Source organism: Ranitomeya imitator, chromosome 1 (genome assembly GCF_032444005.1).
Source record: "Ranitomeya imitator isolate aRanImi1 chromosome 1, aRanImi1.pri, whole genome shotgun sequence".
Classification (NCBI taxonomy): domain Eukaryota; kingdom Metazoa; phylum Chordata; class Amphibia; order Anura; family Dendrobatidae; genus Ranitomeya; species Ranitomeya imitator.
The window spans coordinates 857,376,356-857,437,303 of record NC_091282.1 but is presented as its reverse complement, the minus strand read 5'-3'; the positions used below and the strand labels follow the sequence as shown (position 1 = coordinate 857,437,303).

General features: G+C 46.6%; 1 protein-coding gene across 2 annotated transcripts; it reads right to left on the bottom strand.

Annotated features, from left to right (window-relative positions):
* Positions 1–224: 224 nt before the first annotated feature.
* FZR1 (fizzy and cell division cycle 20 related 1) lies at positions 225–36,980 on the bottom strand. 2 transcript variants are annotated; one of them, XM_069741927.1, is made up of 14 exons: positions 36,868–36,980; positions 29,975–30,138; positions 16,196–16,321; positions 15,395–15,458; positions 13,789–13,916; positions 13,481–13,563; positions 12,241–12,424; positions 10,521–10,586; positions 2,538–2,640; positions 2,238–2,422; positions 1,917–2,150; positions 1,441–1,545; positions 967–1,059; positions 225–429 (listed from the first exon to the last, which is right to left on the bottom strand). In XM_069741927.1, exons 2-14 carry the CDS (start codon positions 30,041–30,043, stop codon positions 388–390), a joined length of 1,482 nt encoding a protein of 493 aa, XP_069598028.1. In that variant the 5' UTR covers positions 30,044–30,138; positions 36,868–36,980; the 3' UTR covers positions 225–387. The 2 variants fall into 2 exon arrangements, with proteins under 2 accessions (XP_069598028.1, XP_069598035.1); XM_069741934.1 differs by lacking the exon at positions 29,975–30,138 and having other exon boundaries at positions 36,868–36,947.
* Positions 36,981–60,948: the final 23,968 nt, after the last annotated feature.

Genomic DNA, 60,948 nt, shown 5'->3' with positions numbered 1-60,948 from the left:
TCCCAAAAAGTCTACTATAGGTGTTTTCATGGTAGCTTCAAGCTGCAACTGATTCTTCAAGGGGTCCATCTCAAGCAACATGATGATATACAGAAGCATTTATATACAAGCCCTTAAATACATAATCGATAGAACATGGTCAGTAGGGTTCTTATACCCACTACCCATTGTACGAGACATATGTGGGCTCCTCTTTCCTCCAACGTCAATGATGGGAAAATGAATGAGATAGAACAGTGTGGTTTAATGCTTCCCATGCCTGTATAGGCTACTGATGAATCCCTGAACTGTACACAGCACTTTAGTCTCTCAGCTGAATTGGAAAGCAATCGTTTCTGGGCTCGGTGAAGAAAGAAGAGGAAAAACTGCCAATGAATGAAGGCCAGATTATCGTATCCTAGTGAAGAGGTTGAGAACGGAGACGGATTCCTAGAAGAGAGAGAGAAAATTCAACTCCATGTGACCGTCACGTTCATAAGAACACAACATTGACATTTTTAAAGGGAATCTGTAACCAGGTTTTTGCAACATAATCTGAGAGCAGCATGATGTAAAGGCAAAGACCCCGATTCCAGCGATGTGTAAACTTACTGGGCTGCTTAGCGTAGATTTCATACAATCACTATTTTATCAGCAAGAGATTATTACAGGACTAGTAATCCTGCTGCCAAGTAGTCCTTCATAGTCATGAGATCTGTAAAACCCCGCCCCCACCACGGATTGGCAGCTTTGTGTCTACAGCACATGCAATCAGTGGTGTGGGCGGGGCTATACACAGCTCAACATTTAGAGAACGGCTAGACCTGCAGCAGATAAAGTGATTTTATCAAAATGACAGCAAGCAGACCAGCAAGTGACTTATCACTGGAATCAGGGTCTCCGCTCCTACATCATGCTGTTTCAGATAAAGGAGCAGAAATCTGCCGATAGATGATTATTTTTAAAGAAGAATTGCATTTGCCTCACCTTTGTAGATCGTGTTTTACTAAAAACATTCCAAAATCTCAATGTTTCATCACCAGCCCCTGTAACAATAGCTTCACCGTCTGGAGACATGGCCTGTGAAGCATAGAAATATATATCAAAATGAAATCAAGGCCACAAGGAGACTTCTCAAGACAAGACAAAACCTTTAGGAGCAAAAAAAAAAAAAAAAAAAAAGAAGTGTTTGGTTCTAAAAGTAGGTGTAAATTACTGTACAGAATTTAGGCAGCCTTTAGGCTATGTTCACACACGTTGCGGTTTTGAAGCATTTTACCGTCACAGCAAAGTGAATGAGACTTCTGGAATTTCATGCATGCGTTGCTTATTTTTTCCTTACAGACTTGAAGCAGTTTCATACCCAAATACCAAGGTTACGCATGTAGTATGACGCAAGGCCCCATAGTTACTCGCCCTCGTTTTTCTAGGCAACCTGCACAACATATACAAGGTACTTACAAGGTAGAGAACTCTATAAGAGTGTCCAGTCAATTTTGCCACCTGTGTAAGAGATGGATACTTCCACACAAGGATCTGATTCTGAGAATAGCCATGCGTGCTCACCTGTGAGTAAGGAGAAGACAGTTTAGGGTCAACAATGCTCGTATTTTACGGGAGACATTCTCCAATCTGTACATCTTTACCCATTCAAGAAATTCAGACGACCCCTTTAAGCGAAAAGTTATTAAAATCCCTACACTGTCTACTGCCGGTGATCGTCAGCAATGCAGACGCGAATATATGTTACACGTTTCTATAGCGCTAACGTGTTCCGCAGCGACCTACAATTCACAGCTTACATGCGCAATCAAAATCAGACATTGCAGACTACCGGGCTAAATGAAAATTCATAAAGTGAGGGGCCGACAGTCTACAAGGAGTTGGGGGAGAATCCCACGAGGTAAAAGCGGCAGATCCGCCAAGAAGCCACTTACCAGTTCGTTGGCATGCTTGGACCAGGCTAGGTTGCAGACCTGTGATCCAGTGTCAATACATTGCAGTGGCTGACCAGTGAGTGTGTTCCAGAACCTAATGCAACGATCAGCTGTGCCCCCGCCAGAAGCGAGCAGACCATGTTGGTGAGGAGACCAGGCGATTGCCTTCACTGCAGCCAGATGCTCGGTATATTGCTGAACAGGGGTCAAACTTGAGTGATTCCATACGAGGAGCTGGAAGAAGAGCAAGATATTTCACGTGGTAAAGCGGGCAAACCATCAACGCTATTAGATCTTCTCCATACTGTATATAGGCAATACCTTGTTGTCATTCCCTCCTGATGCAAGCAGCTGGTGGTCGGTGGACCACTTGAGGCCACAAACTTCTTGCCGGTGCCCTTGTAACCTCCTTTCAGACTGCACAGGTGGAGTTCGGATATCCCTCTGAAGGATCATGCGATCTCTACTTCCGGAGGACAGCTGATCTGCATTCCAAGCCAAGGCGCCTATAGCGGGTAGACGGACAACACTGCTGTGATGCTGCGCACAGATTACAAGAAGGGGGCAGAAAAAAGAGGATCTGTAAAAATACGGGAGACATGACCATATACCCAGCCTTACCAACTCTGGCTGTATGCCCCTCGAGTGTGGACAGCTTCTTCCCTGCAGATGCATCCCATATCTGTACAAAACCTTTGTGTGTCCCCACAGCTACAAGATTTCCCTGAAAATAAAAGGGACATTAATACCATTAATTCTGCAATCATTTTCTGAATTTTCTTTATATGGTGTACACGGTTCAGGAAAAATGACCCAAGGAGATGATTCTCCAGGTAAGTATGATTACAGAGGTACTAATCTTAATTTTTTTTTTTTTTTTTACATTTGCTTGTGTCTCCATTTTAAAATACCAGTAATGTTTTCATTTTTTTTTTTAATGAAGCTGTGAAAGGGCTTGTTTTTGGTTAGCATTTCATGATTTTATTAATGCCATTTCAGGGTATGTCTGACATTTTAATCACTTCTTATTGGATTTTATTGAATTATTATATGATACATTGGGTACAGTAGTACAAAGCAGGATGGGCTGTAAATGTTTTCATAACAATTTGGGAAAGTTATGAAATGTCCTAGAGATGTCTGCTGTGTTCCTAATCTGAGGATCTCGGCTTTTAGTTGAGATGAATCTGTGCTGCCCTTTATGTACAGGCTCAGTAGTGACCAGTGCTGTGGAGTCGGAGGTGAGATGAATCTGTGCTGCACTTTATGTACAGGCTCAGTAGTGACCAGTGCTGTGGGGTCGGAGGTGAGATGAATCTGTGCTGCACTTTATGTATAGGCTCAGTAGTGACCAGTGCTGTGGTGATGGAGGTCAGGGAAATTGAGGAGTTCGAGTTGGCGATTTGGCCTATCAACGCCACAGCCCTGGGAACGCATGCAAACCACAGTACTGCTGTTTAGATTTTTTTCCTTTCCCTTTACTTTCTCAGTCGCCCATGACAGCACTACCAGAGAGAGGGGATCCGCCCTTCAGGGACAGGAAACCTACAGGATAAAAGGGCGGTTACCTCTCCCCTGCATCAGTCTGGTTTCCTGTCCCTGACGGGGAACCTTCTCGGACGGAACCTGTCATGACCAACCGGAACGTGAAGACCAACCTGGCGAAGATCCGGAGTCGGCCAGTCCGGGTTCTGGCAGCGAGGAGGCCCCTGCCACGGCTAGTCCGGTATCCGAGGCCGCCACGGCTTCGACCGATGGGTCCGGAAGCGTGAGCGGGGGGAAGCGCAACCGCCACTCCGGATAGGAGTTGGGGCGCTCCAGCACTCTGCGCACACAGGATGCCGGATTCCAAGATGGCGCCGCACCGGAAGTAGTGGAGGAACTTCTGGTTCGGGGGCAGTGAGGTGAATGACTACACCAAGATGGCGCTGCCCCGGAACCCTTCATTTCCGGGTCGCTGACTGCGCGTGCATGCGCAGTAGCTGCAGAAAGAAAAAAAAAAAAAAAAAAAAAAAAAAAACGCTTTCTCTAACAACGCAGCCACGGGGGGAGGGGATAAGCACCATCCTTTAAAAAGAAGGTGCGCATGGAATCCCTTTGCTGCATGCCGTCCCAAGGTAGTAAGCCATGGAGGACAGCGATCAGCAGCTCCAGCCACCGCCGCAGCAGCGCCATCATCAGCGGCAGAAGTCGGACGCTCAGGGAAAGCGAACTTCTGCGGATAACCGGAGTTCTCGATCCGGTAGCCATTCCACACAGCGTAGTAAGAATTCCAGTGTGGTAAACCTGCTGCCGGCCACGGATCATACACCTCAGGATCCTGCCCCTCCTCCAGAACCGGTACCTGTGGCTGCGTCAGATTGGTGAGTGATCTTCGTGAAAGCTCACTTTTTGTAATTGGGGTTCCCCTTCTCCATTATCTTAGGCAAGGAAGAGAACGGGGAAGACGAAACAAAGAACCTGCCCCTTATGCGAGAAAGCCCTACCACGGTCCTGGGAGAAGAAGCTATGTGACTCCTGTATTGAGCGAGTCCTCTGTGAGGAGACCCCAAACTTCGCCTCTGAGTTACGTTCTGTAATTAAATCAGAGGTTGAGACGGTGTTTAACTCCCTTAAAGGCGAAAGGAGAGCTAGTAGGAAACAATCAGTTCCTGATAGGAATTCTGACTCTACCAGCTCCGAGAGTAAAAACTCAGATACGCAGGATTCCTCCTTCTCTTCTTCGGATAATGAGAGTGGAGGTCGTCATTGCTTCCCCCTAGATGAGGTTGATGGCCTTGTAAAAGCAGTGAGATCAACAATGGGGGTGTTGGATCCTCGTCCTGACAAAACTCTGCAGGACATTATGTTTGGAGGGCTATCCCAAAAAAGCGTAAGGTTTCCCCCCTTAATGAAAACATTCAAGCATTAATTAAAAAGGAGTGGGAAAAACCTGAAAGGAAAAATGCATCAGTTCCCTCTATTAAAAGGAAATACCCCTTTGAAGAGGCTTCTGTCTCGTGGGATAAAGCCCCTAAACTAGATGTTGCGGTAGCTAAGGCCTCGAAAAAGTTCGCATTGCCATTCGAGGATATGGGAACCCTGAAAGATCCTCTTGATAAAAGAGCAGATACTTTTCTTAAAGGGACCTGGGAGTCAGCAGGAGGATGCTTAAGGCCAACCATAGCGGCTGCCTGCACGTCACGATATTTAATGATTTGGGTTGACAACCTAGAGAAACAGCTTAGACATGGGGTACCCAGAAATAAAATTTGAGTCCATCCCTATGATTAGAGGAGGCGCGGCATTCTTGGCAGATTCATCGGCCGACTCAATTAAATTGACGTCTAAATCTGCAGCTCTCTCAAATGCAGCGCGTAGAACCTTATGGCTAAAAAGCTGGCCGGGGGACTTACAAACTAAGCAAAAACTGTGTTCAATCCCCTGTGAGGGCAAGTTTCTTTTTGGAGAGACTTTGGACGATATCCTGCAAAAAGCAGGTGATAAAAAGAAAGGGTTTCCCATCCTGGCCCCAACATATAATAAGCGGCCCTTTCGGAATAGGAAGTTTTTTAGGAGACCACCAAGGGAGCAAAACCGACGGGATGACGGGAGAAGGAAAGACAGGGGATTCCTTTTTGGTAACTCCCCTCGGGATATAACCCCCCCCCCCCCCCCACAAGTGTCATCTTCCCCAGGGTGGGAGGGAGATTATCTCAATTCCTCCCGACCTGGGAGAAAATTTCGACCAGCCCTTGGATATTAAGATTAATAGGAGAAGGGCTTCGCATAGAATTTCTATCCCTACTCCCACGGAATTATGTGGTAACACCGCTGAGATCATCTCCTCAACAACAAGAAGCTCTAGAATTAGAAATCGTAAAACTAGTAGACAAAGCTGTCATCCAAGAAGTCCCCCCTCTGGAGAGAGGGAAGGGATTTTACTCTCCATTGTTCCTGGTTCCCAAACCGGACGGAACCTTCCGGACTATAATAAACTTACGGAGGTTGAATACTTATGTAAAAAACCAAAGATTCAAAATGGAGTCAATAAAGTCAACAAATAAAAATCTGTTTCCAAACTGTTTTATGATAGTTCTAGATCTCAGTGACGCGTATTATCACGTCCCCATCCACAAGCCCTCTCAGAAATTCCTCAGACTTGCAGTAGTCATAAAAGGACAGACCAGGGAATACCAATACAGGGCTCTTCCCTTTGGCATATCAATTGCTCCCCGCATCTTCACAAAGTTGATAGCGGAGATGATGGCACATCTGAGAGAGGAAGACGTCTTGATTATTCCGTATCTAGACGACTTTCTGATTGTGAGCAACTCGGCCGAACTCTGCCGTCAGCAATGCGACAGAGTGATAGACACCTTAAAAAAATTGGGCTGGCTGGTGAACCTCCAAAAGTCAAAACTGGAACCAACCAGGGTTCAAGAATTCTTGGGTCTCACCTTGGACTCAAGTTCTCAAGTGTATCACCTTCCAGACAAGAAAAAACAAAAGATAATCCACCTAGTATCAGAAGCGCGTGCAAACCCTACCATGACTCTAAGAAAGGCGATGTCATTACTGGGGTCCCTCTCTGCCTGTCTCCCAGCGGTTCAGTGGGCACAGCTCCACACAAGAGCACTCCAGTGGGATATTTTAAGAAACCAAAAACTACTAGGAGGGCGGTTAGAGAGTCGAATGACTAAGTTTACCTACTATTCATTCCCTAGTCTGGTGGTTAAATCCCAGCAACTTATCAAAAGGGATTCCCTGGGTGATAGAGGCGCCTCAGATAGTCACCACAGACGCAAGTCCCACAGGGTGGGGGGCTCACCTGGACAACAAAGTCACTCAGGGGATATGGACAATTCAGGAGCTCAGGTCTTCCTCAAATCAAAAAGAGCTGAGGGCCGTAAATCATGCACTACTATACTTCCTAGACCAGCTACAAGGCCATCATGTCCGAGTATTCTCGAACAACAAAGTAGTAGTAGCTTACTTAAACCACCAGGGGGGAACCAAGTCTCAATCATTAATGGAAACCACCTCCGAAATTTTCAGCCTGGTACAAAACAACTTCCTGTCCCTATCGGCCCTACATATAAAGGGGGTAGAAAACCACAAAGCGGACTTCCTGAGTCGTACCCAACTAAAGCAGGGGGAGTGGTCTCTAAATCAGGGCATATTCAACAAAATTACAGATCTATGGGGAATCCCTGTAATAGACCTCTTTGCCAATGTGCCCAACAGAAAAGTGGAAACTTTCTGCTCCCTAGATTCCAGGGGGAACCCTCAGGCTGTGGATGCGTTCACAATTCCCTGGACACAGACCCTGGCGTATGCATTTCTCCCTACTATTCTCATTCCAGCAGTTCTGCGGAAGATCAGGCAGGACAAATCCAGACTCATCTTGATAGCCCCCTTCTGACCCAAGAGAGCCTGGTTCTCATGGCTGAGGATGCTATCGATCACTGATCCCTGGGTGCTTCCGGATCTTCCGGACCTCCTGTCTCAGGGACCGGTGTTCCACCCTCAGTCAGAGAATCTCCATCTGACAGCGTGGAATTTGAGAGGTCATTAAAAAGTAGTAAACCTGTGACCACAAAAATATACGGCAAAACCTGGAAAACAATTTTTGTCCTCCTTTGGGGTAAGGTTGCAAGACGGGGTTCCAGTGGCGGAAATATTGGAATTTCTACAAAGGGGGTTAGACCTAGGCCTTTCAGTAAGTACCTTAAAGGTACAGATAGCAGCTCTAGGAGCATTATACTGTGAAAACATAGCGGCCAACCCTTGGGTAATACGGTTTGTCAGAGCAGCCGCAAGGTCTAAACCTGTAACTATACATAGATTACCAACCTGGGATTTGAATTTAGTATTGTCAGCCCTAACAGAATCCCCGTTTGAGCCTATAGAATCGGTACCCCTTAGGATTCTTTCACTTAAAACAGCCCTCCTAATAGCCCTGACTTCGGCCCGTAGGATAAGTGACCTTCAAGCCCTGTCTGCAAACCCTCCATTTACACAAATCCTGGATGATAAGGTTATACTAAAAACAGACCCTGCCTATCTACCGAAAGTTGCGTCAACATTCCATAGATCTCAGGAAATAATCCTTCCTATATTAGGACCATCCATAATTTGCATAGTTTTAGGCGCTCGCTCAAAACACATTTGTTCAGAGTGGCCTATCACGTTCCCTAATAGTCATTTTATGTTTGTGTGTGTGTAGCCCATTCACTATCTCCATCTATCCCCCACCCCCTGAAGATGGCTGGACCATCATTGTAAATACATCATTGTAAATACACACCTGTGCTTTGTATCTCCCCCACCTCATTGTAGATTGTAAGATCTCACGAGCAGGGTTGTCTTATTTCGCTTTAATTATTGTATTGTTAACGTTGTTACTTATGACTTTTGTGTTTGAAACTGTTAAACTGTAAAGCGCTGCGGAATATGTTGGCGCTATATAAATAAAGATTATTATTATTCCTTCCTTCTGTCAAGATCCTAAAAATAAGAAGGAAGAGAAATTCCATACACTAGACGTAAAAAGGTGTCTAGTCCAATACATTAAAATCACCCCAGCAGTATAGGAAGGAAGGGTCTCTTTTTATCTGCTTCCAGGGGCCCAGAAAAGGACTCAAAGCTTCTAAGGGCACTATAGCTTGATGGGTCACAGACGCAATAGCCTTGGCGTACTCATCCACCGGGAATGCCGTTCCGCAGGGACTGAAGGCACACTCTACAAGGGCTATGGCGACCTCCTGGGCCGAAAGGTCAGAGGTACCATTAGATCAAATTTGTAAGGCGGCCACCTGGTCATCACCTTCAACCTTCTTCAGACACTACCGCTTAGACCTAGCTTCTTCATCTGACCTAACCTTCGGAAGAAGGGTCTTGCAGGCTGTGGTCCCTCCCTAAGCAATGATCTCTGCAATTCTCTCTGGTAGTGCTGTCATGGGCGACTGAGAAAAGTGTAGTTACTCACCGATAACGGTGTTTCTCAGAGCCCACGACAGCACCTGCTTATTCCCCCCCTCATCAAGTGTGCGGTGAGTACATTATTTTGTGTGAAGTGGTTTTCCATATAGACACGGTGTTCACTTGTTAAGCATTATGATTAAATTGCATATTTTTTGTGTTGTTGTCACTAACCTGGAGGACCACCGATGCTCTGTAAAACCAGCCTGACGCAGGAGAGAGGTACCGCCCTTTTATCCTGTAGGTTTCCTGTCCCTGAAGGGCGGATCCCCTCTCTCTGGTAGTGCTGTCATGGGCTCTGAGAAACACCGTTATCGGTAAGTAACTACACTTTTTCTTACCGTTTGGGTTAATTAATTGCATATTTTGAGAGATTGGACTTTTATGTAAAATACGATAATCAAATATTTTTTTATTATTTCATTTTTAATTAGATGAGGAAGGTGGGAGGTGTTTTTAAAAATTAAAAAAAAAAAAAAAAAAAGCATTGCTTTATCACCTTCATCTATACTATATACAGGAAATATCAAGGTCTCTTATGAATTCCAGCCATAGACTAATTTTCACATGAGGACCGTCATGGCAGGTATGAGGAGCTTTAAGTCGAACTGTGGCTGTTATGGTAACCCATTGATTGCTTCTCAGGGGGACGAGTGCTGATGGGTGCCTAGAATACCACAACTCCATGCTGTAAATGCCGTTATCAAAGACTGAGACCGCCATATACAAGCAGCAGGCAGAGCTCCACTTTTGGCTGTTAGAAACAGATGATGACTGAATAACACAAACCTTATCTACAAGGAATGGCGCTGGCTCATCTCTTGAGCTTGGTCCATACTCGTACAGTAATAGTCACTAAGGGGTTAAGGGGCTTGTCTCAAGTGAATAGGATATCCCCTACTGATCAGGAATGGAGCACTGAAGAGTCCAGTATAAATGGAACAGAGATTGAGCATGGGCACCTCCACTTCATTCATTCTCGGATATCGGAGGTGCCCATGCTCAACCTCAGATCCATTTGGATGCGGCCCTTCAGAGTTCATGGGTCGAGATTCCAGCAGCTTCTACCCTACGAACAGCCCCTTTATTGGCAGGACCTCTGCTTCACATGGGAGCACTGAATCATCTGTTCCCCACAGTATTAAACGTTAAAAGCAAATTGCATAAAAAAATCTTATTCAGATTCAAGCAAATTAAATAGGTTACCCCCAACTATAAAGCCCCTTATCTAACCCAGGGCTGTGGAGCCGGTAAGCCAAACCTCTGACTCCTCAATTTCCAGAACACAGACTCCGACTCCACAGCCCTGATCAAATCTCAGGAGATCTATCTGGGGCAAGATGCTATAACCCGTATATCCCCAGCAGATGATGAAGGTGGCCATCTATACGGTACAGGTTTTCAATCGGTACTGCTCTCCGGCTTATAAGAGGGGCCCTTCGCTAACATCCATACATATGGTAAAAGGAGTCTCCTGAAGGTACGAACCATATAATAGCTGGTCTGAAAATGTCTAATTTGCTCTGTACGGATTCTAAAGTATCAGTAGAATGGGGACATACTTCACTATAATTTGACAGTTTTATACAATCTTATGAACATTGCAAGAACACTTTATTACCATGTCTTAACGATACTCACCCTTTCAGACCAACCCACTGATGTCACCGAATCCCCTTCTACAGATAAGTCACAGAGCCTGGTCACCTGAAAAGACAAAAAGACATACAATGATAACAACAGATACATGTACAGAAAATATGAGGTCACGGTACACTAGATCTAAAGTGTGGCCCCTGACATTAAAGCCGATCTGCAGCTCTCATGGTGCCTCTGTATTCCTCATCACATGAAAATTAAAGGGAACCCGTCACGTCAAAAAAAAATATATTAGCCTGCCGATATGGGGGTAATCTGCATGTTAACAGCGTTCTGAACCTGCCCGATGCCTGTACCGAGACCCCTGCTGCCAGGAGGAAATGTGCTTTAATCTTCCCGGTAGTGTTCTGGTGTCAGCGGCTGTAACCGTGCCACCAGTACTGACTGAATGGGTCTAATGCAGGGCTGTCATGGGAGACCAGGAGCCGCGATCATCTGCTGGATGCCCTGCTCTATGTAGCAGAAATGCTCACTTGCTATGAGCGCCAACTGCTGGGCAGCACTCATAGCGATCTGGCAATGACAACCACAGGGGTCTCCAGCAGCATGCCAACTCATCGGCACGCGTGATTAGTGAGGCGCTTCCTGCGTGTGCATGTTAAATGCCCTGTCAGAGATTGTTAACCGTTGCGGGTGGATCGCAATTCCACCTGCAGCTATTAGGAGCACATGAATGAAAAGGGTTGTCCACCATTTTATTTATTGAACCCTAAAGATAGGCCCTCAATATCTGATCGATAAGAGCTGCGACACCAGGCACCCCCGCTGATCCCCCATTACTGGCACAGATGGCAGATGGATGTTCTCAGATGCCGCTGAAACAGCCACGGCAGAGTAATGCAGATCCACCCTCTATACGAATGCCGCTGGTAACCGCTGATTGTCAGGGTGCTGTATGCTGCACCTCCACAGATCAAATATTGATGGCCTATCCTAAAACAAAAACCATCAATAAAAAAAAAAAAAAAAAAAAAAGTAGTGGCAAACGCCTTGAATTCATTAAAATCCCTGGTATTTGTATGCTTGAGTCCAGTGGGCTGCCCTACCTAGTCTTCCCTGTGTGACTGTACATCAAGGGTTCAAGAGAGGCCTGGATGTCTTCCTGGAGCAGAACAATATTGTATCATACAATTATTAGGTTCTGTAGAAGGACGTAGATCTGGGGATTTATTATGATGGAATATAGGCTGAACTGGATGGACAAATGTCTTTTTTCGGCCTTACTAACCATGTTACTCAGTAGGACCGCCCACTGGACTCCTATACATACAAACACCAGGGATTTCAATTAATAAAGTGCAAGTTATACTGAATCAATTCCCACAAAAATGTCCACCATTCTGCTCAGCTTCTCCTTATCTATACCATGTTGTCTATGGATCAGATGGCATGTACAACGTGACAGGTTCCATTTAGCTAGTAGCATATACAGGGCACAGTGCTGGAAGTTTCTGCTTCTATGTAATCGGATATATGCCCTCTAATTGTTACCATTAGGGGTACACTACTTAGGCTCTGCTTGGATCGGTTTTTTATGGCGGTATAATTTGATTTTAGAATCCAGGATTTGGGTTTCAAAATTGTACTGGCAGTGAAAGGATTAATCTGTAACCCATGTGTCATGTGTGAACCTTAATATGCAGCCGGAGCAGCTGAGTATGGAACATGTATGGAGGTGGCAGATGTGGGCACATCCCCTTACCTGGCTTGTACACGCGCTCCACAGATATACACAGGTCCCCAATCCTACGCTCAGCACATTCAGGGATGACCAGTCCACTAGATTAAGGTAGAAATCATCTTGCAGTTCTGGGGCATCAAGTACTTTAAATGGAATTTTAGAAATCTTCCGTGTGGGTTTTCGTGGAGAGCGCAAAAGTTTTTGACTGTGTAGCAGGGAAAAAAAATAATAAAATGATATCGTCTTTACCCCAGCAAGCTAGCTTTAACCCCTTAATGACCGCCAATACGTCTTTTAACTGACCTGAGATATAAGAGAATAGCCTCCCCATACAGATGACAATGCAGCATCTGTTGGTTGTACACTATTGCTGACAACTTGCTGTATCAGCCACAATCAGTATCTGCGCCTTCTAAATCTGTTTAACCCCTTAGATGCTGCTGTCAATAGTGACTACATCATTATAAATGGTTAACAGAGTGTGGGGGCTTCTTCTTGATCCCAATTGGTGCCCTCAGATCATGATTTTGTTGTCTTGATGTTTGCGATGGCAATTCATGACCAAATAGCGGCCTTAGAGTCTGCCGGCTATAGTAATCTGTTTAGAAGTTAGCAACATTTAGGTGGTAAAAATACACATTTTCATTTCTGCCATGCCATTTTGCATTAATTCCTGTAAAGCACCTGAAGGGTTAATAAACTACCTGACAGCAGTTTTCAATATGTTTAGGGGTGCTGTTTTTAAAATGGTATCACGTTTGGGGGTTTCCCAATATATGGGACCCCTAAAGTCACTTTAAACATGGATAAGTCCCTAAAAAAATAAATGTGGTAAATTTCTTTGAAAAAATGAAAAATTGCTGCTACATTTTTAAACCTCCTAAAATGCTAACAAAATAAAATAACATTTTCCAAATGGTGCTGATGTAAAGCAGACATGTGGGAAATGTTATTTATTAATGGTTTGCTGTTGTATGACCATCTGGATTAAAGGGATAATCATTCAAATTTAGAAAATTGCTAATTTTTTAACATTTTTCTCAAATTTTTTATATTTTTTATAAATAAACAAAAAATGTTGAACTAAATTTACCATTATCATAAAGTATAATGTGTCATGAAAAAACAATCTCAAAATCACTGGGATTTGTTGAAGCGTTGCAGAGTTATTACCACATAAAGTGACACTGGTCAGATTTCAAAAATTTGGCTCGGTCACTAAGGGGTTAAACTTTTAAAATGACAACTAAAAAGCGCTTACCTTTTGTTACTCACGGGTGACAAAGAATACGGAGACACTTCATTTCCATCATCGGGGCTGGATCGCTTCGAGCTTAAGGAATACTGAAAAGAAAAAGGTCAAACAATCAAAAACTAGAATGTGATAAAGACCTCCTACTAACCACAGTACCATTCTCTTTTCCCCAGAGGGGACCGCTATCATTAAACATACTTTATTAGGATTCCATACTTATCGCCACTTCTAGCTGTGCCCATATGCCCTGATGCACCAGGACCACCCACCGGATGGCTAAATGATAGGAAACATTGGGACTGTTGGTACCATACCGTGAAGAGAGACTTTTTTTCAGGTGTGGATGGTTGAAGGCGGCGGTCTTCAGTTTGAGGGTCCTGAACTTTCTCAATTCCGGCCCCCAACAATTCATTCTTCAACAAAGCAGAATACGCCAATCCATCTATAGACATCACAAAGAAAAAAGGAGCAACATTAATTGTCCGTGAGCCGAGTAAGAGCATCACATAAAGTAGGAGTTCCTACACACCACACAGGTCTAGGTTATAGTTTTATTTAAGTGGTGAGAAAAAAAATCCAAAGTTTCACAAAAAAACAAAAAAAAAAACGCCATTTTCTGATACCTGCAGCGCCTCCATTTTTCGTTATATGGGGTTGGATGAGGGCTTATTTTTTGCGTGCCGAGCTGACGCTTTTAATTATACCATTTTGGTGTGGTTACAATCTTTTGATCGCCCGTTATTGCATTTTAATGCAATGTTGCAGCGACCAAAAAAACGTAATTCTGGCGTTTTGATTTTTTTTCTTGTTACACCGTTTACCGATCGGATTATTTATTTTTATATATTGATTGATCGGGTGATTCTGAACGCGGCGATACCAAATATGTGCATTTTTTAATTGTTTTATTTTGAAAGGGGCAATAGGGGGGGTGATTTGAACTTTTATGTTTTTTTTCCCACTTTCCACTTGCTTCAATAGTCTCCATGGGAGAATAGAAGCTGCGATCAGCCGATCGCCTGTGCTTTAGCCCCTCTGTGTGTAGCAGAAATGCTCACTTGCTATGAGCGCTGTCCGCTGGGTGGCACTCATAGCTATCAGCCAATTGCAACCACAGGGATCTGCTGCAGACCCCAGGTTGTCACGCCAACCCATCGGCAAGCATGTTACATGCTGCTGTCAAAAATCAGCTGACATTTGCTGGAAAAGTTGCAGGCTCAGCGCCAGAGCCTGCAGCAAACAGGGGGAGCTAACCTTAGACCTAACTATATGTCTAAGGTGGAAAAGGGGTTAAAGTTTTTATCTTCTTAATATATTGCAATCATCATATTATATAGCACTGTGTACTTACAATTGCTCATTTTGCCTTTCTACCCAGTTATTACTTATTTTTTCCATTAGGTCTCTGACATCACATGATTAAAAACTGACAATCAACACTTCTGAGCCCTAGGTAGATACAGGAGGTCTATTTTCTTTATTAGAACTATAATCCTACAGCACTGAAAAGTCCCTGGCAAACCAGCTGCACCAACTATTCAACTCCTGACCCAGCTGCTTCCACCTCGCTTGCCTTTATTGCTCGTTCTCATTTATTTTTCTCAGGGAGGTAGGATTGTAGTTCTAATGATGACTTATACAGGGAAAAAGACTTCCTGTTTCTACATAGAGCTCAGAAGGATTCATCTAGTCCTCTTTTAATCACATAATTTCATAGACCTGATGGAAAAGGGAAGAATTAGCTGGGTAGAAAGACAAAATGAGCAATTGTAAGTGCACAGCGCTGTATAATATGATGAGTGCAATATATTAAAAGGATAAAAATGATGATGGGAGGAGTGCTTCTTTATTTTAGACATGTAAATATTCTCCAGAAACTACCCCAAGATTGTAATTCTAACAAATAATGTAATCCATCACCTTTCCCGGTATCAGAAGTGGCATCTTTGGCTTTTCTGTTCTGACTGGGAGATTTTTCGTTTTCCTTTAAAAGAAATGGGAAATACTTGGTGTTAAGGATTATTCATAGCATTGTTGACAACAAAAAAAACAAAAAAAAACAAAACACAAAACAAAACACTAAGATCCATAACATTGAATATTTAGAAATAACTATGTGCACAAAACAAATGACCCAACATGAAAAGTGTAGGTGAGTTTTACAACCAAAAGGCCACTACATGACTGCACCAAAATGGTTCATGCCAATTTCAGACACATTTTCCCTGCATGCTCCAAATGCGAAGATCACTGCACTGTATGTAATATCAGTGACTGCAATTTGTACTGTGACCAGCATGATGTAGGGGCAGAGACCCTGATTACAGCGGTTTATTGAACTGCTTAATGTAGTTTTGAAAAAAAAAAAAAATCAGTTTTATCAGCAGGAGTAATCCTCCAGTGTAATCCTCCAGTCATAAGCGCTGTGTAACCAAGTCCACACCACTGATTGGCAGCTTTCTCTGTACACTGTGCATAGGCAGAAAGCTGTCATTAAGAGGTGTGGGTAGGGAACTACAGAGCTCAACATTCAGATAGATCTGCAGCTGATTAATGACAGATTTTGTCAAAATGACAGCAGGCAGCTCAGAAAGTGATACATAACTGTAATCAGTGTCTCTGCCCCTACATCATGCTGCGCTCAGATGGGGGTCGCATAAACAAGGTGACATTTTACATTATTAATGGTACCGAATTCTTCAGCATTAATATTTCACTCACGTTTATACGGTGAAAGTTAATACTCCAGTTTGCTCCGGCTCTAGATGGAATAAACCTATCTCCATGCTTACTGGGAGAAGACATAGGAGAATTGGATGGTGTCAATGTCCTTCTCATTTCGGTTACCTGCATGAAAATAATGGCAACAGCTTAGGGACACGGAAGGAAAAAGTCTCTTCTATTACTTCTCAATACTTAAGTTTCTTGGCAAAGGTCAAAGGGAGCCTGCCATCATAAAAATGCCGTCCAATCTGCAGGTGCCATGTTATTGGGCAGGAGGAGCAGACTAGACTGATAATGTATATATATGGCAGTCGTATCAGTGACTGACAGCTCTCTGTATGGACATTTATACAAATAATGCTGCCAGTCACTGATGGGATTTATGTGCAGTGGGCGGTCCCATCAGTGACTGACAGCTCTCTGTATGCACATTTACACAAATAACTAGATGGTGGCCCGATTCTAACGCATCGGGTATTCTAGAATATGCATGTCCACGTAGTATATTGCCCAGGAACGTAGTATATTGCCCAGGAACGTAGTATATTGCCCAGCCACGTAGTATATTGCCCAGCCACGTAGTATATTGCCCAGCCACGTAGTATATTGCCCAGCCACGTAGTATATTGCCCAGCCACGTAGTATATTGCCCAGCCACGTAGTATATTGCCCAGTCACGTAGTATATTGCCCAGCCACGTAGTATATTGCCCAGTCACGTAGTATATTGCCCAGTCACGTAGTATATTGCCCAGTCACGTAGTATATTGCCCAGTCACGTAGTATATTGCCCAGTCACGTAGTATATTGCCCAGCCACGTAGTATATTGCCCAGTCACGTAGTATACAGCACAGAGCCACGTAGTATATTGCCCAGCCACGTAGTATATTGCCCAGCCACGTAGTATATTGCCCAGTCACGTAGTATATTGCCCAGCCACGTAGTATATTGCCCAGCCACGTAGTATACAGCACAGAGCCACATAGTATAGAGACTTTAAAAAAATAAATAAACATATACTCACCTTCCGAAGGCCCGTTGAAGTCCTGCTATACTCACCATCTGCCGCCTTTCCCGCTCCTCGCGACGCTCCCGGGACCGCTCCATTGCAAGTGGCAGCTTCCGGTCCCAGGGCTGTTATGACCAGGACCTGTGATGACATCGCGGCAGGTCCTTGTCGCACACCAGCCTTGGGACCGGAAGCTGCCGCTTGCAATGGAGCGGTCCCGGGAGCGTCGCGAGGAGCGGGAAAGGCGGCGGATGGTGAGTATAAGAGGTTTTTTGTTTTTTTTATTATTTTTAACATGACATTTTTACTATTGATGCTGCATAGGCAGCATCAATAGTAAATAGTTGGGGACACGCAGGGTTAATAGCAGCTGTAACGGAGTGCGTTACACTGCGAGCCGTTACCGCTGCCATTAACCCTGTGTGAGTGGTGAGTGGAGGGGATTACGGAGCGGGCGCCGGGCAGTGAGTGCAGGGGAGTAGGGAAAGGACTAATCGGACTGTGCCCTCCGCTGATTGGTCGCGGCAGCCATGACAGGCAGCTGCAGAGACCAATCAGCGAATGAATAACCGTGACAGAAGGACAGACAGACAGACGGAAGTGACCCTTAGACAATTATATAGTAGATGCTGTCGGTCACTGATGGGATTTATGTGCAGTGGGCGGTCCTATCAGTGACTGACAGCTCTCTGTATGTACTTTTATACAAATAATGCTGTCAGTCACTGATGGGACCACCCACTGCACAGAAAAACCCAGAAAGAGCAGAAGATTAAATGATTAATACACAGGTTACATAGTAACATAGTTAGTAAGGCCGAAAAAAGACATTTGTCCATCCAGTTCAGTCTATATTCCATCATAATAAATCCCCAGATCTACGTCCTTCTACAGAACCTAATTGTATGATACAATATTGTTCTGCTCCAGGAAGACATCCAGGCCTCTCTTGAACCCCTCGACTGAGTTCGACATCACCACCTCCTCAGGCAAGCAATTCCAGATTCTCACTGCCCTAACAGTAAAGAATCCTCTTCTATGTTGGTGGAAAAACCTTCTCTCCTCCAGACGCAAAGAATGCCCCCTTGTGCCCGTCACCTTCCTTGGTATAAACAGATCCTCAGCGAGATATTTGTATTGTCCCCTTATATACTTATACATGGTTATTAGATCGCCCCTCAGTCGTCTTTTTTCTAGACTAAATAATCCTAATTTCGCTAATCTATCTGGGTATTGTAGTTCTCCCATCCCCTTTATTAATTTTGTTGCCCTCTTTTGTACTCTCTCTAGTTCCATTATATCCTTCCTGAGCACCGGTGCCCAAAACTGGACACAGTACTCCATGTGCGGTCTAACTAGGGATTTGTACAGAGGCAGTATAATGCTCTCATCATGTGTATCCAGACCTCTTTTAATGCACCCCATGATCCTGTTTGCCTTGGCAGCTGCTGCCTGGCACTGGCTGCTCCAGGTAAGTTTATCATTAACTAGGATCCCCAAGTCCTTCTCCCTGTCAGATTTACCCAGTGGTTTCCCGTTCAGTGTGTAATGGTGATATTGATTCCTTCTTCCCATGTGTATAACCTTACATTTATCATTGTTAAACCTCATCTGCCACCTTTCAGCCCAAGTTTCCAACTTATCCAGATCCATCTGTAGCAGAATACTATCTTCTCTTGTATTAACTGCTTTACATAGTTTTGTATCATCTGCAAATATCGATATTTTACTGTGTAAACCTTCTACCAGATCATTAATGAATATGTTGAAGAGAACAGGTCCCAATACCGACCCCTGCGGTACCCCACTGGTCACAGCGACCCAGTTAGAGACTATACCATTTATAACCACCCTCTGCTTTCTATCACTAAGCCAGTTACTAACCCATTTACACACATTTCCCCCCAGACCAAGCATTCTCATTTTGTGTACCAAACTCTTGTGCGGCACGGTATCAAACGCTTTGGAAAAATCGAGATATACCACGTCCAATGACTCACCGTGGTCCAGTCTATAGCTTACCTCTTCATAAAAACTGATTAGATTGGTTTGACAGGAGCGATTTCTCATAAACCCATGCTGATATGGAGTTAAACAGTTATTCTCATTGAGATAATCCAGAATAACATCCCTCAGAAACCCTTCAAATATTTTACCAACAATAGAGGTTAGACTTACTGGCCTATAATTTCCAGGTTCACTTTTAGAGCCCTTTTTGAATATTGGCACCACATTTGCTATGCGCCAGTCCTGCGGAACAGACCCTGTCGCTATAGAGTCCCTAAAAATAAGAAATAATGGTTTATCTATTACATTACTTAGTTCTCTTAGTACTCGTGGGTGTATGCCATCCGGACCCGGAGATTTATCTATTTTAATCTTATTTAGCCGGTTTCGCACCTCTTCTTGGGTTAGATTGGTGACCCTTAATATAGGGTTTTCATTGTTTCTTGGGATTTCACCTAGCATTTCATTTTCCACCGTGAATACCGTGGAGAAGAAGGTGTTTAATATGTTAGTTTTTTCCTCGTCATCTACAACCATTCTTTCCTCACTATTTTTTAAGGGGCCTACATTTTCAGTTTTTATTCTTTTACTATTGATATAGTTGAAGAACAGTTTGGGATTAGTTTTACTCTCCTTAGCAATGTGCTTCTCTGTTTCCTTTTTGGCAGCTTTAATTAGTTTTTTAGATAAAGTATTTTTCTCCCTATAGGTTATAGGTTATACTGAGTGTTTTCTCAAAACTACAGCAATCTGCTCAGCTCCTCCGGCCTGTAACATGATGCCTGCAGATTGGCCGACATTTTCATAGGTTACCTCTAACGTTTTTTCTTTTCAAGTTGTATATTCAGGAGCATGCTTGCTTTGCCAGAGGCGGTGTGCTCCTGAGAATTTACAGTTCAGACCAGCAACAAGATCATGCTCTCTGCCAGCAGGGTCAGTGCTGCCTCCACACCGCACCAATCTAATATTTATCGTCTAGACAAAAATTAAGCATCACATTTTTGGAAGCTAGAGGACCCCTGCACAATTTGTATGCTTTCAATATAGTCACTGGAGCTAGAGTTTCTAAGAATGTCACTCCACCTCATACACCGCGCAGACACCGAATGGCGCTGTGTATTTAAATCTGGAGGCCGATCAATGTAGGTTCCGGGTGTTAGTCATTTTTGCCTGGACAACCCCTTTAAAGTAACATGTGCTTTTAATTTAGCAAGAGGCCAAGGGAACGCTACAACTCAGGTTTTGTCTGCTGCTGGACGCAGGGACTAGGCCCTCACACAGACCGGCAGGGAGGCCACTTGCACCACACGCCTAAGCATCCCGATAAATAGATAAGTGAAAATATATTATATTATATATTATATATATATATATATATATATATATATATATATATATATATATTATATATTATATATTATATATTATATATTATATATTATATATATATATATATATATATATATATATATATATATATATATATATATATATATATATATATATACACACATACACACACATCATACATATACACACACACTACGACCGTATGACTGGACACCTTCACTAGCCTCCTGGCCGCTCTGCACATCCTCTGGTATTGAGAATGCAGCTGAACCCGTCAGACATTCGGTGGTCCTTATAAAGAAATGATAGTCCGGTGGTCTCGTCATGTGTCTGGGGGTCTCCCGACTTGTCCAGAAAATATGATCCAAAAATTCAATTGGGGCACTAAAATCTGACACTGGCACTATAAAAGCTAAAGTAATCAGAAACAACAAGGACTGTCCAATACCACAACACACAAGGCCCCGCTATACAGCGCCAAGTCACAATAGTTACCAGGTTGTGAACGTCACCGAGCGCAGCATAATGGCCAGTGATCCTCAGCATGCACAACTCTACACTAAGTAGGTCCCACAAGGGGAGAGGCTATGGGTAAGAGGGCGAGTCCCCAATAAAAGAAGGAGGGAGAAAGTTGGGAATTGGGGGATGGGAGGTAAATAATGAAGACAACAGCTGCTGCTTCCTGAAAAGGGCTATTAGTAAGGACCAACAGCTGCTCGTGAACTGGTCAGACCTGTGCTCACACTACATTAGGAACGTTTTTACCACCTGTATCACATACTGATGTGTGAATGAAGACATCCGAGGGTCTCGGACCGCAATCCTCTGGACGGGAGAGTTAGTGGCCCATGCGCACACAGATTGGCATGGACGTTTGATGGAGCCCTTAAGATGATCACATTTGTATTATTATTGTCAGGCTACTAAAAATGGCTAATTGGCTCCTATATTCTACAGCACTTTGTGCTTCCTAAGAGCGCGGCTCTGGCGGTGCGTCATCAGCATCGCTGGCCATAATGAGATTCAAGGATTACAGACTATTTGCAGTTTACAGTGCATTTTTCTTGAGTGCCACATTTCTTTAATAAGTACCCGCAACTTAAATTTGGTATAATTTCAGACTGCCCTAAACTCAGAAAATTAAGGGATATTCCCATCTCCAAGATCGTATCCCAATATATAGTAGGTGTAGTAATAAAAAGATTAGCAAATTACTCCAATTAGAAATGCAGTATAGTTCTTCTGATTTGCTGTATTGCTTACTCCATGTACAGGCATTGCAGTAGCTTATGTATCCATGGTTATGACCACTGATAGTGACAGTTAGCTGTTAGTGATTGTAACCATGGATACGTAAGCTACTTCTTTGCCCTGCACATTTGGTAAGAGACATAGCAAATCAGAAGAACTATACTACATCTCTAATTTGAAGTATTTGCTAATATTATTATTGCTACACCTACTACATGGTGGGATAGGATCTTGGAGATGGGAATACTCCTTTAACTATCTTATATAAACATGCAAGACATTTTCTGGCTTGAAGCTAAAAGGGTATGTTTCTTTCAGAGTGGAAAATCTGATAGTGACCAAGAGACAGAAATCCACGTTAGAATACAGGTCATTTTTCATGAGGATCTCGGATCGAGATTTTCGAAGCGTTTTTATTTTTTTTTTGCTGCCTTGGATTTGACTGTCAAATTCTGAGCAGATTCCACATTAAAGTATGCCAAACACCAAAATATTAATCGTTTCCTTTTATTTTTTTATTTAACAATACTCAAAATCATATTAAAATGTGTAAATATTGAAAAAGATATACAATCGCTGGCATAATGACCACAGGCTCCGTCAGCACAATCTCACTCTCCACAACCCCCATGGGATCTGAACTCATAGTGTAAGACTAGATTTACTCACTGGCACGCAGATGAAAGGAACAAGGATAACTGGCCGGGAATTGGTACATGGGAGTCGCAGCGCAGGGAGCGTATAGACAGTGCCGCACGTGTATCATAGCAGCGCAGGGAGCGTATAGACAGTGCCGCACGTGTATAATAGCAGCGCAGGGAGCGTATAGACAGTGCCGCACGTGTATCATAGCAGCGCAGGGAGCGTATAGACAGTGCCGCACGTGTATCATAGCAGCGCAGGGGGCGTATAGACAGTGCCGCACGTGTATCATAGCAGCGCAGGGAGCGTATAGACAGTGCCGCACGTGTATCATAGCAGCGCAGGGGGCGTATAGACAGTGCCGCACGTGTATCATAGCAGCGCAGGGAGCGTATAGACAGTGCCGCACGTGTATAATAGCAGCGCAGGGAGCGTATAGACAGTGCCGCACGTGTATCATAGCAGCGCAGGGAGCGTATAGACAGTGCCGCACGTGTATCATAGCAGCGCAGGGGGCGTATAGACAGTGCCGCACGTGTATCATAGCGGCGCAGGGAGCGTATAGACAGTGCCGCACGTGTATCATAGCAGCGCAGGGAGCGTATAGACAGTGCCGTACGTGTATCATAGCAGCGCAGGGAGCGTATAGACAGTGCCGCACGTGTATCATAGCAGCGCAGGGGGCGTATAGACAGTGCCGCACGTGTATCATAGCAGCGCAGGGAGCGTATAGACAGTGCCGCACGTGTATCATAGCAGCGCAGGGAGCGTATAGACAGTGCCGCACGTGTATCATAGCAGCGCAGGGAGCGTATAGACAGTGCCGTACGTGTATCATAGCAGCGCAGGGAGCGTATAGACCGTGCCGCACGTGTATCATAGCAGTGCAGGGAGCGTATAGACAGTAACGCACGTGTACCATAGCAGTGCAGGGAGCGTATAGACAGTGCCGCACGTGTATCATAGCAGTGCAGGGAGCGTATAGACAGTGCCGCACGTGTATCATAGCAGCACAGGGAGCGTATAGACAGTGCTGCACGTGTATCATAGCAGCGCAGGGAGCGTATAGATAGTGCCGCACTTGTATCATAGCAGCGCAAGGAGCGTATAGATAGTGCCGCACGTGTATCATAGCAGCACAGGGAGCGTATAGACAGTGCCGCACTTGTATCATAGCAGCGCAAAGGACTCAAAGGGTTAAAGGATTACTCTCCTCATACATAGGTACTGGGTGATAGGGCTCCTAAATACAAGGAAGTCATCCAATATACAGAATACTAACATCTTCAGCCATCATTGAGATATTAAAAGAAGTCTGTCACCCCCAAAACTAATATTAAACCATTTCCATGTTCATAGAGAGAGGATTTAGCCCCTATAATCCATACTGGCATAGTAGATTTTACTTCTTGCAATTTACGCAAATACAGCATTTTTAGACTTAGATTACTGGAATCAGTACAAAATTCCAACCCCGAGTTTTTCAGCACATTTTTTTGTGCTTAAACCCCTTCTCCCCGCCCCGCCCCCCCTTATACACGAGTCATGGTACAGAAAGCTGGCGGGGGTCGGCATAGCAGCGGGTGCCAGGAGCCGTCGCGCATACCGTACTTACCTACCTGCGTGCCCTCGGTGCTGGCACTGCATCTCGTTCCGTTCACCGGCGCCTTCATTGTGCTCAGCGGTCACGTGGTACCGCTCATTAAGGTGATGAATATGGACGGGTCTCCACTCCCATAGGCGTGGAGCACATATTCATCACCTTACTGAGTGGTACCACGTAACCGCTGAGCACAGAAGAGCTGCAGGCAGGCACAGGAATGAGATGCAGTACCAGCACCCAGGGTGCGCAGGTAGGCGAGTAGGATGTTTTTTGTTTTGTTTTTTTTTTCAATGGGAAACATGCATACAGGGACAGAACGGGGAGGCACGCGTACAGGGGAGGCATTCATGCCGGGACAGGGAAGGGGAGCCATGCATAGCAGGACAGGGATGAGGGGACAATACGTACCCGGCTTATACTCAAGTCAATAAGCTTACCCAGTTTTAAGTGGCAAAAGTAGGTGCCTCGGGTCGGCTTATACTCGAGAATATAGGCCCCCCCAGCCCCACCTTATCATGTACAGTATATAGGCCCCCCCCAGCCCCACCCTATGATGTACAGTATATAGGCCCCCCAGCCCCACCCTGTGATGTATATAGGCCCCCCAGCCCCTATATATAAATAGATGCAATAGTTAGCAAGTTGTCTTTATGCTTACACCATATTCACACATCCTAGGCCTTTTCCTGGTATAATCAACCCCAACCTGGGCCCATTACAGTAATGTCCCCCATCCTGGGCCCCTTCCAGTAATAATGTCCCCCATCCTGGGCCAGTAATGTTCCCAATCCTGAGCCCCTTCCTGATCCCTCATCCTGGCCCGCTTACAGTATTATATGTCCCCATCCTTTTATAATCCTTCCATTAATATCTCTGTTCTGCGGCTCCTCAACAAATAACAAAATGGAACAGAAGTCATATATGCAATCTACAACACCCTTTCTTTCTGGTAGTCATAGCCACGCCATATTTTACTAGTTTCCCTGAAGAAGGTAGCCATTATTTTTAGACATTAGCGACAGGTTTGCTGTTAAACAGTCACACAGCGGGTTTCCAACACCCGTCTTGTAAATGCCCTAACCATCATCTGACTCAGCAGCACACACACATAATAGGCTTAGGCGCTGTTCACACGTCACTCCTGTTGGTAGGTAGAATATATTTGCCGAGGTATGCCACTCTATAGGCGTGCTATGAGGGATACAATGGCTACTGAATTCCATTACAAGACAGAAAGACACAAAAGTATTTTGCCCTACCGATTAGGGATCTCCCGCACACTATCCTCTCCTATATGATAAAAAAAGGAACGCAGACACATAACAGCCCATAGTATAGAAAAAAACATACAACAATAACATACGCCGGGTGTATAGAATGAGAAAATCAGAAGATGCACTAAATGTAAGAAAGAAAAAGCTAAGGGGCCGACTCAGGCCAGCGGAACGTTCAGAAAGACTGGCATAATAACACCGCCGTTACGTATAGGGGTGAATAAATACGGTATTAAAGGGAACCTGTCACCTGGGAAAGTGCCATTAACCTGCAGGTATGAGTTAATTAGCTGGTTGTCAGTCAGTGCCGGGGTGCAGTTACAGCCGGCGCTCTCTATACACAAAGCGGGCCAATAAAATACTCTTATTTTTTCTACTGGAGTGCTGCCTTCATCTTTCTGGACAATAGCATGAGGTTTGGTATATACCTGGAAGGATTTTTTGCACCCTCTGTCTTCTTTTGGTGCTGCTTTTTGTTTTCTTTTTCTATACAGAAAGCGGTGACAGGTCCTGCATCGACGCCACCCCATTACTGAACGCTGCGGCAGGAAGAAACTTCATTTTCTCCCAGCAGCGGGGGTCTAAGTGCGGGAGCCAGGCAGGTTCACAACGCCATCAACCAGCAGATTAACCCCATATCTGAAGGTTAATAGCGTTTTTTTTTCATGTGAAGGGTTCTCTTTAAATTGAAAAGTATCACACATGATAAGATTAGCTGCAGTGGCTCAGTGGACAGTACCACAAATGAGCATAGCCTTAGGGTACCGTCACACAGTGGCATTTTGATCGCTACGACGGCACGATCCGTGACTTTCCAGCGATATATCCGTGACGTTCCAGCGATCTCGCAGTGTCTGACACGCTCCTGCGATCAGGGACCCCGCTGAGAATCGTACGTCGTAGCAGATCGTTTGAAACTTTCTTTCGTCGTCTAGTGTCCCGCTGTGGCGGCATGATCGCATGGTGTGACAAAGGTGTGCACGATATTGTATATGATGTGCGCATAGTAACCAACGGCTTCTACATCGCACACACGTCATGAAATTATCGCTCCAGCGTCGTACATTGCAAAGTGTGACTGCAGTCTACGACGCTGGAGCGATATTGTTACGATGCTGGAGCGTCACGGATCGTGCCGTCGTAGCGATCAAAATGCCACTGTGTGACGGTACCCTTAGATACACTGGCTCAGCAGACTCATGTGCACACTAGCTAGGCAGCATATCAGTATTTAAGGGATCAGATACCAGAGTACAGCAGTATCACAACTGAAGGGTTTAGATGCACTGGCAAACCAGCACAGTATCACACATGATAGCACTACTCCTCCAGTACATCCAAGTCAGACTGGAGGATTAGATACACTGGAGAAGCAAGGACAAGACGACTAACCCTGGAAACATCTGATATGTGACTGTGCAAAAAAGCCTGGAGCACACAAACTTTACAGCTGGGGGCGGGTCCCAGCAGGCTGACCTGCCCAATCTCAAAAAGGCTCCTCCCATGAACAGATCCCTCATGTGTTATGCTTAAAGGGATGGTTCAAAACACAAACTAATTTCAAACTTAAATGTGTATCTATTTGAAGTCATAATCTAATATTTTTCTACTAATACACTGATTTAAAATTCCATATTCTTCCCTCACTATTAGTGATAAGCGCAAGTGCTCGTTACTCGAGTTTGCCGACGATGCTGCTTGCATGCAGGGATTGTGTTAAATAGTCTGTATTCCAAGGTGTGCACATCGCTAACACATCTCTTTATTGCATGAGGGGATAGCCTGACAAACATGGCCAATCCCCGCATGTTTTGTGGCAGTCTAACAGCCGCAAAACATGTGGCAGTGAAGACTCGAACATGTCACTTGAGCACCCGTGATACTCCGTGCATACCCGAGCATCCTCGGAAAATTCGAGTAACGAGCAATTCCGCTCATCACTACTCACTATACAATGTGATTTGTGTTTTTTCTTCCTCTTTGATGATGCTTCAATTAAAGGGAACCTGTCACCCCCAAAACCAAAGGTGAGCTAAGCCCACTGATATCAGGGGCTTATCTACTGCATTCTGGAATGCTGTAGATAAGCTCCCGATGTATCCTAAAAGATGAGAAAAAGAGGTCCAATGGGCGCCGGACCGGGACCGCCCCATGGTGAGTATAGTCTAACCTCTTTTTCTCACCTTTTAGGATACATTGTGGGCTTACCTCACCCTCGATTTTGGGGGTGACAGGTTCCCTTTAAGAGAGTCCCGGGGCATGCTGGGATATTCAAATGAAGAATCAGAGGTCTCCCTGAAAAACTGTAACCTCTGTTTCAAGGGATGGTCTAGTCCCTGCTCTACTGAGCACGTATTGGTTGTCAATTCCGATGGATGCTCAGTAGCTTCTGTTCACTGTGTGATGTGCACAATGACAGTGCACTCTCTTATCGGCACTCACCAGAAGTAACGAGCCGGCAGAAGAGAGAGCACACGGTCAGTGTGTGTTGTAAGAATACCACCGCTGCCCCAGCAAGTGACGTCACAGAGCGCACTGTCACTGGGAAGCACAGTGCCAGTAATCGTCTTATCTGTCGGAATTGACAACTGGCCAATGCTCAGTAGAGCAGGGAATAGCCCAGCCCTTGAAACAGACCTCACTGATGACGCTTTGCATCAGGGAGGTGGCAGAGGCTGTGGTAGTGACCGCAGCCTCTGCCGCTTCATTTGTGTATTCCAGCATGCACTGGGATTCTCAAACGAAGCATCATCAATGAGGAAGTATAAAGAAAAAAACAAACAAAAAATCTTTGTACTGAGAAGGGACTTTAATTAAAAAGTGTATGAGAAAAAGATTAGCGTATAACGCCAAATAGGCATTTAGGATTAAAATGTATTTGTGCTTCAGACCACCTCTAATGATGACCGGCCCCTTCTGCGTCACTATTTTTTCTTGTCGAGGTTTTCAAGCTCTTGTCAAGAAAGTAAACCCACAAAAACCTAGCTGCATAAGCAGAAATCCCAATTTCCTATTGAAATCAACAGGAGGTTTCTGTGAAAATCACAAATGGCAAACGTGTGTAATCCGTGTGCACATTGACTTTGTAATCAACAGGAAAAGCTTTGCAACTTATTTTTCTTCAGTGAAACCCATTGAAAAAAAAAAACTAATGAAAAACCTACGCACTGACTGATGAAAAACGATTAGAAAACACTGAAGAACAAGTCCGTCTTGTTATGTACCAGAAAAATCATGGACATCTGAATGACGATTAAAAGTTGTTAAAGGGGTTGTGCAGGACGTTTATATTGATGGCCTAGCCTTAGAATCAATATCATATTGGTAGAGGAGCGACACTCGGCACCCCCGCCGATCGGCTGTTCCCAGGGTGAAAGTGCTCTGTTAGGCTAGGTTCACATTGCGTTAGTGCAACCCGTTTAGCGCTAGCGGGTTGCGCTAACGCAATGTTTTTATGGGGCCGCGTCCTGGGGTCGCGGTAACGTCCCCGCTCTCGCAGATCCCCGATCTGCGAGAGCAGGGAACGGACCGCGGGCGCGCCTCGGACGCGGCGAGCAGCGTCTGCGGCGCGCCAGGAAACACCGGCGCGTCGCTAGCGCTGCGCGTTCCCATTGCCTTGAATGGGCGTGCTAACGGACGCGTTGCACGGCGTTAATTTTGCCGTGCAACGCTGTCCGCTAAACGCGATCCCATAACGCAATGGGAACCCAGCCTTAGCGAGCTCCATAGTAGGGCGCCATCAAATGTCTAGTGGCCGCGCCAGGTACTGCACATCCTATCAATTTGATTTGGATGAGCAGTACCTGGCTGCTATGCAGTTGACGGATCTAAGCAGCTCTGCAACTGAGAACATCTGCCTGCCGCTGCCCCTCTGAACGGTTGATCGGCAGATGTCGCACCTCTACCGATCTAATATTCATGACCTAAGGAAAGGCCATTAAGCTAAGCTATAACAAAACAACCAATAGTCTTAAAAGATAGATGGATAGCTGACATTCCATCCTTATGTATAGCCACTATACTGGCCTCATTACAATCTGGGCCCACTAAGCAGAGATTACCCTTTGGACCAATCAAGAAACCCCCATCTTCTGAGTCACATGATGGCTCTCCCGACTTTCAAGCTCACACAGGGTGCTATGTATGAGACGGATGTGAATGTTACAATGTAAGGCTCCATAGACTTACATTGTAAGAGGGACTTCCAGCTCACAGATAGACCCCAGTGTGATTCAGAGTCTGAATTGCCATCACGTCTCAGAAGAGGACAGGAGTGGCGCTGGATAATGGAGAAGACAGAGATCGGTGAGTATATTAAATAAAAACACCATACACTAACATTTACACTGGGTGGGGGGAATAAGAAAAAAATAACGGGAGTGCTTCTTTAAGTAAAGAATTGACATTTATCTATTGGATGATCACTAGGGCCCTTCATCTATCACTAGAACAAGGCGCAGCTCCAAAATCCCCCACTTCACCTTCACCTTACTGCAAGACTACAAGTTGGAGGCGTCTGAATGGAGGGAGTTTCAGCTTACCACTCCATTGAATGCCCGAGATTGATAAAAACACACAAGAGCTGTGCCAAGGTAATCTGGAAAAGCGATTGTAGAAAGCTCAAAAAATGATAAACTTACGCAAGGCATAGTGTTCTCATTCTGGAGGTTGATTTGCCGCAGAAGGCGCCTTTCATAGTCTTGGTCCATAGTGGCAGCAAAGTGTAGAATCGGAAATGGGAATAGAGTTGACCACGAGGTGCAGCTCTGGTGGGTAATGTCCACCTAATGCCTAGGGCAGAGAGCTAGACAAGCAAAAACACCGTCAATATACACCCATATAAAAGATACTCATTTGCACTTACAAAGGGTGTTCCAGCCTCAGTAAAAACTGTACAAATTCAGTGTAATACCCTCCAGTGGTCTTCAACTGATAAGGAGCCATAACATCACCATTCTTACTCACAGGACCAGACATCTGAGATTGGCTGCAGTGGTCAGGCGACTAGAATAAATGTCAGTGAAGTTCTAGGGTAAACATACAAGGCGATGGCTTTTGACTTGGCAGGGTCAAGTTTGGAGCAGATTTCTCTAGGAATCTGCATCAAAATCACTTAGGCTATGTGCACACGTTGGTATGCGGATTTTTCCGCACTGTTTTTGCAAAATCCGAAGGTAAACCGCACTGCGGATTATGCACGGATTTCCTGCATTTTTTGTGCGGATTCCTATTGATGAGCAGAACAAAGAATTGACATGCTGTGGAATAAACACCGCTGCATTTACGCGCGTTTTTTTCCGCAACATGTGCACTGCGAAATTTGTTTTCCATACGTTTACATGGCACTGTACACCGCATGGAAAACTGCTGCGGATCCGCAGCAAAATCCACACCGTGTGCACATAGCCTTATTTTCCTCTGTAAGATTCATGGGGGGAGAGGAAAAAAAAAAAAAATCACTAGACAGAAATGTTGATTTCCCATTGAAAATCAATAAGAGGACTTGAAGAAGATCAAATTTCAAATCAACGTAAAAAAAAAAAAAAAAAACAACTTTTGAACATATCCATATATTATTGAAATTTCACTTGCACATAGACTTTATTAAAGGAAGTGTTTCATCAGAAGTGAACGGTTTAAATCAGGTTCTTACGTATTTATTTTTTTTCCAGTTGCCAATTTTTTCACAATCTTTACTAAAAATTTGTTAAGTAACCTTGCAATTTTCTCAGAGGTAGGACTCATCCTTTCCTATGAGCAACAGTTTTCAGCTGGCTCCTTGTGAGAGGCAGGGTTACAATGACAGTTGACATCCATACACTGGTGATAATACAGAATCCACCAATGACAGGTGATGTCACAGCTCCCTCCTTCACAATGACCTTTGCAGACACATTAGTTACAGATGACTATTGTGGCTATGTACATGTGTTGTTTCCTGAAACAACAGGAAGTTAGAGTTTAAAAAGCCCCAGTGGTTAGTGTGAAAATGGCAAGATTTTTATTCTTTATTTTAAAAACATACTGATATTTAAAAAAAATGCCAACATTTTTTTAAAATACACTTAGCACAAAATCCTTTTTTAACCCCTTTCTGACCTCGGACGGGATAGTACGTCCAAGGTCAGATACCCCGCTTTGATGCAGGGCTCCGGCGGTGAGCCCGCATCAAATCCGGGACATGTCAGCTGTTTTGTACAGCTGACATGTGCCCGCAATAGCGGCAGGTGAAATCACGATTCACCCGCCGCTATTAACTAGTTAAACGCCGCTGTCAAGCGCTGACAGCGGATTTAACCGGCGCTTCTGGACGGAAATGAGCACATCGCTGACCCCCGTCACATGATCGGGGGTCAGCAATGCATCAGAATGGTAACCATAGAGGTCCTTGAGACCTCTATGGTTATTTATCCCGGCTAGCTATGAGCGCCACCATGTGGTCGGCGTTCATAGCACACCTGCAATTCAGCTACATAGCAAAGATCTGATTAACCAGAGCCAGCATGGGTTTGTAGCAAAGATGTCATGCCTGACTAATCTAATTTCCTTCCATGATGATTTCGATTTCAGCAAAGCATTTGATAAAATATCTCATACTATCCTGATTGAAAAAATGAAAGTATGGGATTGACTAGGCTAAGGTTAGGTGGATTCATAACTGGCTCAGTGATCATACTCAAAGAGTGGTAATAAATGTTTGCACATCCAATTGGAAGAGTGTATTAAAGGTACCTTCACACTGAACAATATCGCTAGCGATCCGTGACGTTGCAGCGTCCTGGCTAGCGATATAGTTGAGTTTGACACGCAGCAGCGATCAGGATCCTGCTGTGACATCGTTGGTCGGAGCAGAAAGTCCAGAACTTTATTTCGTCGCTGGACTCCCTGCAGACATCGCTGAATCGGCGTGTGTGACGCCGATTCAGCGATGTCTTCACTGGTAACCAGGGTAAACATCGGGTTACTAAGCGCAGGGCCACGCTTAGTAACCCGATGTTTACCCTGGTTACCAGCTTAAACGTAAAAAAAACCAAACACTACATACTTACATTCCAGTGTCGTCCCCCGGCGCTGTGCTTCTCTGCACTGTGTAAGCGCCGGCCGGAAAGCACAGCGGTGACGTCACCGCTGTGCTTTCCGGCTGGCGCTCAGTCAGTGCACAGAAGCACAGCGCCGGGGGGACTGTAAGTATGTAGTGTTTGTTTTTTTTTTACGTTTACGCTGGTAACCAGGGTAAACATCGGGTTACTAAGCGCGGCCCTGCGCTTAGTAATCCGATGTTTACCCTGGTTACCAGGGGACTTCGAATAGTTGGTCGCTGGAGAGCTGTCTGTGTGACAGCTCTCCAGCGACCACACAGCGACGCTGCAGCGATCAGGATCGTTGTCTAGATCGCTGCAGCGTCGCTAAATGTGACGGTACCTTAAGGGTACCGTCACACTAAGCGACGCTGCAGCGATACCGACAACGATGTCGATCGCTGCAGCGTCGCTGTTTGGTCGCTGGAGATCTGTCACACAGACAGCTCGCCAGAGACCAACGATCCCGAGGTCCCCGGTAACCAGGGTAAACATCGGGTTACTAAGTGCAGGGCCGCGCTTAGTAACCCGATGTTTACCATGGTTACCAGCGTAAACGTTAAAAAACCAAACACTACATACTTACCTTCAGCTGTCTGTCCTCCGGCGCTGTGCTTTCCTCTGCACTGTCAGCGCCGGTCAGCCGGAAAGCAGAGCGGTGACGTCACCGCTGTGCTTTCCGGCTGGCCGGCGCTGACACAGGATGCAGGAGGAGTGCAGAGAAGCACAGCGCCGGGGACAGACAGCTGAAGGTAAGTATGTAGTGTTTTTTTAACGTTTACGCTGGTAACCAGGGTAAACATCAGGTTACTAAGCGCGGCCCTGCGCTTAGTAACCCGATGTTTACCCTGGTTACCAGTGAAGACATCGCTGGATCGGTGTCACACACGCCGATCCAGCGATGTCAGCGGGAAGTCCAGCGACGAAATAAAGTTCTGGACTTTCCTCAGCGACCAACGATCTCCCAGCAGGGGCCTGATCGTTGGTCGCTGTCACACACAACGATTTCCTTAACGATATCGTTGCTACGTCACAAAAAGCAATGATATCGTTAACGATATCGTTATGTGTGATGGTACCTTAAGACTCAACATTTTTATTAATGATCTAGATAAGGGAACTGAAGGTAAACTGATCAAATTTGCACACGATGCAAAGCTAACAATAGAGAAAATAGAGAAAGGAATCAGAAGGATCTGGATAAGCTTGAACAATAGGCAGTGACTAATGGTATTTTATAGGGAGAAATGCAAGATTCTACATCGTAAATTACATCTACAGAATGGGAGGAATAGAACTAAGTAACAGCATGTGTGAAAAAGACTTTGGTATACGAATAGATCACAGAGTCAACAGTGCAATGCAGCAACAAAAAAAGCAAACTGTTCTAGGATGTATTAACGGGAACCTGTCACCCCCAAAATTGAGGGTGAGCTAAGCCCACCGGCATCAGGGGCTTATCTACAGCATTCTGGACACGATGACCCATGAGGTCCCTTCCTACGATTCTAAACCAGCTGTGCTTTCTCTGGCTATATCTGACAGCCAGCTCCCCACTCCTGGAGATGACGTTGTGCAGCTGCTATACTATGTGGTGACATTTTACAATGTCACTGCTGAGTTTAATGTGGACCCCCCGGGCGATAATAGTTCATGGACAGGCTGCAATCATTTTCTGATTTAACGGCACTTCATCACTTCTTTAAGAAAGAATAAAAATAGAATTAAAAATTAGAGATGAGCAGATAGATCTGGGGGACTCGGGTCCAGCATCCAGGTAAGTGTAACTGGCAGATAAACGGAGGCCCACCAATCTCTTACCTTCCGGCAGTGCTTTTATTTAGCCAGGGCGGGCACGACATCCACTCTGCACTTCGAAGAATAAATGTTGTCATGCCAGCCCTTACCAATCAAATGCCACTTGGGGGTGCTGGAAGGTAACACATTTGTGGGCATCCGGTCTAGCCGCCGTGTAACGCTGACCTGCACGCTGGGCAGGAGTCCCACATATCCATCCACTCACTTCTAATAAAAATGGTTCTCAGAATGATGCACAAAGTATCCTAGATGTTGGATTTATTCTCAGCAGTCTCATCAGTATAGCCAGCAAATGCTGCGCACCAGTGGGCCATCCTGATCTGGATCCATATGATACATGAAGAATTGATGGAGGCCAAGAACCACAGTCATCAGAGCACCAAGGGTTGGGCTCACTTCACTATTCCTGTGCACTTATGTGCCTGACATTCCGGAGGACACACATGGTGCTAGTGGAGACCACCAGAGTGGTGGCAGTCGAGACTGGGAACACTATGACCAGTTTTGAAGGACTTCCGTTCCCTGGCAGAGCCCTTCATATACCGCACATGTTCATCTGAACTAAACTGTGATCTATTTTGATCTTAACAGATTTATTAGCACACAACATCTCTGACAGAGAACCCGCATCGTTTTTAAGCAGGAAACACTTGAGGATTGGGGGGTTTAGGGCTTTTGCAAGTAGGTTCCAGTCGTTACGCATCTAACTAACGCCAAGTGCACAAACGCTCAGACTGTTATCCAAGGGATCCAACGCCCTTCTGGTGTACTCTACACGACGGAGCAGTGAATCCTGGGAAATGCTTCTGGCCAATAAAAGCCAGAGACCGGGCGTTACACAGGTGTCTGACCAATCAGCGTAGTGCACACTCAGGAGGCGGAGTTGGTGAAGGAGCCCAATTATTGGCCGTGTGACACACTGGCTGCAATACTGCCGGAAAATCCACAGCGCGGCCGCCGTGTGAGCAGATCTGTAACAGGGGTGTTCTTAACAGTGACTGACTACTGCTAGGTCTGCCCCCGAGAACGAACACTACCATAGCTCTGCGCCCCCACGGGGCAGATGACTGCAGCTATCAGAGGTGACGGCCCGGGACACACTGCAGAGACGGCCCGGGACACACTGCAGAGACGGCCCGGGACACACTGCAGAGACGGCCGTACCCCACACACTGTAGGGACGGCCCGGCAGACTGTAGGGACATCACTACCCCGCACTGTAAGGACGGCCCGGCAGACTGTAGGGACGGCAGTACCCCGCACACTGTAGGGACGGCCCGGCACACTGTAGGGATGGCAGTACCCCGCACACTGTAGGGACGGCCCGGCACACTGTAGGGATGGCAGTACCCCGCACACTGTAGGGACGGCCCGGCAGACTGTAGGGACAGCAGTACCCCGCACACTGTAGGGACGACCCGGCAGACTGTAGGGACGGCAGTACCCCGCACACTGTAGAGACGGCCCGGCACACTGTAGGGACGGCAGTACCCCGCACACTGTAGAGACGGCCCGGCAGACTGTAGGGACGGCCCGGCAGACTGTAGGGACAGCAGTACCCCGCACACTGTAGGGACGGCCCGGCAGACTGTAGAGACGGCCCGGCAGACTGTAGAGACGGCCCGGCAGACTGTAGGGACAGCAGTACCCCGCACACTGTAGGGACGGCCCGGCAGACTGTAGGGACGGCCCGGCAGACTGTAGGGACGGCCTGGCAGACTGTAGGGACAGCAGTACCCCGCACACTGTAGGGACGGCAGTACCCCGCACACTGTAGGGACGGCCCGGCAGACTGTAGAGACGGCCCGGCAGACTGTAGAGACGGCCCGGCAGACTGTAGGGACAGCAGTACCCCGCACACTGTAGGGACGGCCCGGCAGACTGTAGAGACGGCCCGGCAGACTGTAGAGACGGCCCGGCAGACTGTAGAGACAGCAGTACCCCGCACACTGTAGGGACGACCCGGCAGACTGTAGGGACGGCCCGGCAGACTGTAGGGACGACCCGGCAGACTGTAGGGACGGCCTGGCAGACTGTAGGGACAGCAGTACCCCGCACACTGTAGGGACAGCAGTACCCCGCACACTGTAGGGACGACCCGGCAGACTGTAGGGACAGCAGTACCCCGCAGACTGTAGAGACGGCCCGGCAGACTGTAGGGACAGCAGTACCCCGCAGACTGTAGAGATGGCCCGGCAGACTGTAGGGACAGCAGTACCCCGCAGACTTGGCCATTTATAAGGAGGTCTATAGACAATAACCTGAATGCAGGTTCCCAGGAGAATCCCGGCAGCTGCCATCTGATCTGCCCGGTGATCTCTGTACACGGGGCAGGGTGACGGTATACAGTACAGAACCGATGTAGCAACTCTGATACCGAGTATGATTCACAACGGATGACGTAAGAGCGGACTGCCGATCTGATAGTACGGGAACCGGTAACCGCAGAGCAGCCTATCAGGGGCCATCATGGCGGAGTGTCCGCTTGTCACCGGACTGTCGGCTGATCGGGATGTGTACACTGCGCTTTATAGCAGAAGAGGCGGCACATCCGCCACCTACATAGGCCCAGCGTCACCATACGGGTGTTCCGGTACGGACATTACCCCCTCCCCCCACATTAGTGTTCCACTTGCCTGATCCCCGGTATCCCAGCTTTCCGTTCACTTCACGGTGCCAATATGGCGGCGCTGCCGTATCTCGTTCTCCCCTCCCCCTTTTCAGATTTGGTTCCCGCATTGCATGTCGGGAAACGCAGTAACGTCACTGTTTTTCGAATCAATACAGGAAAGGCAGGGACACGCGTCTCCGTGGAAACCAGACATGCGCAGAGAGTAGCATGTCTATGTCTATGACAACTGCAGAGCCAGGGCTTTGGCTTGGGGGCTGTAGGGACGGGCATCACTGTGTAGTAGGAAGTCCTGGAACACGGAGGAGTGAGACGCCCTCTGGTGGAAAGGTCTATGAACGCCATATGTTCCTGCCCGAGCTCCGCATTTTTTGGCCATTTTACATTAGCCACGCCCACGTGTTATATGTCTGTGCCAAGAAAATGACTGATTTGTGCCACTCTCGCCCCTTTGGGCCGCATACTTAGAGTATGAGTGTAGTTATGTGCCACATTATTTTTTTTTAGAGTGTAGAAGTTTTACCTTAAATGGTGGCAGAAAAAGACCACCGCGCCAAGGTGTGGCAGATGTCTCTGGCAGCAGTAATATACTGGGCTGATATACTCCTGGGTTTGGGCTATATTTAAAGGGGGCATTCTCGAGATTTTACTTAATCCTCTACCTATGGGGACAGGGGATAACTTACCAATCCGCTGTGATCCCCCCGATCTTGAGTACAAGGCCCCACGTTTTACCTGCTGATTTTCTGCGGTTTTTGTGCGGATTCCACCTGTGGTTTTACACCTGCGGTTTCCTATAGAGGAGCAGGTGTAAACCGCTGCGGAATCCGCAAAAAAATTGACATGCTGCGGAATAAACAACGCAGCATTCCCGCGCGGTATTTTCCGGACCATGTGCACTGTGGATTTTGTTTTCCATAGGTTTACATGGTACTGTACACCGCATGGAAAACTGCTGCAGATCCGCTACGTGTGCACATAGCCTTATACAGCCACTGAAATTGGTGAGATTGTTCCTTTCTATTCAGCTTTCGGCTGCCGTCACAGTAGCAGTATTTGGTCAGTATTTTACATCAGTATTTGTAGCCAAAACCAGGAGTGGGTGATAAATACAGAAGTGGAGCATATGTTTCTATTATACTTTTCCTCTAATTGTTCCACTCCTGGTTTTGGCTTACAAATACTGAGGTAAAATACTGACCAAATACCGCTAGTGTGACGGCAGCCTTATAGCTGTACATTTTACACATGTATTATCATTGTTGTTTCTTTTCTGCCATAGTTATCTATATATATATATAAAATCGTCTAAGGGGCACTTCTGTCTGTCTGTCTGTCTGTCACGGAAATCCCAAGTCGCTGATTGGTCGCGGCTATAGTAAAAAAAAAAATGGTGCTATTCTCACCTTCTGCCGTCCACCGATGCAAGTGGCGAGGCTGCCGCCAGCTTCCGTTCCCAGAGATGCATTGCGAAATTACCCAGATGACTTAGCGGCCTCGCACACATCAGGACAACTTTGGTGGACGCCGGAGGGTGAGTATATAACTATTTTTTATTTTAATTCTTTTTTTTTAACAGAAATATGGTGCCCACACTGCTGTATACTACGTGGGCTGTGTTATATACTGGGTGGGTGTTACGCTCAGGGACCAGGAAAGCGAGATAAGTGGACCCAATGGACCGAAACAGCGAACCTCCCCAGGACGAGTGGACCAGGTGGACCGCCCCCTATACAGGGAGCGTTAGGAGCAGGCCCAGGGGAGACTACTGAACGGCAGCCGGTACCAAAGTACAGGGAAAGGAAAAGGTCAGGGCAGGGACGACGGAAAAGAGAACGAAGAAGGAGAAGCGGAACGGGTAACGGGAACTGACAAGACAGACAGAGAAAGGAAGGACAAACCGGAAGACAGGATGGAGACACGAGACCACGGAAGCGCAGGAGACGATGGCGGAAGGAATAGGCAGAGGATCAGGAACACCGAGAAGAAACGAAGGTACAGGAGAACTGGAGCTGCAAGGGAAGCACGGAGACAGTTAATGAAAATACACAGAAACGAAAAGTCAGAGACAAGCAGCAGGGAGAACGTAAGGTACGCTAGGAAGCGAGGGAGCCAGAGGCATTTGCCAGAAAACAAATGACAGACAGGCACAGCCAAAAGGAAGAGGCGGCCTTAAATGCAGAGTGGCAGCATACCTTCCGGGTCATGGTCCTCCAGGACCACAGAGAGCAGGGGAAAGAGTGTCCAAAGAAAAAGGCAGAGTGCGCATACAAGTGCTCCCAGTAGAGGGCGCTGTGGACGCGCAGGAGCGCTGCTAGTAATGTCAGCGCTGCCAGCGAGACACAAGGCTGACCGGAGCAGGGAAGGCAGAGTGCGCAGGACACCCTAGTGCGCGCGCGCCCGACGGGAAGCAGGAGCCGGGAGAGCGAGCAGAGAAGGCGGCGCTGGAACAGGAGCGCGCCGGGACGCCGAGGAGCGGTAAGTAAAAGCGGACAGCAGGGGCCGCGGCGGTGATAATTGCGACCTGACAGTACTCCCCTCCTTACCTCCCCCCTTTCTAAGACCAGAAAGAAATCTAGCCAAAACTCGAGGAGCTTGGATGTTCTCCCGAGGCTCCCAGGATCTCTCCTCTGGACCAAAACCCTTCCAGTCTACCAGAAAAAGGTCCTCCCCCTCACTCTCTTCATGGCAAGGATGTCCTTAATCTCAAAAACATCATTAGTGGAGACCGGCCGGGAAGAAGGCGCAGTAGAGGCATGAAACTGATTGAGAACAAGTGGCTTCAGAAGGGAAACATGGAAGGAATTAGGAATGCGTAGCGAGGAGGGCAGCTTTAACTTGTAGGAGACATCATTAATACGGGTCAGAATCTCAAAAGGCCCAATATAACGAGGACCCAATTTACGAGAAGGAATCTTTAACCCCTTAGTGACAGAGCCAATTTGGTACTTAATGACCGGGCCAATTTTTGCAATTCTGACCACTGTCACTTTATGAGGTTATAACTCTGGAACGCTTCAACGGATCCCGCTGATTCTGAGATTGTTTTTTCGTGACATATTGTACTTCATGTTAGTGGTAACATTTCTTCGATATTACTTGCGATTATTTATTAAAAAAACGGAAATATGGCAAAAAATTTTAAAATTTTGCAATTTTCAAACTTTGTATTTTTATGCCCTTAAATCAGAGAGATATGTCACGAAAAATAGTTAATAAATAACATTTCCCACATGTCTACTTTACATCAGCACAATTTTGGAAACAAATTTTTTTTTGTTAGGGAGTTATAAGGGTTAAAATTTGACCAGCAATTTCTCATTTTTACAACACCATTTTTTTTTAGGGACCACATCACATTTGAAGTCATTTTGAGGGGTCTATATGATAGAAAATAATGAAGTGTGACACCATTCTAAAAACTACACCCCTCAAGGTTCTCAAAACCACATTCAAGAAGTTTATTAAGCCTTTACGTGCTTCACAGGAACTGAAACAATGTGGAAGGAAAAAATGAACATTTAACTTTTTTTTGCAAACATCTTAATTCAGAACCATTTTTTTTATTTTCACAAGTGTAAAAACAGAAATGTAACCATAAATTTTGTTATGCAATTTCTCCTGAATACGCCAATACCCCATATGTGGGGGTAAACCACTTTTTGGGCGCACCGCAGAACTTAGAAGTGAAGGAGCGCCGTTTGACTTTTTCAATGCAGAATTGGCTGGAATTGAGATCGGACGCCATGTCACGTTTAGAGAGTCCCTGATGTGCCTAAACAGTGGAAACTCCCCACAAGTGACACCATTTTGGAAACTAGACCCCTTAAGGAACTTATCTAGATGTGTGGTGAGCACTTTGAACCCCCAAGTGCTTCACAGAAGTTTATAACGTAGAGCCGTGAAAATAAAAGAATCGCTTTTGTTTACACAAAAATGATCTTTTCGCCCACAAATTCTTATTTTCACAAGGGTAACAGGAGAAATTAGACCACAAAAGTTGTTGTGCGATTTCTCCTGAATACGTCGATACCCCATATGTGAGGGTAAACCACTGTTTGGGCGCACCGCAGAGCTTGGAAGTGAAGGAGCGCCGTTTTACTTTTTCAATGTAGAATTGGCTGGAATTGAGATTGGACGCCATGTCGCGTTTGGAGAGCCTCTGATGTGCCTAAACAGTGGAAACCCCCCACAAGTGACCCCATTTTGGAAACTAGACCCCTTAAGGAACATATCTAGATGTGTGGTGAGCACTTTGAACTCCCATGTGCTTCACAGAAGTTTATAATGTAGAGCCGTGAAAAAAAAAATCGCATTTTTTCTACAAAAATGATCTTTTTGCCCACAAATTTTTATTTTCACAAGGGTAACAGGAGAAATTAGACCACAAAAGTTGTTGTGCAATTTCTCCTGAGTACACTGATACCCAATATGTGGGGGTAAACCACTGTTAGGGCGCACCGCAGAGCTTGGAAGAGAAGGAGTGCCGTTTTACTTTTTCAATGTAGAATTGGCTGGAATTGAGATTGGACGCCATGTCGCGTTTGGAGAGCCCCTGATGTGCCTAAACAGTGGAAACCCCCCACAAGTGACACCATTTTGGAAACTAGACCCCTTAAGGAACTTATCTAGATGTGTGGCGAGCACTTTGAACACCCATGTGCTTCACAGAAGTTTATAACGTAGAGCCGTGAAAAAAAAAATTGCATTTTTTCTACAAAAATGATCTTTTTGCCCACAAATTTTTATTTTCACAAGCATAACAGGAGAAATTAGACCACTAAAGTTGTTGTGCAATTTCTCCTGAGTACGTCGATACCCAATATGTGGGGGTAAACCACTGTTTGGGCGCACCGCAGAGCTTGGAAGAGAAAGAGTGCCGTTTTACTTTTTCAATGTAGAATTGGCTGGAATTGAGATCGGACGCCATGTCGCGTTTGGAGAGCCCCTGATGTGCCTAAACAGTAGAAATCCCCCACAAGTGACCCCATTTTGGAAACTAGACCCCCCATGGAACTTATCTAGATGTGTGGTGAGAACCTTGAATGCCCAAGTGCTTCACAGAAGTTTATAATGCAGAGCCGTAAAAATAAAAAATATTTTTTTTTCCACAAAAAAAGATTTTTTAGCCCCCAAGTTTTTATTTTCACAAGGGTAACCAGAGAAATTGGACCCCAAAAGTTGTTGTCCAATTTGTCCTGAGTATGCTGGTACCCCATATGTGAGGGTAAACCACTGTTTGGGCGCACGGCAGAGCTCGGAAGGAAGGAGCGCCGTTTTGGAATGCAGACTTTGATAGAATGGTCTGCGGGTATTATGTTGCGTTTGCAGAGCCCCTGATGTACCTAACCAGTAGAAACCCTCCACAAGTGACCCCGTTTTGGAAACTAGACCCCCCAAGGAACTTATCTAGATGTGTGGTGAGAACTTTGAATGCCCAAGTGCTTCACAGAAGTTTAGAATGCAGAGTCGTGAAAATAAAAAATATTTTTTTTTCCACAAAAAAGATATTGTAGCCCCCAAGTTTTTATTTTCACAAGGGTAACAGGAGAAATTGGACTGCAATAATTGTTGTCCAATTTATCCCGAGTACGCTGATGCGCCATATGTGGGGGTAAACCACTGTTTGGGCGCACGGCAGAGCTCGGAAGGGAAGGAGCGCATTTTTGGAATGCAGACTTTGATAGAATGGTCTGTGGGCATTATGTTGCGATTGCAGAGCCCCTGATGTACCTAAACTGTAGTAACCCCCCACAAGTGACCCCATTTTGGAAACTAGACCCCCCAAGGAACTTATCTAGATGTGTGGTGAGAACTTTGAATGCCCAAGTGCTTCACAGAAGTTTAGAATGCAGAGTCGTGAAAATAAAAAATATTTTTTTTTTCACAAAAAAGATATTGTAGCCCCCAAGTTTTTATTTTCACAAGGGTAACAAGAGAAATTGGACCCCAGAAGTTGTTGTCCAATTTATCCCGAGTACGCTGATGCCCCATATGTGGGGGTAAACCACTGTTTGGGCGCGCGGCAGAGCTCGGAAGGGAAGGAGCGCCTTTTTGGAATGCAGACTTTGATAGAATGGTCTGTGGGCATTATGTTGCGATTGCAGAGCCCCTGATGTACCTAAACTGTAGTAACCCCCCACAAGTGACCCCATTTTCGAAACTAGACCCCCCAAGGAACTTATCTAGATGTGTGGTGAGAACTTTGAATGCCCAAGTGCTTCACAGAAATTTAGAATGCAGAGTCGTGAAAATAAAAAATATTATTTTTTTCACAAAAAAGATATTGTAGCCCCCAAGTTTTTATTTTCACAAGGGTAACAAGAGAAATTGGACCCCAGAAGTTGTTGTCCAATTTATCCCGAGTACGCTGATGCCCCATATGTGGGGGTAACCCACTGTTTGGGCGCACGACAGAGCTCAGAAGGGAGGGAGCACCATTTGACTTTTTGAGCGCAAAATTGGCTGTCGTGTTTGGAGACCCCCTGATGTACCTAAACAGTGGAAACCCCCCAATTCTAGCTCCAACCCTAACCCCAACACACCCCTAACCCTAATCCCAACCTGATCCATAATCCTAATCACTAACCCTAACCATAATCACAACCCTTACACCCAAAACAACCCTAATGTCAACCCTAACCATAACCCTAATCAAAACCCTAAATCCAACACACCCCTAATCCTAATCTCAACCCTAACCTCAAACCTAACCCTAATCCCAATACACCCCCAATCACAACCCTAACCTTAACCCTAATCCCAAACCTAACCCTAATCCCAAGCGTAACCCTAATGCCAACCCTAACCCTAATACCAACCCTAATCCAAACCCTAACCCTAATCCCAGCTCTAACCCTAACTTTAGCCCCAACCCTAGCCCTAACTTTAGCCCCAACCCTAACGCTAGCCCTAAGGCTACTTTCACACTTGCGTCGTTTGGCATTCCGTCGCAATCCGTCGTTTTGGACAAGAAACGGATCCTGCAAATGTGCCCGCAGGATGCGTTTTTTGCCCATAGACTTGTACTGCCGACGGATCGTCGCGTCCGTCGTGCACTGGATCAGTTGTGTTTTGGCGGACCGTCGGCACAAAAAAAGTTCAATGAAACGTTTTTTTGTATGTCGCATCCGCCATTTCTGACCGCGCATGCGTGGCCGTAACTCCACCCTCTCCTCCCCAGGACATAGATTGGGCAGCGGATGCGTTGAAAAACTACAGCTGCTGCCCACGTTGTGCACAATTTTCACAACGTGCGTCGGTATGTCGGGCCGACGCATTGCGACAGCCCCGTACCGACGTAAGTGTGAAAGAAGCCTAACCCTAAATTTAGCCCCAACCCTAACCCTAAATTTAGCCCCAACCCTAACCCTAAATTTAGCCCCAACCCTAGCCCTAACCCTAGCGCTAACCCTAGCCCTAACCCTACCCCTAACCCTACCCCTAACCCTACCACTAACCCTACCCCTAACCCTACCCCTAACCCTACCCCTAACCCTGCCCCTAACCCTAATTTTAGCCCCAACTGCTGTTCTCCTGCCGGCCGGCAGATGGAGACAGATGGCGGGCGCACTGCGCATGCGCCCACCATTTTCTTCTGCCGGCGGCCAGGAGGAGCAGCAAGAGGATCCAGGGACACAGCTGAGTATTGTAGGGTCCCCGAATCCCCCTATTTCTCTGTCCTCTGATGTGCGATCACATCAGAGGACAGAGAATTATACTTTACTTTTTTTTTTTTTTGCGATCGCCGGTAAACAGTTAATTACCGGCGATCGCAAAACAGGGGTCGGTAAAACCGACCCCGATCATGCTCTTTGGGGTCTCGGCTACCCCCGGCAGCCGAGACCCCAAAGATTCTCGCGGGGCCTGCCGGCGGGCGCACTGCGCATGCGCCCGCCATTTTGAAGATGGCGGCGCCCACCGGGAGACACGAGGAGCATCGGGGGAGATAGGTAAGTATTGGGGGGCCACCTGGGACCCCTTTTCTCTGTCCTCCGATGTGCGATCACATCGGAGGACAGAGAAATTAAAAAGAGATGGCGTTTTTTTTTTTGCGATCGCCGGTAAACGGTTAATTACCGGCGATCGCAAATGCAGGGTGGGTTAAAAAAACCCCGAATCATGTTCTCTAGGGTCTCGGCTACCCCCGGCAGCCGAGACCCCGGAGAAAATCGGCCTCTGGGGGGCGCTGTTCACTTTTTCCACAGCGCCGTTAATTAACGGCGCTGTGGTTTAAGTACCCTTAGCGGCCGCCGTTAAAAGGCGTATCGGCGGTCGCTAAGGGGTTAAGCGAACAAATTTAGAGGATAACCATACCCTATCACCGGGATGATATAACGGAGGGTCTAGGCGCTTCTTGTCAGCATGTCTCTTCATTCTGTCTCGCGCAAATTCAAGAGCGGTCTTGGTCTCCTGCCAGATCCTGGAGAACTCCCCGGACAAAAGATCAGCCGCCGGCACCCCCGAGACAGGAGGAACCGGTAGAGGTACACCAGGATGTTGACCGTAGACGATAAAGAAGGGCGACTTGGAAGAAGATTCACTGGGATGGTTGTTGTATGCAAATTCTGCCCAAGGAAGATCAGACCAGTCACTGTGATGTGCATTGGAAAAATGACGAAGATAAGTTACCAGAGTCTGATTGGTGCGTTCCACTTGACCGTTGGACTGAGGGTGGTAGGCAGAAGAGAAGTCAAGTGAGATGTTCATATATTTACAGAGCGCTCTCCAGAACCGAGATGTAAACTGAACTCCTCTATCCGAAACGATATTTTGAGGAAAGCCATGAATACGAAAAATATGGCGGACAAAAATTTTTGCCAGTTCAGGTGCAGAGGGTAAACCAGGAAGGGATAAAAAATGAGCCATTTTGGAGAACCTATCCACAACAACAAGGATGACAGTGCAGCCGGAAGAGCGAGGCAAATCGGTGATGAAATCCATTGCAATGTGTTGCCACGGAGCTGAAGGAACTGGCAGCGGATGAAGAAGTCCTGAGGGCCGTCGTCTAGGAATCTTGTTCTTGGCACAAGACGGACAAGAAGCAACAAAATCTTGAACATCCTGGGAAAGAGTCAGCCACCAGTAGTAGCGGGAAAGAAGCAAGAGCGTCTTCTTAAGACCGGCATGACCAGCAAACTTGGAGGCATGGCCCCAATGTAAAACTCGCCTTCTGTTGCGCTCAGAGACGAAGGTCTTGCCCGGAGGCAGCGAAGACAGATTGACGGGAGCTACTACGATGACCTTGGAGGGATCCAGAATATGCGAAGCCTCTTCCTCTGAGTCGATAGGCAAAAAGGATCTGGAGAGAGCGTCGGCCTTAAGATTTTTATTGCCAGGACGAAAATGTAACTCGAAATTAAAACGAGCAAAGAAAAGGGACCATCTAGCTTGCCGGGGATTAAGTCTCTGAGCCGAACGAATATAAGCTAGATTCTTGTGGTCCGTATAAATCCTGAACGGGTGAACAGCTCCCTCCAAAAGGTATCTCCACTCTTGTGGAGCCAACTTTATGGCCAATAACTCCCTGTCACCAATAGAATAGTTTCGCTCAGAAGGAGAGAAGGTCTTGGAAAAGAAACCGCAGGTGACAAATTGCCCAGACGAGGATTCTTGAGACAGTACTGCCCCTGCTCCTACTGCAGAAGCATCCACTTCGAGAATAAAAGGTTTATTGACTTCAGGACGATGAAGTACGGGAGCTGTGGAGAAGGCTTGTTTCAAAGAAAGAAAGGCATCTTCAGCTTCAGGGGTCCAGATGTGAGGATCGGATCCCTTGTGAATCAAGGAGATGATGGATTTGATTAGAGAAGAAAAGTGAGGAATGAATTGTCGGTAGTAATTCGCGAAACCGACGAATCGCTGGATAGCTTTGGTACCAAGAGGACGTGGCCAGTTGAGCACGGCGGACACCTTTTCCGGATCCATGCATAGACCAGAGTCGGAGATAATGTATCCCAGGAAAGGAAGAGATGACTGCTCAAAGGCGCATTTCTCGATCTTGGCGAATAGACGATTCTCCCTCAGACGCAGAAGAACAAGACGAACGTCCCTTCTGTGAGTAGACAGGTCAGGAGAATAAACGAGAATATCGTCCAGATATACCACCACGCAAGAATACAAAAGATCACGGAAAATGTCATTCACAAATTCTTGGAATATCGCGGGGGCATTGCATAAGCCGAAGGGCATGACGAGATACTCGTAGTGACCATCTCTGGTGTTGAAAGCGGTCTTCCGCTCATCTCCGGAACGAATTCGGATAAGATTGTAGGCCCCGCGAAGATCCAGCTTAGTAAAAATTCGAGCTTCCCGTAGCCGATCAAAAAGTTCAGGAATAAGAGGCAGTGGATACTTGTTCTTAATAGTAATACAATTAAGACCACGGTAGTCGATGCAGGGACGGAGGGTTCCGTCCTTCTTCTTAACAAAAAAGAAATCTGCACCTGCGGGTGAGGAGGACTTCTGGATGAAACCCTTGGCCAAATTCTCCTGAACATACTCGGACATGGCTTGAGACTCAAGAAGATTCAGTGGATAGATTCGTCCTCTGGGTGGAGTTGAACCAGGAACGAGGTCGATCGGGCAGTCATATGGGCGATGCGGGGGCAAGTTCTCCGCTTCTTTCTTATCAAAGACATCAGCAAAGGAGTGATAGGCTGAAGGCAAACCTGCCGGAGGAGAAGTAGACATGGATGACCTTAAAGGAAGAACAGGACGTAGACATTTAGTTTGACAGGAATGACCCCAACGGAGGACATCACCAGAACGCCAATCTAAAACTGGCTCGTGTATTCTTAACCACGGAAGACCCAGGAGAAACGTATGAGATAAAGATGGCAACATGTAGAAGACAATCTTCTCCCGATGTAAAGCTCCGATTTGCAGTTCCACTTCTTCTGTGACCAAAGTAACGGTCTCCTGCAAGGGCCGACCGTCAACTGAAGCTAACTGCCGAGGAGACTCCAAGGATCTGACAGGAATTTGAAACCTACTGACCGCCTCGAGTTGAATAAAATTTCCAGCCGCTCCAGAATCAACATACGCTACTTCAGAAAAGCGAGCGGAACCGATATGCAACTGAACTGAAAGAGTAAAAGGTAGAGAGGAATCACTATCACCCAGGTAAGCCTCCCTTACCTGACCTAGGCGGAAGCGTTTCCCGGCCTCACCGGACAGGAACGCAGAAGATGGGAGGCACTGCCACAGTAAAAGCAGAGACCCTGTGCCAGTCTCTCCTTACGACGCTGCTCCGCCGGCTTGATACGGTCCACCTGCATAGGTTCAGGAGCAGATACCACAGAAGGAGAGACTTGAGGAGAGCGAGGAGGACTGCGAGAAGATAGGACTGGACGAGACGGTCTCCTCTCCCTGGCCGATTCACGGAGACGTTCCTGAAAACGCAAGTCAATGCGGGTCGCCAGGGAAATCAGATCCTCCAGAATTGTAGGAGTGTCTCTACCCGCCAACTCGTCCTTAATTCGACCAGACAGACCGCGCCAGAAGGCCCCAACCAAAGCCTCATTGTTCCAGCCCAGCTCGGACGACAAGGTACGAAATTGAATGGCGTACTGGCCGACAGAAAGAGTACCCTGGCGGAGACTAAAAAGAGACTCGGTAGTAGAAGCCAACCGTCCCGGCTCATCGAAGATCCTTACTTACAACTGGTTTGGTGGCTTTGGTCCACCTAGCTTTGTTCACAAGCAGAGGGGGAATAATGGTGGATGGAGCGTCATCTGACTCTCCCCCATCACTGCCTTCAACTGTATCGGCGTCTATGATGCCAATATGTTGAATGCGCAATGCGGGGAGGCGCAGGGCCTTATAGTGGCCGCATGGTGTGCTGCTATTAGCGGGACTCCACTGGCTGGGGGCCCCTGAGGGAGTGGGGGCCCTAGGCAGCTGTCTGGTCTGCCTTCCCCTAATGCCGACCCTCCTTATTGAGACCCCCAGAGATTGCTGGGTACTGAACTGGTGTTCTACACTCCAATAATAATGAATGGAATGCCAGTGCACATGACCAACCAGCGCTCCATACACACGGCGCTCATCAGGGCCTTGTTTTTGGGATTGGTGGCGGTTCCTCCAGGGATTGAGAAACTATCCATAGTATAGGGGATAACTTTCAAGTTTCAGAACACCACTTTAAACGGAACCTGTCATGGAAAATAATGCTATTAACCTGCAGATACGGGCTTAATCTGCAGGTTAACAGCATCCTGACATTGTGCAACGCCGATACTGAGAGCCCTGCAGCCAGGAGGAAATGAACTTTATTTCCCCCGGCAGCGTTCAGCTTCCAGTCCTAATGGTGGAACTGACACACTTCATGTCACTGCTATTAACCTCATATCGGCAGGTCAGTAGTGTTATTTTACATGACAGGAACTTATGGGATGATTCACGCTTCCAAAACCTCAAGCACCATGAATTGCCAACCTGGCTGCACAATTGCTGATAGTTATATTTTTTTCTGAAACTCTCCAGCCATGGACCATAGGCAGAAGCAAGACTAGTCCGACTATGCCCCCAGCGCTGCTGCAGTTGATTCACAGATCACTCCCTATGTACACACGAGGTCTCTGCGTCTTAACTGATTTATTCACGTTTTCACCCAGTTCATTCCATCGGACAGCAGTTACTATGTGTAAATGACCAGCGTCGGACTGGAGCACCTTGGGCCCACCAGAGAAAATCATTCTTGGGGCCCACTATGTAGCTGCTTAGAAATAAATGCAAGACCACTAATTGTACAGTAAAACACACTAATATCAGGGTATAATTTAAGGTAGTACACATCTTAATGATATAGCAGGGGTTAGGACAACTTCCCTCATAGAATATAAAGTAGCCTCCTCAGAGTATAATGCAGCCCCTCATAGGGTATAATGCTTCCCCCCCATAGAATATAATGTAGACCCTCATAGAGTATATTGCAGCCCCACCTCCATGGAATATAATGCAGCCCCCTCATAGGGTATAATGTAGCCCTCCCCATAAAATATAATGCAGCCCCCAATATAGTTTAAAGCAGCCCCCTCATAGAATATAATGCAGCCCTCCCAAAGAATATAATTCATCCGCCTCACCGGGTATGATGCAGGCCCCCATATAGTATAATGCAACCCCCATAAAATATAATATAGCCCATTCATATGATATATTGTAGCCCCCCTCATATAGTATAATGCAGCCCTCTCATAGGGTATAATGCAGCCCCCTCCTCTATTATTGCTTTCAACTGCATCGGCATCTATGATTCAGTGTATCAGTGGGCATAGGCGTTAGCCTCAGCCGGCCCTGTATGCCAGCAGATGCCAGTGCCTGTGCCCACTGAAGAATCCTCCAGTTCTCCGGTGGGCCAGTTCTATCCTGTACATGACACTGGGACCCCTGCAGTAAAAGTTTAGATTTCTGTAGAGGGGTGAAGGGCTGAACCAAGTGGAAATCCTTAGGCCAACAATGGGTAAAGTAAGAACTTAAAAGTTATTGTGACCAGTGTCATTTTAACAGCTGATAAACTTTGTAACTATGAGGCATGCTGTGCTCTCCAGATATGAAGATCTTCAGGGAAGTATTACAAAGCATAGCTTCTGTTTTGAAGCATGGCAGCTCCTGCAACACAAGGTTTGGACCTGATGTAGAAACCACTACCGTGGAGCCAGACGTACACTGGGTATGGAAAGTATTCAGACTCCTTTACATTTTTCACTCTTTGCTTCATTGCAGCCATTTGGTAAATTCAAAAAAGTTCATTTTTTTCTCATTAATGTACACTCTGCACCCCATCTTGACTGAAAAAAACAGAAATGTAGAAATTTTTGCAGCAGTTATTAAAAAAGAAAAACTGAAATATCACATGGTCATAAGTATTCAGACCCTTTGCTCAGACACTCATATTTAAGTCACATGCTGTCCATTTCCTTGTGATCCTCCTTGAGATGGTTCTACTCCTTCATTGGAGTCCAGCTGTGTTTAATTACACTGATAGGATTTGATTTGGAAAGGCACACATCTGTCTATATAAGAGCTCACAGTGCATGTCAGACCAAATGAGAATCATGAGGTCAAAGGAACTGGCCAATGAGCTCAGAGACAGAATTTTGGCAAAGCTCAGATCTGTATTTATCATCTGATGGTTTCCTTAGGAAGGATGCTTTGTAAAAGTGTAGCTATACTCTAAGCCTTTCCCATGCAGCCAATTTTCCTCTTTGAATTTCCGTTTTTTCCTCCCTTCCAAAAGCCATATTGATTTTAGCCCTCCATCGACATAGCCATACGAGAGCTTGTTTTTTGCAGGACAACTTGTAGTTTGGATAAACACCATTCATTTTACTGTACCGGAAAATAGGCAAAAAATTCCACGAGCGATGAAATCCCCGCCCCCGAAAATGCAATTGGGTTTTGTTTTCACGACATACATTGTATGCTAAAAATGACCTAGTATGATTGATACCAAGCATGTATAGTTTTGTTATTGTCGTGGTGAAAAAAAATTCCGAAATTTGTAAATCCCCCAAAAATGTGTCGCCTTTTTCCTGAAGCCCCGGGAAGCCGAGCACTACCATCTGCGCTCGCGCGGCCTCCGGAAAATGGCCGCCGCCAGCGATAATCCATTGTATAGCGCAGATCGCGCTCTTTTTCTTCAGCCAGTGCCGGCCGAGTTCGCATCTCGGCTTCAGGAACATGGCCGCCGCGATTTCCATCTGCGCACACGCGGCATCCCGCGGCCATTTTCCTGAAGCCCCGGGAAGCCGAGCTCTACCATCTGCGCACGCGCGACCTCCAGAAGATGGCCGCCGCCAGCGATAATCCGTTGTATAGCGCAGATCGCGCTCTTTTTCTTCAGTTGCGCAGTGGATTCGGCTGTTGGGCATGTGCAAACCACTACGCCACCAACGGAAAGATGAGCACGATCTGGGGGAGAAACAGCGATGTCAGCACGCCCATATGACCAGACCAGCGTGAGTGACAGCCCAAAACGGCGACTTTACAAAGGTATTTCGGCAGCATAGGTGGGGAATAAAGGCACAAAAAATACACTAATGTAAAGCACAGCTCTGCCCCTATTTAACGCTAATTTTATCTCATCTTGAAAAAATGGGGTGACAGGTTCCCTTTAACGCTATTGAAGTGCGGGCCCGCGCCCACACGCCAATAGTTAACAGCCGCCAGCCAATCTGAGGCTGGCAGCTGACGTCAGTCCCAGCATGCATGTCGCTGGCGTCGCTAGTTAAACAGCGTGCATGTCGCCAGTTAAACAATAAAGAGTTTTGTTTCTGTACGTGTTGTCCTGACTATTTTTGGTGACCTTTGTGTGTATTGAGCACGGGGTTTCTTGTGTCAAGTTGTGTGTGTTGAGTTGCGTGTGGCAACATGCATGTAGCGACTTTTGTGAGATGAATTTTGTGTGGCGACATATGTGTAGCAACTTTTTGTGTGTCGAGTTGCATGTGACAGGTTAGTGTAGCAAGTTGTGTGCAGCAAGTTTTGCGCATGGCGAGTTTTGCGCGTGGAGAGTTTATGCGTGGTGCGTTTTGAGGAGAAGTAGACATGGATGACCTTAAAGGAAGAACAGGACGTAGACATTTAGTTTGACAGGAATGACCCCAACGGAGGACATCACCAGAACGCCAATCTAAAACTGGCTCGTGTATTCTTAACCACGGAAGACCCAGGAGAAACGTATGAGATAAAGATGGCAACATGTAGAAGACAATCTTCTCCCGATGTAAAGCTCCGATTTGCAGTTCCACTTCTTCTGTGACCAAAGTAACGGTCTCCTGCAAGGGCCGACCGTCAACTGAAGCTAACTGCCGAGGAGACTCCAAGGATCTGACAGGAATTTGAAACCTACTGACCGCCTCGAGTTGAATAAAATTTCCAGCCGCTCCAGAATCAACATACGCTACTTCAGAAAAGCGAGCGGAACCGATATGCAACTGAACTGAAAGAGTAAAAGGTAGAGAGGAATCACTATCACCCAGGTAAGCCTCCCTTACCTGACCTAGGCGGAAGCGTTTCCCGGCCTCACCGGACAGGAACGCAGAAGATGGGAGGCACTGCCACAGTAAAAGCAGAGACCCTGTGCCAGTCTCTCCTTACGACGCTGCTCCGCCGGCTTGATACGGTCCACCTGCATAGGTTCAGGAGCAGATACCACAGAAGGAGAGACTTGAGGAGAGCGAGGAGGACTGCGAGAAGATAGGACTGGACGAGGCGGTCTCCTCTCCCTGGCCGATTCACGGAGACGTTCCTGAAAACGCAAGTCAATGCGGGTCGCCAGGGAAATCAGATCCTCCAGAATTGTAGGAGTGTCTCTACCCGCCAACTCGTCCTTAATTCGACCAGACAGACCGCGCCAGAAGGCCCCAACCAAAGCCTCATTGTTCCAGCCCAGCTCGGACGACAAGGTACGAAATTGAATGGCGTACTGGCCGACAGAAAGAGTACCCTGGCGGAGACTAAAAAGAGACTCGGTAGTAGAAGCCAACCGTCCCGGCTCATCGAAGATCCTTACTTACAACTGGTTTGGTGGCTTTGGTCCACCTAGCTTTGTTCACAAGCAGAGGGGGAATAATGGTGGATGGAGCGTCATCTGACTCTCCCCCATCACTGCCTTCAACTGTATCGGCGTCTATGATGCCAATATGTTGAATGCGCAATGCGGGGAGGCGCAGGGCCTTATAGTGGCCGCATGGTGTGCTGCTATTAGCGGGACTCCACTGGCTGGGGGCCCCTGAGGGAGTGGGGGCCCTAGGCAGCTGTCTGGTCTGCCTTCCCCTAATGCCGACCCTCCTTATTGAGACCCCCAGAGATTGCTGGGTACTGAACTGGTGTTCTACACTCCAATAATAATGAATGGAATGCCAGTGCACATGACCAACCAGCGCTCCATACACACGGCGCTCATCAGGGCCTTGTTTTTGGGATTGGTGGCGGTTCCTCCAGGGATTGAGAAACTATCCATAGTATAGGGGATAACTTTCAAGTTTCAGAACACCACTTTAAACGGAACCTGTCATGGAAAATAATGCTATTAACCTGCAGATACGGGCTTAATCTGCAGGTTAACAGCATCCTGACATTGTGCAACGCCGATACTGAGAGCCCTGCAGCCAGGAGGAAATGAACTTTATTTCCCCCGGCAGCGTTCAGCTTCCAGTCCTAATGGTGGAACTGACACACTTCATGTCACTGCTATTAACCTCATATCGGCAGGTCAGTAGTGTTATTTTACATGACAGGAACTTATGGGATGATTCACGCTTCCAAAACCTCAAGCACCATGAATTGCCAACCTGGCTGCACAATTGCTGATAGTTATATTTTTTTCTGAAACTCTCCAGCCATGGACCATAGGCAGAAGCAAGACTAGTCCGACTATGCCCCCAGCGCTGCTGCAGTTGATTCACAGATCACTCCCTATGTACACACGAGGTCTCTGCGTCTTAACTGATTTATTCACGTTTTCACCCAGTTCATTCCATCGGACAGCAGTTACTATGTGTAAATGACCAGCGTCGGACTGGAGCACCTTGGGCCCACCAGAGAAAATCATTCTTGGGGCCCACTATGTAGCTGCTTAGAAATAAATGCAAGACCACTAATTGTACAGTAAAACACACTAATATCAGGGTATAATTTAAGGTAGTACACATCTTAATGATATAGCAGGGGTTAGGACAACTTCCCTCATAGAATATAAAGTAGCCTCCTCAGAGTATAATGCAGCCCCTCATAGGGTATAATGCTTCCCCCCCATAGAATATAATGTAGACCCTCATAGAGTATATTGCAGCCCCACCTCCATGGAATATAATGCAGCCCCCTCATAGGGTATAATGTAGCCCTCCCCATAAAATATAATGCAGCCCCCAATATAGTTTAAAGCAGCCCCCTCATAGAATATAATGCAGCCCTCCCAAAGAATATAATTCATCCGCCTCACCGGGTATGATGCAGGCCCCCATATAGTATAATGCAACCCCCATAAAATATAATATAGCCCATTCATATGATATATTGTAGCCCCCCTCATATAGTATAATGCAGCCCTCTCATAGGGTATAATGCAGCCCCCTCCTCTATTATTGCTTTCAACTGCATCGGCATCTATGATTCAGTGTATCAGTGGGCATAGGCGTTAGCCTCAGCCGGCCCTGTATGCCAGCAGATGCCAGTGCCTGTGCCCACTGAAGAATCCTCCAGTTCTCCGGTGGGCCAGTTCTATCCTGTACATGACACTGGGACCCCTGCAGTAAAAGTTTAGATTTCTGTAGAGGGGTGAAGGGCTGAACCAAGTGGAAATCCTTAGGCCAACAATGGGTAAAGTAAGAACTTAAAAGTTATTGTGACCAGTGTCATTTTAACAGCTGATAAACTTTGTAACTATGAGGCATGCTGTGCTCTCCAGATATGAAGATCTTCAGGGAAGTATTACAAAGCATAGCTTCTGTTTTGAAGCATGGCAGCTCCTGCAACACAAGGTTTGGACCTGATGTAGAAACCACTACCGTGGAGCCAGACGTACACTGGGTATGGAAAGTATTCAGACTCCTTTACATTTTTCACTCTTTGCTTCATTGCAGCCATTTGGTAAATTCAAAAAAGTTCATTTTTTTCTCATTAATGTACACTCTGCACCCCATCTTGACTGAAAAAAACAGAAATGTAGAAATTTTTGCAGCAGTTATTAAAAAAGAAAAACTGAAATATCACATGGTCATAAGTATTCAGACCCTTTGCTCAGACACTCATATTTAAGTCACATGCTGTCCATTTCCTTGTGATCCTCCTTGAGATGGTTCTACTCCTTCATTGGAGTCCAGCTGTGTTTAATTACACTGATAGGATTTGATTTGGAAAGGCACACATCTGTCTATATAAGAGCTCACAGTGCATGTCAGACCAAATGAGAATCATGAGGTCAAAGGAACTGGCCAATGAGCTCAGAGACAGAATTTTGGCAAAGCTCAGATCTGTATTTATCATCTGATGGTTTCCTTAGGAAGGATGCTTTGTAAAAGTGTAGCTATACTCTAAGCCTTTCCCATGCAGCCAATTTTCCTCTTTGAATTTCCGTTTTTTCCTCCCTTCCAAAAGCCATATTGATTTTAGCCCTCCATCGACATAGCCATACGAGAGCTTGTTTTTTGCAGGACAACTTGTAGTTTGGATAAACACCATTCATTTTACTGTACCGGAAAATAGGCAAAAAATTCCACGAGCGATGAAATCCCCGCCCCCGAAAATGCAATTGGGTTTTGTTTTCACGACATACATTGTATGCTAAAAATGACCTAGTATGATTGATACCAAGCATGTATAGTTTTGTTATTGTCGTGGTGAAAAAAAATTCCGAAATTTGTAAATCCCCCAAAAATGTGTCACCTTTTTCCTGAAGCCCCGGGAAGCCGAGCACTACCATCTGCGCTCGCGCGGCCTCCGGAAAATGGCCGCCGCCAGCGATAATCCATTGTATAGCGCAGATCGCGCTCTTTTTCTTCAGCCAGTGCCGGCCGAGTTCGCATCTCGGCTTCAGGAACATGGCCGCCGCGATTTCCATCTGCGCACACGCGGCATCCCGCGGCCATTTTCCTGAAGCCCCGGGAAGCCGAGCTCTACCATCTGCGCACGCGCGACCTCCAGAAGATGGCCACCGCCAGCGATAATCCGTTGTATAGCGCAGATCGCGCTCTTTTTCTTCAGTTGCGCAGTGGATTCGGCTGTTGGGCATGTGCAAACCACTACGCCACCAACGGAAAGATGAGCACGATCTGGGGGAGAAACAGCGATGTCAGCACGCCCATATGACCAGACCAGCGTGAGTGACAGCCCAAAACGGCGACTTTACAAAGGTATTTCGGCAGCATAGGTGGGGAATAAAGGCACAAAAAATACACTAATGTAAAGCACAGCTCTGCCCCTATTTAACGCTAATTTTATCTCATCTTGAAAAAATGGGGTGACAGGTTCCCTTTAACGCTATTGAAGTGCGGGCCCGCGCCCACACGCCAATAGTTAACAGCCGCCAGCCAATCTGAGGCTGGCAGCTGACGTCAGTCCCAGCATGCATGTCGCTGGCGTCGCTAGTTAAACAGCGTGCATGTCGCCAGTTAAACAATAAAGAGTTTTGTTTCTGTACGTGTTGTCCTGACTATTTTTGGTGACCTTTGTGTGTATTGAGCACGGGGTTTCTTGTGTCAAGTTGTGTGTGTTGAGTTGCGTGTGGCAACATGCATGTAGCGACTTTTGTGAGATGAATTTTGTGTGGCGACATATGTGTAGCAACTTTTTGTGTGTCGAGTTGCATGTGACAGGTTAGTGTAGCAAGTTGTGTGCAGCAAGTTTTGCGCATGGCGAGTTTTGCGCGTGGCGAGTTTATGCGTGGTGCGTTTTGAGTATGTGCAAGTTTTGTGTGAGGCAACTTTTGCATGTGTTGCAACTTTTGTGCATGTAGCAATTTTTCCGCGTGTGCAAGTTTTGCATGTGGCGAGTTTTCCATGAGGTGAGTTTTGCACGTGTGGCTAGTTTTGCATGAGCCTAGTTTTGCATGTGGCGAGTTTTGCATGTGGCGAATTTTGCACGTGGCGAGTTTTGAGCGGTGACTTTTTGTGTTTCGACTTTTATGTAGCGAGGTTGGTGTATGTGTGGTGAAATGTGTGCTGAAGGTGGTATATGTGTTCAAGCACGTGGTAGTGTGTGGTGCAGTTCGTGTGTGTGTTCATATCCCCGTCTGTGGTGAGTATCCCATGTCGGGGCCCCACCTTAGTAACTGTACGGTATATACTCTTTGGCGCCATTGCTCTCATTCTTTAACTACCCCTTGTTCACATCTGGCAGCTGTCAATTTGCGTCAAACACTTTTCCCTTCACTTTTTTCCCATTATGTAGATAGGGGCAAAATTGTTTGGTGAATTGGAAAGTGCGGGGTTAAAATTTCACGTCACAACATAGCCTATGACGCTCTCGGGGTCCAGACGTGTGACTGTGCAAAATTTTGTGGCTGCAGCTGCGACGGTGCAGATGCCAATCTCACACACACACACACACACACACACACACACACACACACACACACACACACACACACACACACACACACACACACACACACACACACACACATTCAGCTTTATATATTAGATAACATGCCCCATATATTGCTCCATACAGAATAATGAGCCCCATATATTGCTCCATACAGAATAATCAGCTCCAAATATTGCTCCATACAGTATAATGAGCCCCATATATTGCTCCATATACGGAGCTCCATATAATGCTCCAAAAATAATTGGCCCCATAAGATGTTCCATATATAATTAGCCCCATATACTGCTACATATGTAATTTGCCCCATAAGATGTTCCATATGTAATTGACCCCATAAAATGCTCCATATGCAACTAACCCCATAAGATGCTCCAAATAGAATTGGCCCCATAAGATGCTCCATTTGTAACTGACCTCATAAGATGTTCCATATATAATGTGCCCCTTCTGAGGGTCCACCTATATTGCTCCAAACATTTAAAAAAAAAGAACTACCTCGGGGCGTGGCTTGGAACCCGAACGGAGCAGACGTGGCTAGTACGAGCTCCCCAGATTTCTCAGACTGGGAGCCCCAAATCTGCACCTAATCCTTCAAAAAGCCCATAAGATTGGAGATTGCAGGGCTCTCAACCCGGTGTTACCTGAATTTCGGGCCGGGAGAGGCATTCTGAGGAGGAGACACTGGTTGGAGCTCGCAGCGCCGCAGGAAGAAGCAGGAAGAAGGCCCCATTGCTGCTCCCCGGTGGAACGTCGGCACTGAAGGAGCGGTGAGAGACGGAACTCCGGAGCAGACACTGAGGTGTGAGGCAGGGAGGGGGATTGCGGCATGGCACGGAAGGAACCCGGTGAGTCTGGGAGTACCGGAGGAGCGGTGGAGATCGCCCATTGCATCGGCGGCCATCTTCCTATAGAAGCCGCCCTGAACCAGACGACACGTAGTACAAGGGAGCTCCCGCTGCCGGTCCCTATTGTCCCCTCACGTTTACCTCCTCCATATCACGCTCACCAGGCACAAGTGAAGTGCGGAGCTCTGTGGCTGATCGGAGCTGTGGCGGCGCTGGTCTCATCTCCTTCCTCACGGGCCCTCTTTTTTGGCGCCAAACGCCGCAATTACACAGAGGATCCAGCTCAACCCCTTCACAAGGACAAAGGCACAGATTTGCCTCTGGGTGCACTAACTGATTAGCTGTGCTGCTCGGCACTTGTAAAGCCCCAAACCGCCCCCCCCTAAATAAATAGAGAAGAAATCTCCTTAGGGGAGAGGATTCTGCCAGGTGAGGGGTGAGTTATGTGATGTAGCTCCTCGGGCCTCTTGTTCAACCCCCACGGCCAAATATTAGCTTGTGAAAATCATCAATGTTAATGGGCAAATCCAAAAAACGCTCAGATATACATATAAACTCTTCAGTTCACTCTGCAGATATGGATCGCTTCTTAAAGGGAACCTGTCACCCCGTTTTTTCAGATTGAGATATAAATACTGTTAAATAGGGCCTGCGCTGTGCGTTACTATAGTGTATGTAGTGTACCCTGATTCCCCACCTATGCTGCGCAATACATTACCAAAGTCGCCATTTTCGCCTGTCAATCAGGCTGGTCAGGTCGGGTGGGCGTGGTGACATCGCTCATTTCTTCCCCAGCTTTCCGTTGGTGGCGTAGTGGTGTGCGCATGTCGCAGTGACGAATCCACTGCGCGCACGTGAAGAAGCAGCGCGCGATCTGCGCTATCACCCCCTGTCATCGGTGGGGGCGGCCATCTTCCTGGGGCCGCGCGTGCGCAGATGGAGTGCTCTGCTGCACGGGGCTTCAGGAAAATGGCCGCGGGATGCCGCGCGTGCGCAGAAGAGATCGCGGCGGCCATTTTCCCAAAGCCGAGTTTGCATCAGCAGAGCACTCCATCTGCGCACGCGCGGCCCCAGGAAGATGGCCGCCCCCACGATGACAGGGGGTGATAGTTCAGATCGCGCGCTGCTTCTTCACGTGCCCACAGTGGATTAGTCACTTCAACATGCGCACACCACTACGCCACCAATGTAAAGCTGAGGAAGAAACAGCGCTGTGACCACGCCCACCCGACCTGACCAGCGACAGGCGAAAACGGCGACTTTGGTAATGTATTTCGCAGCATAGGTGGGGAATCAGGGTACACTACATACACTATTGTAACGCACAGCGCAGGCCCTATTTAACAGTATTTTTATCTCAATCTGAAAAAACGGGGTGACAGGTTCCCTTTAATTGCTAACAAGCAGCACAGGAACACCAGATCCCAGTCCTCCAATAGGGTATCAGAGGACTGTCTCTCTTCACAAGACTCCATAACCTCACACAGCTCCCCAGAAAGGGCAACAGAGGAGGGTGATGACCAGGGCCGGACTGAGCATCGGGCACTTCGGGCAAATGCCAGAAGGGCTGGTGCTTGCAGTGGGCCGCTCGGTCGGCTCATGCATTGCTGGCTGAGTGGCAAGTACCAGCGTCAGAGAACAGTGGCAGAGAACAGCAGTGCGCAAGCTGAAAGGTAATGCCTGCCTGGGAAACTGCTTCCTTAGCTCTCACTGGAAGCACACAGTCAGAGCAGTGACATTATTTCCTGCTCTGATCTGCTTTCATTCCTGGCAGAGAAGGAGAGACCGGGGGAGGTGCCGGGACATGGGACAGAGCTGCTGCTGCTGTGTCTGTGAGCAGGAGGACCTGAAGAGCTGCACATGGACATCAGCCTGCTCTGCACCACAGAAGTGTGTGTGTGTGTGTGTGTAATGTGTGTGCGGTATCTAGTATGTAATGTGTGTGCGATATCTGTAGTGTAATACTTGTGTGTGCGGTCTCTGTAGTGTGTGTGTAATGTGTGTGCGATATCTGTAGTGTGTGTGTAATGTGTGTGCGATATCTGTAGTGTGTGTGTAATGTGTGTGCGATATCTGTAGTGTGTAATGTGTGTGCGGTATCTAGTGTGTAATGTGTGCGGTATCTGTAGTGTAATGCTTGCGTGTGCGGTATCTGTAGTGTGTGTGTTTAATATGTGTGCGGTATG

What these genes read in the sequence shown, in the direction of transcription:
- FZR1 (XM_069741927.1), bottom strand. Translation starts at nt 30,043, where the DNA reads ATGGACCAAGACTATGAAAGGCGCCTTCTGCGGCAAATCAACCTCCAG. An exon ending in ATGAGAACACTATGCCTTGC is followed by an intron (nt 16,322 to 29,974) that starts GTAAGTTTATCA and finishes ATTTTCATGCAG; the next exon opens with GTAACCGAAATGAGAAGGAC. An exon ending in GGGGCATACAGCCAGAGTTG is followed by an intron (nt 2,423 to 2,537) that starts GTAAGGCTGGGT and finishes TACCCGCTATAG; the next exon opens with GCGCCTTGGCTTGGAATGCA.